This window comes from Tasmannia lanceolata, unplaced genomic scaffold (genome assembly GCF_043159265.1).
Source record: "Tasmannia lanceolata isolate RefF3 unplaced genomic scaffold, GAP_Taslan_0.1 ptg000002l, whole genome shotgun sequence".
Classification (NCBI taxonomy): Eukaryota; Viridiplantae; Streptophyta; class Magnoliopsida; order Canellales; family Winteraceae; genus Tasmannia; species Tasmannia lanceolata.
Genome location: NW_027518679.1, coordinates 47,020,637 through 47,091,316, shown reverse-complemented (window position 1 = coordinate 47,091,316; position 70,680 = coordinate 47,020,637). Strand labels below are relative to the sequence as shown.

Below are 70,680 nucleotides of genomic sequence, written 5' to 3'. Positions count from 1 at the left end.
GAGATTTTTGTTTTCCCCAAAATTGCCTTGCAACTTGCAAATCTATTTGAGTTGGGATTTTAGAGCTTTCACTTGCAACCATCATTGAAGAGCAATCAAGGATCTACAAAGAGCATCAAGCTTTCAAGAAGAAGCCAAGCTATTCAATCTTCATTCCTTGTATAGGTGGCTAGGGCATTCATTATTTTAATTCCCTAGAGAGCAACCGCTTAGAACTCGGCGGAGAAGGAGAGTCTTTGTAAAGGTGTAAGGGCATCATCATTTAATATCCCTTGGAAGTGTAACCGCCTCGGAGCCGGGCATCGTGGAGGTCTCCAATAGTGGAAATCCTTAAGGACGATCTTAAGAAGAGTGGAGTAGGGCTTTGCCCGAACCACTATACATCGGTGTGTTCTTTCTTGTCTTGCATTTCCATTATTAACTTTTGGTTTGACATTTCCTTTTTGTTTCTAATTATTTACACTAACCAAATATTTAACTAAGTGAAGAAAATTCCAATTAGGGTTCATAGGTAATTTTCAAAAGGCCTAATTTTGAGTTAAATTCAATTCACCCCCCTCTTGAGTATTTCAATTGGTATCAAAGCCTCGTCTCTAATTTTTAGAAAACCCTAACCGGTCTAGAGTAAAGATTCTAAAATGGCAAACTACCCTCAACACCATGAAGGTTATTCAAACACTAGGCCACCCTATTTTGATGGAACAAACTATGGTTTTTGGAAAACCAAAATGAAAATCTTTTTAACCCAAGACTATCAAATGTGGAGAGCAATTAATAATGAATACATCTTACCCACAAGAAATTTAAATGATTGGACCGAAGCCGAACAACAAGCTTCGAATTATAATGCCAAAGCCATGAATTCTCTTATTTGTGCTCTATCTCCCGGAGAATTCAATAGAGTATCAAATTTGAATTCGGCTAAGGAAATTTGGGACACTTTAGAAGTCACCCATGAGGGAACCAATCAAGTAAAAGAATCTAAAATGAACCATCTTTTTCGGCAATACGAACTCTTTCAAATGACACCCGATGAAACAATTGCCGACATGTACACTAGATTCACCAATCTTGTAAATGGATTAAGGGGTCTTGGAAAACAATTTTCCAATAGAGATCTAGTGACTAAAATCCTTAGGTCCCTACCTTTGTCTTGGGAATCCAAAACCTCCGCAATCACCGAAGCCAAGGACATGAACACATTGAACCTAGATGAACTAATAGGGTCCTTGATCACCCATGAAATGATTTTCAAAACAAAAGCACCCGAAATCGAAACTAAAATCAAAAAAGGAAAGGAATTGCTTTTGCTTGTAATGTAGGTGAAAATGAAGATGCAAAGGAAGATATGGAAGATGAAGTTGCCCTCCTAACAAGAAGGATCAAATTCTTGCAAAGGAACATGGGAGGCATGAGAAATAGAAGGACAAATCCCCCATTCAAGAAGAAAGAAGAACTTGGTGATGTGTCTTCTCAACCCCGATGCTACGGTTGCAAGAAGCTTGGACACATTCGCCCGGATTGTCCACTCAACAATGAACCCACTTCAAACAACCGCTTCAAGAGAAGAGAAGGCAAGAAAGGAATGACCGCCACATGGGATGAGGAAATTGATAGCGAAGGCGAACAAAATGATGGCGAAGATTGCTTGATAGCAAGGAACGTATGCTTCATGGCCTCAACAAACGACAACAATGAGGTAAACACTTTAAATGATGTTATTGTTTTAAAAGAAGTTCTTGATTCCCTACAAAATGCAAATGATGAACTTGAAATTCAATTTGATAAAATTGCATCACTTGAAAATTCTCTTGCTAACATGACAAAAGAATTTGGTTGGTTAAAAAAGGATCATGAATTTTTAGATGATAAGAATGAAAAATACAAAGTAGAAATTCATGAGTTAAATGCTTCTATCAAAATCTTAAATAAAAACCGACAAGAACTCTCAAATGAAAACAACAATCTAAAGCATGAAAATGGTAGATTATCTTTTGAGTATGATGAACTAAAGAAACTTTTTGAAAAATTTGAAAATAGTTCATTAAAATTGGATAGGCTTGTAAATCTTCAAAGAATGTCAAGTGACAAAAGTGGACTTGGACATAAATGGAACACCACAATATCCAACTATAAAACTAAACTTGAAAAGGTTTCTTCTAGCGGTACCAAAATTTGCTTTTATTGTGGTCTAGAAGGTCATTACAAGGTTGCTTGCTTACATGCTAAACAAGATAAGATTAAGTTGAACTCTAATGTGAAAACAAATGAACATAGCAAGATTAAGAAGATTTGGGTACCTAAGGGATCTCACTTGCCTATTCATATGTAGGTATGCCTTAAAAGCCATAACAAGAAGAACACATGGTACCTTGATAGTGGATGCTCTAGACATATGACCGGAGACCTTACTCAATTCGCATCCCTATCGCTCAAGGATGGTGGAGACGTTACCTTTGGAGATGATAAGAAAGGAAAAGTCAAAGGTGAAGGCACCATAGGTAACTCTACCTCTCCCATACATGATGTACTATTTGTTGATGGCTTGTCCCATAATCTTATTAGCATTAGTCAATTATGTGATAATGGTTTTGAAGTTGTCTTCAATCCCGATAAATGCATTGTTAAAAATAAGATAAATGGAGAAGTGAAATTCATAGGGTCTAGAGACAATAACATTTATACAATTGGACTAGATGATCTTAGACTCCAAAATGTGACTTGTCTAAATGCCATTAGTGAGGATTCTTGGCTATGGCATAGGAGGTTGGGTCACGCCGGAATGGATCTCATTTCGACCCTCTCCTCAAAAGAAAGTGTTAGAGGATTGCCTAAGTTCAAATTCATCAAGGATCACATTTGTAGAACTTGTCAATTAGGAAAACAATTGAAAAGCTCATTTGCACCTAAAAATATGATTTCAACTTCCTACCCCTTGGAGCTACTTCATATGGATCTTTTTGGACCAATGAAGACTAGTAGCCTAGGTGGAAAGAGGTACGTGTTTGTAGTTGTGGATGACTACTCACGATTCACATGGGTCATATTTCTAGGACATAAAGATGAAACTTATGAAAACTTTCTTACATTGTGCAATCAAATTCAAAATGAAAAAGGTATTGCCATCTCCCACATTAGAAGTGATCATGGAACGGAATTTGAAAATGTACATTTTGACACTTATTGTAATGAACATGGCATAAAACATAATTTTTCCGCACCTAGAACACCTCAACAAAATAGAGTAGTAGAAAGAAAGAATCGAACTCTCCAAGAAATGGCTAGAACTATGTTGCATGAAAATGATCTCCCTAGATATTTTTGGGCGGAAGCGGTTAGCACCGCTTGCTATATCATAAACAGGGTATATCTAAGGCCAATTTCTAAGAAAACACCTTATGAGCTTTGGAAAAACTTGAAACCAAATATAAGCTATTTTAGAGTGTTTGGATGTAAATGCTTTATTTTAAACATCAAAGATAATCTACACAAATTTGATAGGAAATCGGATGATGGGATATTCTTAGGGTATTCTTCTCACAGCAAGGCATATAGAGTATTTAATAGGAGAACCCTAGTAGTAGAAGAATCCATGCATGTGATATTTGATGAAAGAGAGCCAACACCTCAAGAAATGCCACATGATGAGGATGAACCCATTGAACATCTTTTTCCAAAATTGAGTGCTCCTCCTCATGCATCAACAAGTCATACATTACCTAGTGAGGAAGTAGAAAATGAAAATGATGACTCATTGCCTAGGGATAGGAGAACATTGGTAGATCATCCTGAATCCCAAATTTTAGGTGATGCCACATTGCCAGTAAGAACTAGATCATACTATCGTAGTGTGAGTAACAATTTGGCGTTCCTATCCGAATTAGAACCAAAATCCATCAAGGAAGCTGAAAAGGATGAATATTGGTTGATGGCCATGCAAGAAGAGCTAAGTCAATTCGAAAGGAACAAAGTGTGGAGGCTAGTACCTAGACCTAGTGATCATCCAGTCATTGGCACGAGATGGGTGTATAGAAATAAATTGGATGAAAATGGAATTATCACTAGGAATAAAGCTAGGCCTGTAGCCCAAGGGTATAATCAGGAAGAAGGGATAGATTATGATGAGACATTTGCTCCTGTTGCCCGTATGGAGGCTATTAGGATACTTTTGGCATATGCATCTCATAAAGGATTTAAACTATATCAAATGGATGTCAAAAGTGTCTTCCTAAATGACTATATCCAAGAGGAAGGGTATGTTGAGCAACCTCCAGGTTTTGAAGACTTCAAACATCCAAATCATGTCTTCAGGCTTGATAAAGCTTTATATGGATTAAAGCAAGCTCCTAGAGCTTGGTATGAGAGGCTTTGCACTTTCTTAGTTGAAAAGGGATTCGAGATGGGAAAGGTGGATAAAACCTTGTTTATCAAAAGAGAAAATCATGATATCCTCCTTGTCCAAATCTATGTGGATGATACCATCTGTGGCTCAACTAATCAAAAATTGTGTGATGAATTTGCAACCTTAATGAAAAATGAATTTGAAATGAGCATGATGGGAGAGTTAACCTACTTCTTAGGACTCCAAATTAAACAATACAAAAATGGAATATTTTTAAATCAAGAAAAATATACAAAGGAGTTATTAAAGAAGTATGGCATGGATAGCAGTAAGACTTCAAGAATTCCCATGAGTACTACTGCTAAGCTAGAAAAAGATGAATTTGGCAAATCTGTGGATCAGAAATTGTATAGGGGTATGATAGGTAGTTTGCTCTATTTGACAGCCAGCAGACCAGACATTATGTTTACTGTCTGTCTCTGTGCTCGATTTCAATCGGATCCTAAAGAATCTCACCTATCTGCAGTTAAGAAGATCTTCAAGTACTTAAGAGGAACCCAAAGTCTAGGACTGTGGTATGAAAGATCATCTTCCTTCACTCTCATCGGATATTCAGATGCAGACTTTGCTGGATGTAGAGTAGATAGGAAAAGCACTAGTGGGACTTGCCAATTCTTGGGTAAATCACTTGTTTCATGGTTTAGCAAGAAGCAAAATTCAGTAGCTCTATCCACAACAGAAGCAGAATATGTGGCAGCTGGAGCTTGCTGTGCTCAAGTCCTATGGATGAAAAGCACATTGATGGACTATGCAATTAAAATGGACAATATTCTCATCCAATGTGACAACACTAGTGCTATAAGCTTAACAAAGAACCCCATACAACACTCAAGAACAAAACATATTGAGATCAGGCACCACTTCATTAGAGATCACTCACAAAAAGGGGATATTTGCTTAAAATATATCAACACTGAAGAACAATTAGCGGATATCTTTACAAAACCCCTTAGTGATGATAGAATTTGCTATATCCGAAGTGCCTTAAACATATGGAGTGCGGATCAAATCAAAGAAATTGCCAAATAAATACTTTGTGCCTTTCACCAGCTTATCTATATAGTGTTTATATATATATCATCTTTGTTTGGTAGTATCTGCATGAATGAGATGTAAAATACTAATCTTAAAAATCACTCAATTGATATTCTTAGCCTTCTTAGTTTTCTAAGTTGGAGAGGTATCTTCACTTTAATTAAAATACCTAACATTTTGACATATGTCAACATCTCGATCATGAACAGGTATATGTACATTACTTGGTTATATATTTCTATACCATAAGCATTGATGTAGGGGGAGTTATCCACTCCTAATTTTTTTTTACACCCTTTCTGTCGATGACAAAAGGGGGAGAAGTTTGAAATTGATTATCTATTCAATTGACTATATGCACCACTTGCTTATAATTTGTATCATTTATATGTGTGCATATATTGAGGGGGAGTTCCAGTATTCACTTGCCTACTATGTCACTCCACACACACCTCATAATCAATTTTGTTTGTCATCATAAAAAAGGGGGAGATTGTAAGCCCAAGGGTCTACTCTCCTATCTTGTTTTGATGATTCTAAACATAATTGATTGTGTTTTTGAATACTAATCAATTTGCTTTGAAGTGTTGTGTTTAAGATAGGATTGATCGTTGAAGAAACCAACACTCAACTTGGTCATGCTTAAAGGTGTACCAAACAAGAGCCAAAGGAGCTAAGTGTAGCTCACATCATCACTCAAGCAAGCATCCAAAGATGGAAGATCATTTGAAGACCAAAGCTAAAGAGGGATCGAAGATTGCATAGGTATCATTGTACATCCTTTCTCTTTAGATTTTCAAGTCAAGGCAAAACGTTTTCAAAGTGTTTTCAATTTGTTTTTCAAAGAACACTTAAGAACTTAAAATGGATTAGTGAATGGTTATGTGGTGGACCAACATGTTGGGACCCTCATAAACATTCCAAAATAACCATAGGAGTTGAGTTCCAAAAGCTAAAAATCAAACAAGCAATAAAAATAAAAAACTGCGGATTTTTAGGCTTCTCGGAACTCCGAGCTCGGAACTCCGAGAGTTCCCTCGGAACTCCGAGAAAAGGTCCAGTAGCGTCTGGACATTTTCTCGGAACTCCGAGAAAATTTCTCGGAACTCCGAGAAATGGTCCAGTAGAAATTTTATTTCTTCTGGCCGTTGTCTCGGAACTCCGAGAATATTTCTCGGAACTCCGAGAATTCTCGGAACTCCGAGAATGATTCTCGAAACTCCGAGAACCCTGCGACAGCTCAGAATATAGCCGTTGGGATTTGAATTAATTCTTGTATTTTGATATTTTCACCCCCAAACGGTCATATTCTTTGGAGAGGCTATAAATACAATATGTAGAGATGTTTTTCTCACTCTCTTGATTTTTTGAAAACATCCTTGAGCATCAAAGAAAACTTGCAACCTATTATTGCTTGAGATTTTTGTTTTCCCCAAAATTGCCTTGCAACTTGCAAATCTATTTGAGTTGGGATTTTAGAGCTTTCACTTGCAACCATCATTGAAGAGCAATCAAGGATCTACAAAGAGCATCAAGCTTTCAAGAAGAAGCCAAGCTATTCAATCTTCATTCCTTGTATAGGTGGCTAGGGCATTCATTATTTTAATTCCCTAGAGAGCAACCGCTTAGAACTCGGCGGAGAAGGAGAGTCTTTGTAAAGGTGTAAGGGCATCATCATTTAATATCCCTTGGAAGTGTAACCGCCTCGGAGCCGGGCATCGTGGAGGTCTCCAATAGTGGAAATCCTTAAGGACGATCTTAAGAAGAGTGGAGTAGGGCTTTGCCCGAACCACTATACATCGGTGTGTTCTTTCTTGTCTTGCATTTCCATTATTAACTTTTGGTTTGACATTTCCTTTTTGTTTCTAATTATTTACACTAACCAAATATTTAACTAAGTGAAGAAAATTCCAATTAGGGTTCATAGGTAATTTTCAAAAGGCCTAATTTTGAGTTAAATTCAATTCACCCCCCCTCTTGAGTATTTCAGTATCATTCTCATTTAACTATGGCTGTAGGAAACAAGTTTTAAATCTGTTTTTTTCAAACAAAAGTGGGGGATTGTTGAATTTTGTTTGCAAAAAGAATGTTGAATTACAATGTAAGCCCATTACTTTTAATTATTATTTTCGGAATTATTTTTCTGTAAAAGACACTCTTTTATTTTGAATTTAAAAAATCAGTTTTGACAGTTATAAAGTAACATATATGACTGCTAGGATTTAAATGAAAGGGGTTATAAACTAACAGATATGACTGTTAGGATTTAAATGAAAGGGTGTCTTTTTATAACTGTTGGAAGCAACTATTCATAATCTATAAATACTTAAAATTAGTGGGTTTTCATAGACACTGATTATCTATCTCTCTCTCTTTCTTTCTTATAACTCTTACGGCCATACTTATACTATTTCATAGAGAATTCGTTGGAGAGTTATCAGATTTGCTTTTTGAAAATTCTCAAAGACTTTGTTGTATCCTGGAGGCAATTTGTCTGCAACCCTTAAGCAAACTCAAGATCGAGTGGGGACAAATAAGCCTTAAAGAAAGCGATCTACGTGCCTCAAAGTCTAGGTTTTGTTTATTTTCTGATTTCGACTGCAATATCTTCTAACAGGACTTTTACCTCGTTCCCGTAAAGGAAAGTCGTGCTCTTCCTGAAAGGATGCTGAAATCTTGAAGTGAAACCCTAATAAGTGAAGGATGCTGAAATTTTGAAATGAAACCCTCCTCAAAACCCTCTTGAATTGGGAAAAAAAGAATTTCAGATGAAACCCTCCTCATAAGGAGAACACCAAGGTGGGTTGGTTCCAGATTTTTTTTCATTTACCTGTTTGTTTAAGATTATGACAAGAAAATAGAGGCCATCTTCTCTTTTTTTCTTCAGAGTAATGAAACCCTCCTCAAAACCCTCTTGACCTGAGAAAAAAAAATGCAGATGGAACACTACTCAAAACCAGAAGAAACCCTCTTACAATGAGGAAAAAAAATACGAAACCCTCTCCATACATGATTTGCTTCTCATTTTCAGCAAAAAAAAGAGAAAAAAAGAGAAAAGTTAGAAGAAACTAACCTTAGGAGGCGGTCGAAGAAGGGTTTTGCAGAGGGCCGGAGGGGAGCGTCGTTTTGCACCCAAGGGAGCTGAAATTTGGGTCTAAGGGGGCGGAGATGAACGGAGATTTGGGCGGAGAATTTTCTCCTTGCCTCTGTTGTGACTTGTGAAAGAGAAAGGGAGAGACTTCCAAACGATTAGGATTTTCTCTCGAGCGTAGCGTGCGTGACGCACCCTCGATAACGCACGTTTTCTCTTCGCTTTTTTCCAGCTGGGCCCACTACCACAACCAATAGGAATCACTCTCTCTCTTCAACCGCATGGAGGCTTCTGCGGTTGAGCGCACACTCCTTTTCCTCACACACACACACACACACACACACACACACACACACATATATATATATATATATATGAGGAATAAGAGTGTGCGGTCGAGGGCCTAAACACATGGGTCCCACACGTTTTTTGTGGTGATCAAAACCATTCATTTGTAAGGCCCCATCATAGATAGGGTGTGTACAAAAAATCAGCTCCATTGGATCATCCTTACCCCTCCAAAAGTGGAGGGCAAAAATGGGCAGATTTGTGGCAAACGGTGTCTGTCCATTTTGCCCTCCACTTTTGGAAGGGTTAGGATGATCCTATTGAGTTGATTTTTTGTACACACCCTATCTATGATGGGGTCTTGCAAATGAATGCTTTGGGCCATCCTAACAATGTGGGTCCACATGAGTTTTTGGCCCTCGACCGCAACTAAGCTTAGGTGCGGTCGACCGCACACTCCTTTTCCTCATATATATATATATATATATATATATATATATATATATATATATAGACCTAAACACATGGGTCCCACACTTTTTGTGGTGATCAAAACCATTCATTTGCAAGGCCCCATCATAGATAGGGTGTGTACAAAAAATCAGCTCCATTGGATTATCCTAACCCCTCCAAAAGTGGAGGGCAAAAATGGGTAGATTTGTGGCAAACGGTGTCTGTCGATTTTGCCCTCCACTTTTGGATGGGTTAGGATGATCTTATGGAGCTGATTTTTTGTACACACTCTATCTATGAAGGGGTCTTGCAAATGAATGCTTTGGGCCATCCTAACAATGTGGACCTGTAGACACCCCATTTTGACCGAACTCTAAAGTACCCGAAATCGATTAAAGTTCCCAAAACCCAAGTTTCGAAACCGAATTCAGAGTCAATTTCAAATTCTCAAAATCGATCTCAAAATTTCTAAAAAAAATAAATCTAGTCCGGAGTGCGAAAGAGCCTGAAAAATCCAAAGTTCCCTCGTTTACATAAAAAAATATTTTTGAAAACCCGAAAACAGGTACTGACATCCTTTTTCTTCATTCAATGTTGAAGGAGCGTGGCTTATCAAAGCGGAGATGTTCTCATGTCAGTTCCCATCTACTTTTAACCCAAAAGAGAAAGGGTGAGCTGGGGGAGTGCGTTTACCAAAAAAATGGTTGTTCTCATATCATTTTCTTAGTTAAACAAGACTAGAAGGGGGTTTATTTTGGACAAGGGATGTGTGCCAATACCAATCCCTTTGTCCTAAAAGAGAAATGATATATTTGCCCCTCCCCTCCCCTTTGCCTAGCCACCCTCCATATGATGAGAGAGTAGTGATAAATACACTGGTAGGGGCTGCCCATGGGAGAAAAGGAGGCTAAATATATCATTTTTCTTTGAATAAAACCCGTGAACTAGGGTTTCCAAAGAGAGGGGCTTCTTGATTGAGGAGGAGCTGCACAGAAAGATAGAGGGAGGGAGAGCGGGAGCTGCAAAGGGAGAGCCGAGCTCCATCTCACCCGATCCCCGCCTCCATCTTCTTCACCTCTCCACCAACCCTCCTTCATTTCACCAAAACCAAACCCATCCCCACCTCCATCTTCTCTACTAACCCTCAAAACCCTCTTCTTCATCTCCTTCTTCAAGCCCATCTCCATCTCAGCCACTATCTTCCACCACCACCGCCCACTCCAAACCCTCTTCCACCTCCATCACTTGACCCCCATCTTCCATTTCCCATCTCCATGGATTCCGGCAATTTCGCAGGAATCCGATCGAACCCCTTCTCTGCAATTCTCAACCTCCTATACCACCATCTCCTTCTATCCACCATTGAAGCCACCATTTCCACCTCCAAAACCCATTCCCATGGCCATTACAAACCATAACCCCTTTCACCATCTTCTCTCGTAGTATTACCGGAATCCGGCAAATCCCGCCGGAATCCGGCCACCCTTCCTCCTACAAATCAAACCCCCAAACCTCTTTCTACCAATACCAAACCCATTCCCATCTCCACCTTCTTGCCTTTATTGCAGCCTTCATCTGTACCCCCATTGCCGACCATTTTCGCCTATTTTGGACACCAAATTTCGGTGGATCCGAGCTCCGCCATCAACTTCTCTTCTATCATTTCCAATGCCAGCACCGATGCTCCGATGAGCATTTAACGATGGCAATTTTGCCCAATACAGGTAATGCTCTGCTTCAGCTCATCATATTTGTAATTTTTGTTTGAAAATCTGTTGAAAGGGGATGGTAATATCTCGTAAAATGCCAAAAATGTGGACAATGGATTGCATGTCTGTCCTTGAGCTCATTTTGGGTTGGTTATTGCTACTTAGCATGTGGGATTAATTTACTAGGGTCTATTTTGTTGTTGGCTTCAATTTGGATTAAATGGAGTCATGTACCGAAGGCCTTATGTGGGCATAAGAGAAGTGATTTGCCAATGCTCACGAGTTTGGGTTTTGAGCAAAATACATGGAGATTTCAGTAAAAGCTGATACTGATTGATTAGGGGGCATGCGTTTATATTTCTTGTGCTTTTGGGCTTAATTGTGGGGACTGCTTTCTTAATCATATATCCTTTAGCATGATTTTTGGTTTATGACTTGAAATATGGAAATATGAGCTGATTCAATTTTGCTTGTATGGGAGTTAAATTCTCAAGGCATTTGCCCCTGTTAAAGAGGGCATTTACAGAAAGATTTGTCAGCACTCTTGAATTCTACCTGTGCTAAGTGTTATTCAAAGGATATTGGGTAGGCTTGAATGGTAAGTTCTTAAGTTGGTCAGGTGATTAGACAAGTTTTGGGCGTATTCTATTCACATTGTGGATGTTAAGATTTATATAGTCCCCCTTGAATTCTTATTTTGCTCATCTCATCTCATCTGTCAGTATCATCTTGGGAAATATTTGTATTACTCGAACATGGTTTTGCTTCTTTCCCTTTGTATGATCTGAGTTCCCTTGGCTAAGTTGATTGTCTTATAGGGAAAAGGTCGATCGAGATGCCTGATTTAGCACCTCGGTTGATAGAATGTCAATTGTGTGAAGCAAGCTGATCTAATCTTTTGAATCATCTTAGTCATGTCGGCCACGTGAAACAAATCAATCAAGGTGATAAGCTCCCTTCTTCATTTCTCTTGATGTCACTCTAATTCCGTTCTTGATTTCTATAGCCTCTTCTTGTCTTTGGTATCTTATTTGGAATTTAGATTTACTACTAATGTCCCCATGTGCCAGGTGATGACGGAATGTTTCTTGAGCCAACCCGTTGCCCTTCTTATCATTTTTCCCATCTTAGGGTCTTCGCAGGGTTTGAGGGGCTTCCTTTCTTTGGGACTACTCTTTGCACGTTCCTCGGGATCCTTTTTGAGTTTCGGGATTCTCTCGATTTTGGGAACACTTTGTCGGTTTTGGCGACGATGGAACGTTTCTTGAGCCGACCTCTTCCCTTCCTGCCTTAGAGTTCTCGCAGGTTAAGGCATTTCCTCCTCTTAGAGTGTTTAACTAGTTAGGACCCTTCCTCAATGACTGATTGTTTAGTAATTCTTCTTATAGAATTTTTGTCTGCCTCTTTTGTTTAGAAGTCTACCCTTAGGGTTAGAAGCTTTTCATCTATCGTTTGTTTAGGGTTTTCCCTCGAGGGTTAGATATCGTCTCCTTTGGAGATTGATTAGGGCTCGTTAGTTTTGTTTTCGTCTCTTCGAGATTGTTCTTTTCTTTGGGTTTTTAGTCCTCCCTGTTTTGATTTCTTTCCCCTTAGGCTTTAGGGATCCCGTTTCCCTCCAAATTACTTTACCGCGATATGGTGGGTAAGGAGGCTCTTCTATCGGATCCCCTTTAGCCGAAGGGTGTTAACACACCTTTTAATCGTCAAAAATATAAAAACACTTCAAAAATATTTGAAAATATAAAAAACCTTTAAAAAAAGTCCAAAGTGTTGAGTGTTTCTTTTAGAAGCGTAGTTTGAGAGTTCGTTTCGAACTACGTTAGCTTGATCCTCTTCCACGAGGTACGTAGTGCAGCTTGGGATCTTCATCCCAAGTCCAGCCAAACTTTGTAAATAAATGTTTTAACCATTTTTCTTCAAAACCTTGTTTTTAACAAAAAATTTCCTCTAGAGTTAGGGCTTTGTCCTAGATAGAGAGTTTTAGAGTTAGGATTTTGTCTTTGATTTGTTGTGTGCTTGTTTGTGATTGTTTTAGAGTTAGGGCTTTGTCCTAGAGTTATAGGAGCACATCCGTCTGGTCAGTTGGCGATTCACATCGCCGACTGATGACTAGGTCATGGATACGCTAGTGATCCCATTGTTTTCCTTAGGACGCACAGCCTAGTTACACATAGGTTGTAGGAACCACCTGCATTAGCGTAGGGCTAACCTGCATTTAGTTAGGGCATATAGGGTGTCCTAAAATCTATAATTCACTGGAATTTAAATAATCGTTCAAGAAGCTTTAATAATTAGTCCGGTCTTTTAGATCGAGTCTAAGATAGAGGTCTAGGTGTCTTAGGCATCATAGTTTAGAATAGGTGCGAAGAACTACGTTGCCTTGATTCTCGTGGAGGCGGGGATACGTAGGCTTCTTTGGATGAACATCAGACCATCCGAGGACTCGGGCTAAATCGATTAGAGTCTTAGGATTTGTTGTGTTGTTATATTGTATATTTTGTAGTGTTTTCTTACTTTCTTGTGCAGACCTATACCTTTAGCTGTAGCATGTATGTATTTGTTCACCAGAACTTAGACACCAGTTAGGCATGTCACTCATAACCTAGCTATCATTAGGTGATACATCTTTTAGTTTATTTTGTGTGTGCTTATTATTTTATCCCCTGGTCATGCATGATTAAGTAGACGTCTTCCCGGGGATATTTTGTTCCCATTTCACATGATTTTGCCCAAAAATTCTTCGAAGTTAATAAATAAATGGCATAAGAGACCAAGTGTTCGCACTCCGGCGAATTGGGGGCGCTCTTCGGACCTTCTCCATTCGTCATCAGGCACGAACCTTTTGTATCTCTGGTTATCCATTGCAAACAGAGCATTTGTTTTGGTTCCATGGCGCATCCATGGATGGCGACTCTGAGTTATTTCTAGATATATCTTGGTTTCTAGCCTTAGCTCCGGATCATGATGTATCTCTTTCTTTTTATATCGCCACTCATGCTATGCTGTGAGGGTGGCATCCGTTTCGAGAGTTCCTTGGTAGAGCTCTTCTTTCATTGTGGAAATCTTGAGGATGTAGGGACACGTTCCCTCACAGTCCTCGGATCGGGGTCCACAGGCTGGCGACTCTGCTGGGGAGTTCTTGAAACATTGCCTAACCCACATGAGTTTTGGGCCCTCGACCGCACCTAAGCTTGGTGCGGTCGAGCGCACAATCTATTCCTCTCTCTCTCTCTCTCTCTCTCTCTCTCTATATATATATATATATATATATATATATATATATATATATATATATATATATATATATATATAAGGATTTGCTAGCGTCCATCGCAAAAGGCATTTCGCGAATAGTCTAATGCATCCTACATCAGTCACAGAGGCGCACTTTTCAGCAGATTTTGTCCTCATTCACGAGGTGGCTGCTGTCAGATGCAACAGACCATCTGCGAAATGCCTTTTGCGATGGACGCTATATATATATATATATTATCGCAATCAATCAATTCGAATAATCAAGGATAACTATGACATAGACCTAATTGACCCTAGATACAAGGAAACAATCATAATTCCTCCTATTTAAGATTCTGTCTCTAGCCAATCTTCCACTGCACCATCTCCTCACCTATTGAAGCAACACACTACTTTAATCTCCCAGACAAGGCTAACCTATAGAAAATTAGATACTCTGCAAAAAGAATTTTGTGATAGTACAAGGCCTGCCAGAATCCATCCCTATCGCCCATACCAACCATAAACATAATGCCTCGATAGAATCTATTTCCCAACCCACTGGCCATTTTTGAAACACCTGACCCAATGATCTCAAAACAACCTTGGTTCCCCACACATCAAATGCTAATCACCACATCATCTAATAAGAGGATGTCCTTGCACATGAAATCATCTTTGACCCATAACTCCAAAGCCACGTTCCCAACAAGGCTACAAAATAGAAGTTTAAACTCCCTAGAGCACCACTCTTCATTGGCTTGTAAAGCTCCATCCGCTGGATTAAGTGGTACTTGAAAGAGTCCACATCACCCCTCCAAAGAAACTCATAGCACTACTCCTCAATAAATATTAGCCTTTTTTTAATTGTACGATAAATATTAACCTACTCTAAGTACTCTGCATATGGACGTGCTATACACTAAACAAATTCTTGCTAGAAGGAAGAATCTTTTCTGAAGCTAACCGTTGGACTTATACGTGTTCCAGGTTCATAGGCTACTTTTGTACTGGACCATAAAAGCGGTGTAATGAGATATCCTAAACAAGCCTCCTTGTCTCAATAGAAGGTTCTACACAAACCAAGGCAAAGACTAAGAAGACTAGAAAGATACAGCTGGTGATGCTGGTGTGCTTGGTTTTAAATACAAGAAGAAACTCAACTCAACTCAAAAAAGCCTTTGTCTCAAATTAGTTGAGGTCGACTAAATGAATCCTTCTATACATTAATTTTTTCTTCTTATGAAATACAAGAAGAAAGACAACGTAAAAATTAGGTACAAGATGCAAATGGGATTTTTTGAGCGGCCAAATTAATGTATATGGTTATGGAATTCAGACTAGAGAGCATTACTAGATGTCTTCTTTTCTTTTGGATTTTTATCAAAAGAAATTCATTTTACAAATAGAAGAAATGCACAAATCCAGAAGGTAATTACAAAATAAACCATATTTCCTAGATCCCAACCAATATATGTTCAAAACAACCATGTAGACAATAAAAGCATATTGGAGATGCCACCTTTTGCCCAATTAATTCAAGCCCTGAAGCAAAATTCTCCAAACGAGCAGATCCAGATCTTTCCCTCGGAAGATAATCATGTATTGAATTGCATTAAGTCAAATTCGACAATCGAAATGACTGAAAAGTTAAATTAAAGAATAAATAAGGGTTACTCTCACACCACTGAGTCAAACTGAGTCCCCTTTACAAATGCTACAAGCTTGGAGAGTTCTTTTCCCGACATCAAATAGCTAGCATGGCTTTCCAAAATGTTCTTAACTGACGTAACATGTGCACTCTGCTCTTTGAATGATGAACTGCTTCCATAGAAAAAGCTTCATAAGAACATTATCACCTGGACCACCAAGGGTGAAAGAAAAAAATGGGCCTGACAATGAATATTAACGATTAAATAACTAAACAATGAGTATTTGAAGCCAAATAATTTCTATCAAATACAATGTCCTTCCTCACAAGATAGTTTCTACCTTTTTGAGTAAAAAAGACTGCCTCCTGAAACTGGAGCGAAAAAAGTAATACCCCAAGAATCTAGGAGATAAATTTAGGATTTCAAGGGCATGCAAGCGGGTCAACATGCTTAGGCGTCATTTCCATCCATGTACCCGTAGAATGCATGTCCATTGTCAATTCATTATATCCATAGATTATATGTCCATTTCTAACTCACGAGAGCTATGGATTGTGCATCTGTTTACCACTCATACTCACACGTGGGATTGCTTTCCCAATCACTTGCTAAGGGATTCCAGATCTATGTCAAGAATATCTAATCGCACACCACAGATTTCCACATTTGTGCCCAAAGGAGATCTCGAATTAGCAACAAAGTCTAAATTCACGTTCCACCATGCCAATTCACACATATTCACATGATTCATGTAAATTCACACCCAGATTCAGGCACACGTGAATTGAATGTCTTCCTTTTTTATTTCCCCTCATAGTTGTTAGTTTAAAGAGGGGGGGGGGGGGGGGGGGGGGGGGGGGGGTGGGAAGATGTATTGTAAAAGGGACTTTTATTGATTTTATGAAATAATACAGAAAAGGGAGAAACGTCCAAGGTTTTTCTTTTATCTTCTTCTCCAATTTGCATTAGTTGGTGCGATTGTCATTCAAACCTGATAAAATGCCCACACATGCATAGTTAGGCTACGTTATCTGGTATCAGAACTTGGGTTCTACAATCGAGACATTTGTCAATGGCACAAAGAACGAGGAAGAAGGATCATGTAGTAGTTTAGGAGGTATTTCAAGAATCCCAATGAGACATCCTAGCACAAGAAGCAGGTGGAGGAACTCTAGGAGTAGTTGAGATTGGTTTGGACTTTTCCGTAGCGGGGGATACCGAATCTAACATAAATGTCATGAACGATCGACTGACAGGGTTATCTGCCGTGATAGCTAGCGAGAGCTGAGGCTACTGGATGTGATTCCAAGTGTAAGGAATTAGGTATCAAGATTGAGAAGATAATACGGGACTTCAAACCATTCTATTATTACTTAGAAAAAAATCATATTGGGAATCACCAGCAATATACGACAACTATTTGGATGATTGATATTTAATATATAGGTACTAAATGTTCTAATAATGAGCTATTTACTTTTCATGGTGACAAAGTAGTCAACAATTCACTTGAAGCGATAATTGATGTGCACCAGAAAATCATGAACAATGAACCAAAAGAAATTGGATCTGATAATATATTGGATGAATCAATTTATCTTAGTCCATTTTTCTTAGATCCCATATTGAAGCCTACCGTGGATATTCATGAATTCAAGCATGTTGATGATCAAGAGAAATTATATTTTTGTCAGTTTGATTATGGAATAAGAATTGATCCTTGAGAGGAAATTAGGATCGCCCCTGAAACAATTCATTGCATTTAAATTTATCAAATATAAGGAATCCTTTTTCCCTAGAACTTCCTAGGTAAATCCAATTTCATGTATCTGAAGGAGACCCTCCATATATCTATATACTATATAGCATAAGAGAAAAGGAGAGAATTATTTGAATTTCTCCCAAAATTCTATGAGAATTACACATCACTTTTTTTTACTTTTTTTTAACAAAGGCAACCATTCAACCCACATATCTTCAATCCTACCCCCTCCTTTATGCTTTTTAACAAAGGCCCCATTAAAGCCACATAATTTCAATCCTACCCCCCTCCTTTATGTTTTTTTAATTATGGAAAACTCTATCGATTGGAGGGCTAGGATTAGCCTATGGAAATGATTTTACGGGCACAACCTATTGATGTTGTGTTCCATCACATGGACGGTTTGGAGCAACATATGATGTGGTCCGTACAGTTCTTTGTCGGCCCGTGCATCGCAAGGGGCTTTTTACGAGTATGTATATATGTACATAAAGTATATACATAGGTACATGTCGTTCTCCGATACTTCAAAATTCGAGGAAGAGTTTTTTTTTAACTAGAGGAAAATGATGCCGACAAAAATTACTAAGAACATGCACTCTTCGGAAGGTTCAAATCCGAGGACAAATTTTCTCCAACTTGGGGAGGATGATGTAACCCAGAACATGTTGGTATTTTAATACAAAATAGCCCTTGTTGGTATCTTACAAAGTTCTTTTGTTTACAAAAAGAAGCCACTTTGTTTTGGAAAATGGGTTCGCTCACTTCCTTCACAAAAGCGAATAGTCCCGTATTGGAAAGTGAAGAAAAGCTTCATGTGTTTATATAGTTTTTCACTTCCTTAGCTTTGTGAATGAGAAGAGGAGAAAGGAGGCCTACGCGCATGAGCCACCAAGTGGATCCGGCGGGCTTTTGGCTATACCACACACGCGCCACCCGGCCCGGCTCGGCCGGACACGCGTGTGAGCAAAGGTTTTTACATCCCCTACATTTTAATTTTGGTTTCTGTCCGTTTGCCTTTGCAGTTTAAGCCGGCGTACCTGAAGTAAGCCGGGTTACTGGAACTTCATTAACTGGGTAAATAACGGCGCAGTTCTTGAGTAAGCCGGCATACCTTAATAACGCTGGCGTAACTTATTAGGGCCGGCGTACCTAATCGTTGTGACTGTTGCGAAAGTGTCTTTTCACATCTGTAATATTTTTTAAACAGTTCTTTTCTTAAAGGTCATCTTTACTCCATTAAAGGGTGTATTGAATGGACATGTTTGGCTATATAAAAAAGGATGTTCTCTGTGTTTTATAAACACAACAACAAAACGAAAAACTATTGTTTTCTTCTTGTTTTTCTACTTTACTGTAAACAGTATTTTCTTTCTTCCTCTGTTTATTTTACGTATTTTGTTGGGCAACTGTAGTGTTCGTGTGGTTCAAATCTCTGAGATCATGTAGTTCTTGGAGATCGACGGTGCATCGGGCTGTTGTATCCTAGGGGTGATTGCGGCCAGTAATCTGCTACATCGGAATTAGTTTCCGCAGAGGCGCAAATTCACCTTAAAGAGAGCGACAAAGTCCGTACCTCATCTCGCCGCATCGAAAAAGGTTTCACTAACATCATTTGTTTGATTGTTTCTGTTTCTCAACAGAAGTCTGGTAAGCCGTATTATCCCCTAAATTCTCAACAATTTTAAGGTGAATTTTGTCTCTATATAATATGGCACCATGCTATGAAGTTTTATCGGATTCCTCCAATCCGAATAAACCTTTTCATTTTAACGGTGCAAACTTTAAGAGATGTAAGAAGAAGATGTTCTTTTATCTATCCACAAAAAAGGTAGCCCGTATATTAACTGAAGCAAAGATATGGGGTCTGAACTGGAACCTACTCGTTCTGTCTTGAAAAACAGTGGAAAGAATCTGATTTTCTGTGTCAAATTTTATCTTACATAGCCTTTCCGATGAATTGTATGATTTCTATAATGACTCTCAAGATTCTAAGTCACTTTGGGAAGCATTACAGAAAAAATATGACACGGAAGAAGCGGGTTCAAAGAAGTATGTTGTTAGCAAATACTTTAGATTTAACATGGTGGATGAAATGACTGTTATATCACAGACCCATGAGTTGCAGAAATTGGTCCATGACATTCTTGCTGAAGGAATGATCATTAGTGAACAATTTCAAGTGATTGCTGTGATTGACAAGTTGCCTCCTTCGTGGAAAAATTTTAGAAACTCTCTTTTACATAAATCTAAAGAGCTCTCTATGGAAAGTCTTCTTGTCCATTTGAGGATTGAAGAAGAGAATCGTAACCAGGATAAGAAAGAGGAAAATGTTAGTAATTTAAATGCTATTTCTGTTTTCCAAAGCCCGAACCAGAAACCGCAAGTGAATCTGAAGCCTAAGAAGAAGTCGATGAAGATGAAACAGAATCAAAACCGAGGTACCAATAAAAGTCAGAACTAGAAACCCAAAAAGACTACTGATTATTCTAAAGTTGTGTGTTACAACTGTGGGTTGAAAGGGTATATTTTCCGGATGTGTCGGCAAAAGAAAAGCGCACAAGTCTCTCAGGCCAATGTGACTGAAGAGTCACTTGTGGCGATGATCACTGAAGTGAATGCCGTTGGCGGGACTATAGGTGGTGGGCTGACACAGGGGCTTCTCGTCATGTGTGTTATGACAGAAGTTGGTTCAAGACTTATGCACCTGTTGAAAGTGGTAATAAGGTGTTGTCAGGAGACTGTCACACCACTAAGGTACTCTGAACTGGGGATATTAAACTCCGATTCACTTCTGCGTGAAAAGTGTTGCTGAAGGATGTTCTTCACACTCCTGAAATGAGGAAGAACTTAGTTTCTGAATTTCTGTTAAATAAGACTGGATTTAAACAAACCATTGAATCTAATCAGTACATTGGAACCAAGCATGGATCCTTTGTTGGGAAAGGATATGCTTGTGATGGAATGTTTAAATTAAATGTTTGAATGAATGAAATTTCTTCTTCTACTTATATGCTTGATTGTGTGAATGCATGGCATGCTAGGTTATGTCACATAAATAAGAAATATGTGTATGGTATGAGTGCACTTAGTTTAATCCCAAAAATAAAGTTGAAATATTTTCAAAAATGTGAGACTTGTAGTATGGCAAAAATAAATAGAAAGCCTTCAAAAGTGTTGAAAGGAATTCAGAGTTATTAGAGTTAGTCTATACTAATATCTGTGAGTTAGATGGTATCTTAACCCATAATGGTAAAAGATACTTCATAACTTTCATAGATGATTTTTCTAAATATTCAATTATTTATTTGATAAAGCAAAAGAGTGAAGTTTTGAAAATGTTTAAGGAATATTTGTTAGAAGTTGAGAATCAGTTTCACATGAAAATCAAGAGACTTAGAAGTGATAGAGGTGGTGTGTATGAATCACTAGAGTTTACTGATTTTGTGAAATCTCTAGGGATTATACATGAAACCACGGGTACTTACTCCCCCACCTCAAATGGGGTTGCAGAAAGGAAGAATAGAACATTAGTTGAACTTACAAATGCTTTACTCCTAAATTCAGGAACATCTTCTAACCTATGGGGTGAAGCAATTCTAACTTCAAACTATGTTCTTAATAGAATTACAAACTATAAAACTAAAGTGTCACCACTTGAGTTATGAAAAAACAGGAAACGTAATGTAAGTTACTTTAGAGTATGGAGCTGTTTAGCCTATGTGAGACTTCCTGATCTTGAATGACCCAAACTAGGAAGTAGAGCCATAGAATGTGTTTTTATGGGTTATTCTTTAAAAAGTAAAACATATAGGTTCCTTGACCTCAAAAATAATGTAATTGTTGAATCAGTAGATGCTGAATTTTTTGAGGACAAATTTCTTTTAAATCTAGGCATAGTGGGGGTACCAAAACTATTGTAGATAGTGGGGGTACTAAACATGGTTTAGATGAATACGTTGAAACTGAATTTGAACCAAGGCGAAGTAAGAGGGCTAGAATAGCCAAAGAATTTGGCCCTAACTTCTATGCCCTTACCTTAGAGGGAGATCCATCTTCCTTAGAGGAAGTTTTATCCTCTTCGGATGCTGATTTTTAGAGAGAAGCCATCAATGATGAGATGGAATCTTTAATGTCTAACCAAACATGAAATAGACTTGCCTCCATGATGTAAAACTATTGGTTGTAAATGGGTTCTTAGAAGAAAACTAAAATCAGATGGAACCATAGATAAGTTTAAAGCAGAACTGTAGACACCCCATTTTGACCGAGCCCTAATAGAGTCGTTAGGATAGAAATCCTGTCAAACTAGTGTTTTAGTGTCCCAAATTTGTTCCCAAGCTAGTTTAGGGTCCCACCAAGGTTCCTGTAAAATTTCGTCAAGATCCGAGCGTATTTGCCTAGTGAACGAGTTAAGACAGTGTCGTGGTGCAAGTTCAGAAGGGAGGGGTAAAGTACATCATTTCCCATGTAAAAGAGGGCATTCTTGAGAATTCATGTTGCTTCTTTCACAAGCAATCTCTAGGAGCCATTGGATTAAATCAGAAGGGTAGGATTGTGCAAAGGCAAAGGAATCTTCACCCCATTTTTCTACTTAGACCCCCCTGCTAGAATAAAAAAAATAGTTAAAATACACTAAAAGGGGCTGTCCATGGAAAGTAGAGGGGGGGTGTGAATTTATGATTTCCCCTTTTAAAAGGCCCATCGACTAGGGTTTGGAGGAGGGCGGATTTCTGCAGCCGCAAGGGAGAAAAGGGAGAGAGAGGGAGAGTGCTTCTTCTCCGGCAACCCCAACGGAGCTCCGACCACATCCGCGCGACCATCTTCTCCTTCTTCTTCTTCCTCTTCTTCATCTTCTACCTCCAGCCACATCCCCCATTTCTCTGCAACTCCGGCCGGCCGCCTCCATCAAAGCCACACCCAACCAACTTCTCAGCCTCAACCACCACCATCTTCTCCGATCCAACCTCGTCGGCCAACCGCCCCTATCAAACCCCTAATCCGATTCTCATCTCTCCTCACCACAACCATCTTCATATCCATCATCCTCCTCCCCCTCTGCAACCCATTTCCATCTACGCATCCTCTCCGGTGGGTTCTTCACCGGAATCCGGCTACCTCCAATCAACCGCCACCTCCACTTCTTCTTCTTCTTCTATTTTTACTACCAAACCCCATTTAACCCAAAACCCAAATCCGAATCTTCTCCTCCTTCTTCTTCTTCCCCTGGAAACCCATCTTAACCACCACAATCTTCCCCTAAACCCTCCCCCATTAATTCCGGCAACCTCCATCATCAACCACCATCCCACCTCCCTTTCCCTCATTTTCTTAATCCCACCATTTCTACCTCAAACCCATTTGCTATAGAACCCAACACAAAGAGGGTTTCTCATTTTGTAAAAAAAAAATACTGAGAAAGAGCTGAGAGAGAGAGAGAGGGTTGCACAGAGAAGAGGCCGAGAGTCTCGCCATCGATCACCCTTCCATCTCCATGTCCGTCCATCTTCTACTCCAGCCGTTCATCACTTCCATTGCCGCTCATTGATTCCAACTTCACTGCGTTGTAACTTCAGCAACCAAACCCCAATTACTTCCATTATAATCTGTTTATACAGATCATTAAACCCTCCTCTTTGATTCTTCACCCCCCCCCCAATTCCTATAGTTGCTGATCTCTCTGAAATTTTGGATAAAGCTAACAAAAGAAGTGATCAGTTAGGGTTTTCATTTGGGAGATAATTTGAAAGGGATATGAGAGAAGATCGAGAGATTAGAGATTGAAGAGGAGGGGGAAAAGTTCATTCTCCGGACGACAGATCGAAGCTCTGATTCCCCTTTTCCTCTGCGATTCCCATGAGAATCATCGTCTCCGACGAGATCCTATTGAAATCTGGACATTCCCGCGATCCGCAATCACTACCATTGATCCCAGAATTGCGGCATCTCTCCGGATTGCGAATCATCAGTGTAAGTAATATTCCTTTTCATTTCTAATTTTGGGTTCAAGACTAGTGGTTGGTTCTTGCTCTAATCCTCTTGGTTGAATGGTGTCTGTTGTATGATTTGGTTTCAATATGATGTGTTTTGGACTTTGAATATTAGGGTATTGTTATGATGATCAATTGTCCTTTCTTATAGTATGAATTAGGGGCTTTGTCCTTTGAAAATTTTGTTAAATACCTGTGTTTGGTCATTGAATACCCAGATTGTTTACTCTCCAAATAATGTGAATTTACCCTGAAAGATCATTAAATAAGGGCCTTCCCTTTCATGAAATCCCTCCTAGCTGCCCTCTAGGTCATATCTTATCATGGCCCCTGATTCTCGATGTGTAGTGCTGGGATTTATTCAAGTGTTTCACCAAGCCTCTTTCATCTCTCCTTCAGATCTAGCTCTAGCATTCGGGATCTTTGTAAGATTTCTATGGTCTTCATTTACTCATGGTTCCTCAGAATTTCCGGGGTCATCTCTATCTTTCGAGGCCTATTTCAGTTCTTCGGGACATATTCTTTACATGTTCCTCATGATTTTCTTTGTATTTCGGGATCCCATCAATTTTGGGAGCGCGCATTGTCGGTTTCAGGGATTGAAGGCGTTAGCCCAAGCCCATCATTAGAGGGACTTACCTGGTTGTAGTAGTATCTTCTTCCTCTTCTTCTCCTTTCAGGTACCTTTAAATCTTAGATGGCCCTTTCTCTTGAAAAGGGCGATGAAGGCACTAGCCCAAGCCCATCCTTAGGGACTTGCTCAGTCCAAGTAGTGTTCCCCTCCTTTGTGTAGTAGACTTGCCTAGTCTTTTAGATGCCTTTTAGATATTAGTAGCCCCATTCATTGCGGGGGGCGATGATAGGGATACTTTGAGCCCTCCTTTGTATATAGGAGGCATGCCTGGTCTCATTTATAGAACCCCTATTTGGAGACAAGCCTTGTCTCGCGTAGAGAGTTTCCTATTTAGGAGGCTTACCTAGCCTCATGTTAGAGTGGCCTCCTCTTTTAGAGCGAGTCTTTTTCTTGGTAGCATTATTAGAGAGTCATTGACTCATCCCCCCCTCTTTGATGTTTTTAGTTAGGAGTTTCTCCCATAGAGTTGTTGATTACTTCGCTTTGATTAGAAACTAACTCAGTCTTATTAGAGCTTTGCTTGCTTGGGATCTTGGATCGTTTTCTCTCTTCTTGGGACGCTTGTTTGGTTTTTGTGGATCGTCTCTTTGAGACCTTTGTGGCTTGTTTGGGGTTTTCCCTTTTTGCTTTAGGGCTTTGCCCTAGTTTATGGTTATGCTTGTTTGTTCCCTGTAAGAGTGTAATCATTTTAAGATCCAAAAGCTTTAAAATCCAAAAAAAAAATAGAAATTTGAAACTCAAAAACATTTGAAAACTTTAAAAATATCAAAAACATTTGAAAAACATTAAAAAACCTTAAATCAGTTAAAGTGTTGAGTTTTTATAGCGTATTAGGAAAGTTCGTTTCGAACTACGTAGGTTTGATCCTCTTCCACGAGATACATAGTGCAGCTTGGGACCTTCATCCCAAGTCCAGCCAAACTTTGTAAATAAATGCTTTAACCTTTTTTCTTCAAAATCTTGTTTTCAACAAGATCTTCCTCTAGAGTTATGAGTTTGTCCTAGATAGAGAGTTTTAGAGTTAGGAGTTCGCCTTTGATTTGTTGTGTGCTTGTTTGTGTTTGTTTTAGAGTTAGGGGTTTGTCCTAGAGTTATAAGAGAGCCTCCGTCCGGTCAGTGGGCGATTCACATCGCCGACTGATGACTAGAATAGGATGCGTTAGTCAACCCTTTGTTTTCCTTAGAAAATACAGCCTAGTTACACATAGGTTGTAGGAACCATCTGCATTAGCTTAGGGCTAACTTGCATTTAGTTAGGGCATATAGGGTATCCTAAAATCTACAATTCACTGAAATTTAAATAATCGTACAAGAAGCTTTAAGAACTAGTCCGGTCTTTTAGATCGAGTCTAAAATAGAGGTCTAGGTGTCTTAGGCATCATAGTTTAGAATAGGTGCGAAGAACTACGTTGCCTTGATTCTCGTGGAGGCGGAGATACGTAGGCTTCTTTGGATGAATACCAGATCATCCGAGGACTCGGGCTAAATCGTTTAGAGTCTTAGGATTTGTTATGTTCCCTTACTTTCCTGTACTGATCCTATACCTTTAGCTGTAGCTTGTATGTGTTTGTCCATCAGAACTTAGACACCAGTTAGGTATGTCACTCATAACCTAGCGATGCTTAGGTGACACGCTTCTTTCATTTATGTTGTGTATGCTTATTATTTCTATTCTCAGGAAATGCATGCTTAGATAGACGACTCCTGAGGATTGTTCCCATTTCACATGATTTTTGCCCAAAACTCTTCGAGGTTAATAATAAATGGCATAAGAGACCAAGTGTTCGCACTCGGGCGAATTGGGGGTGCTCTTCAGACCTTCTCCATTCGTCATCAGGCACAGACCTTTTGTATCTCTGGTTATCCATTGCAAATAGAGCATTTATTTTGGTTCCATGGCGCATCCATGGATAGCGACTCTGAGTTATTTCTAGATATATCTTGGTTTCGAGCCCTGGCTCCGGATCATGATGTATCTCTTTCTTTTTATATCGCCACTCATCCTATGCTGTGAGGGTGGCAACAGTTTTGAAGTTCCTTGGCAGAGCTCACCTTCTTTTGTGGAGATCTAGAGGATGTAGGGACTCGTTCCCTCACTCGTCCTACTCGGATCGGGGTCCACAGGCTGGCGACTCTGCTGGGGAGTTCTTGGAACATTGCCTAACTTTATAAAAATGCCATTTTTTACTAACTTTGGAGAAATTTGAGCTAAAATCATTTTAAATGGGAATTCTATCGTTAGAATCCAGGGGCACCAGATAGGTGCGTAATTAAAACGAGGGATTCACACGCTGCACATCATATGTTATCATATTGTTTATTCTTTACTTCTTTCATTGTTTTTCATTATTGGCTCCACGGGATAGATACAATGCGTGCCCGACTGGGATGCCATACCCTGATGGTGCTGTTGTATTTATTTCCAAGCTATGCGCCGGTGCTGCAGCGTAAACACTAGACGTACTTGTGTTTACAGCAGCCGATGAGCAATGAAGCATACTATGTATAACATTGGGCGTACTTTTGTTATACATATTAAGTATGGTTCATACGCATAGTACCCGATAGATTGAGTCCGGAACCCTACTTTGTTTTATATATTATATATATACTTACTGACCTAGTGAAACCCAACTAGGAAGTACCCGTGTTTATATAAGTATATTGCATTCATATAGGGTCGAACATGTGTTGCTTACACATGTGAAGCCTAGAGTTAGGAGCTTTGTCCTACTTATAGACTAGAGTAGCTCATTTTATGTGGCTACAGCACGGTCCTAGCACACTCATCAGTCTGTCTTGAGTCGAGACTTCCTTGACTCCGCTAGATTAGAATTAGGGCTGGTGCCCCTAGTTAGGACATATGTGTATGCATATATACATATATATACTGATTATGTATATTAGGGTTCTCCTCTTAGTTAGAGTTCCTTATTCATTTCAATTGGTTATATCCATTCTCTGTTCAGATCTAGATCTAGTCAGTGGCTTTTGCTTGCCATTTTCTTCGGCCATGATTAGTCCTTTGATCTATTGTTCATAGGATTTGACCTGTTATCATATGTTCTCACCTTTGGTCAGCCCTTCAGTTGATCACCTTTATTAGGTAACCATATTTTGAGCTTGTCTTACCACCATTACTCATATACCTTTTGTTGAGTTGTGGGAATCTTTCCAAGCGTCGTCATGCTGTCGGATTTTGTCTAGAATATTTTGAGCATGACCGCTATCCTTTAGAGTTAGTTAAACCATGAGTTTACCTTATCTTGACTTTCTTGTCTAGTCGTTATGCTGCCGAATTTTTCGCAGAATATTTTGAGCACGACCGCTATCCTTTAGAGTTAGTTAAACCATGAGTTTACCTTACTTCGACCTTCTTGTATAGCTGTTATGCTGCCGGATTTTACCTGGAGTATTTTGAGCATGACTGCTATTATTCAAAGTCAGGGATAAACCATGAGTTTGTTGTATCGTGATCCTTTTGTTTATTCCTATTTATCCATTTGTGGATTATCATAAGATTCTTGACTTTAGTCATAATCTATTTTTTTGATCTTTTGTACATATAATTGATTCATATTTTCCGTCATGGATTTACCCTTCTTATACCATGATCATTGATGGATTAGCTAAATCTCGCCTATCTGTCGCAAGTGCATGATTATTGCTGAGGTCTAAACTCATTTAGATTAGGGGTGTTTATCATTCCTAACTTTTTCATACCCCAAAAGAGAGCAGTCATATTCCAAAAAGACTTAAAAGGATAAATTGAAGATTCCTTGAGATCCTGTTGGGGTAGGTCATGTTATCAATACCTACCTTTCTTTGACCTTCATAGATTGACCTTCCTGTTTTGTAATTCAAACATGTTCAGGATTATTCTTGTCTCTATTCGTAGAGGATATTTTATCCCCATTATCATTCATTTAACCTAGTGTTTTAACCTCAATTTCAGGATTCTTAAGGTGAGCAATTGTCGCTATCACCCTCAAAAGAGATAACTAAGCCAAACCTGCTTGGTCTAGACCATCTTTGGTATCTAGACTTAGTTGATCCTCCCATTACATCGAGAATACCTTTACTCTCTTTGTCTGAGTTGTTTGAATTACCAGAGGTTCATCCAATAGCTGACCCAGTTGATCCTATGATAGCCATTCAAGAAATGCTGAAAAATCTTACTCGCGACATGGCGAGCATGAAGGAAGAGATGACCCATTTAAAAGCTCAAAGTACTGACAAGGCCCCCAGTTCTAGAGAGCCAATACCCCAATTTCCTCAAGTTGCGTCTTCAGATTCGAACAGACCAACCGTTTCACCATTTGAAATCAATTTAGAGGATGGGCAGTATGCTGAGGAATATTGTGTACCTATGGTCAGTAAAGAAAAAGAGATGTCTGACAAGTTAGAGAAGGAGATGTACAACAAGTTCAGAAAGTTGGCTCAAGATGTAGAGAATATGAAATTTCAGGGGCCAAAGAAGTTCGACATTTCTGAGCTTATGATTCCTCTTGAGGCTATTCTGCCACCCAAATTCAAAACCCCTGACTATGATAAATATGATGGGACTGGGTGTCCTCGGAGTCATGTAGGATGGCTCATAAAGCTTTCCCAACAACATGGACTCAACCCCGAGCAGATGGCACAACTATTCCCAGTGTCCCTTGTGGGAATCGCAAAACAGTGGTTCTTGCGCCTGAAACCCGAAGAAGTCAGGACTATGGAGGCTATTGCAAACAAACTGGTCGAACAATTTTCGATGGAGGACAGGATAGAGGTTACGAAGAGGGATTTGAAGCAGTTGAAACAAGGGCCGCAGGAGACCTTTACCTCTTTTATCCGGCGATGGAAAAGAAAGTTAGCGCAATTGAGTCAAGCACTCTCAGAGGCAGATCAAATCAAACTGGTAGTAAAAAGCCTATCCTCCGAATATTTTCATTTGATGGCACCTCAGCACTACCCAATTTTTGACCATCTGATAAAGATGGGAACTCAAATTGAAGATGCTTTGGTAAAAGGCCTGAGTCCAAGACTTTATCTGATATCAAAGAAGGGAAAAGACCTATGATCGAGCCAAAGGAGGTACATAATGTCAATTCTGCTAGGACTCCAGTCAAAACAATATTGGAAGGGGAAGACACAGCAGAAAAGAAAACAAGAAAATTTACTCTGCTTCCTTGCTCGTTATCCTACATTCTCAGGAGATTGATTAAGGACAACAAGATTGAATTGCCTGAACAAAGAGTCCTACCTAATCCTCTGGCTAAGAATTGGAGAAAGGATTTATTTTGTGCATATCATCGTGGTTCGGGTCATACGACTGATAAATATTATACTCTGAAGCATAAAGTGCAAGATATGATCGATGAAGACGAGCTCACTATTGAAGAGCCTTTCGATACTCATGTTGTTCTGCCACCAGCTTCGATAAATGTTATTTCTATTGAAGGACCAATCTTGGATCCTGCATCTCTCATTCACCCTATTTCTGAGACGCCACTTGTCCCATCAAACACCCGATCTGTAGAAGAATCTGTTGAGAGGACTACACTTGTCAGAATGGAAAACTGGATGGTCAAGCTCTTTAGTCAGATGGCTATGCTAACTGAGGAAGTAAGGGAGATGAAAATTCAGATGCAACACTTGTCCATTAAATGCGACTCTGCTCCAAAGCAACTTGTTGATATGGGTACTGTGACAGAAGAGGCCTCGGTTCAGAGTTTAATCCTTGATAGATATGTTGATTTGCATAATGGGAAAAAGCCTTACATTGCTCCAAAAGAAGTTAACAGTGTTGGACCTTCTCGCCAACCTCTTAAGAAGCCTCTCATTGCTCCGAGAGAGGTTAAGAATGTTGGACCTTCTCGCCAACCTTTAAAGAAGCCAGTGGTAGAGGATGAAAAGAGGGGTCAGAAATGGGAAAGAGAATTCACTCAAATGCCTTGTTCTCTTATAGTCATCATGAAGAAATGGGTCAGTGAAGGTTGTTTGAGACTTCCAGATATTAAACCTGTGCCTGAACCATTCCCCAACAATTGGAAGATGGATCAATACTGTGAGTATCATAGAGGCCCGGGTCATCTGACAGAGAATTGTTTAGCTTTGAAACATGCAATCCAGAACCGGATAGAGAAAGACTCTTCTGCTCTCGCTGAAATCTATCCTTTTGTGAACCAGACGCTTGAAAGAACCATTCAACCTCGCAGAGATCCCGTCACTTATGTCACTCCAGAGCCAAATAAGTTGAAGGGAAAAGAAAAAATGTCAGAGTTTGAATATCTTGAGAATGTTGAGGCAGAGAATGTGTTGTCACCGACAGGTTTTCAAAGACAATTTGGGCCAAGTCAACAGGACTTCAGAGGACCACCCTTTCCAAGGTTTTTGAACCAGGGTCGAACTTCTTAGCCAGCATTATCATAGAGGAAGGCGTACTACTTGTGAACTTCAGTGCCAATTCCTTGCCTCTGTTCACCTATTATGTTTCAAGATTCATATGTCAAGTATCTTGTTTCAAGATTCGTCCTTTGTCAAGTTTATACCAACTCCTAGCTTGAAAGTTGGTGAGTCTTGCAGTGTAAATGTCAAAAAAAAGAAAAAAAAAGAAAAGAATGTGTGTCGTGTTTGTTAAGTCTTTAGTATTCAGAGTCAGTGTTTTATTTTCTGTCAAATCAAATGTAAAGCTCATAGAGGCGTGTCTGTGAGTCATCTTGTAGACACCTCATTTTGACCTGACCCATGTTTGCGTTGCCTGGGCGAAACCTCGTCAAATCAATGAGTTTGGATCACAAATTGAACCCTGAGGTAGCTTAGGGTCCCACTAAGATCCCCCTAAAATTTCGTTGAAATCCGAGCTTGTTTGCTTAGTAAACGAGCCAGGGCAGTGTGCATAGTATGAACCTGAAAGGGGGGTGATTTATCCTAGAATGGGCTGAGCGGAGTTGTAATAAAACAAAAGTAACGGGCGCGCCTTATCAAACCGCGCGCCCATCAATTTTGGGGAGTACCGATATCCACAGACCTTATGTGGATATATATAAAAAAAAAATAACGAAAAAAAAGAAGAGGGGGAAATTCATTTTTCGTGGAGAAACTTTCCAGAGAGGCGAGAGAGGGAGGGTTTTCCTCTCCGGCAACGGTGCCGGAGCTCCGATCACGCTCAGATCTCAGATCTGAGAAAAGAGAAGAGAGAAAAGAGAAGAGAGAGAGAGAGAGATCTGAGAGAGAGAAAGTTGCAGGCAGCTTCCAACCTCCTTCTCCGACGGATCTACAGGCCGGAATCTGAGCTCCAATCGCCAGATCAAGTATCTTCTTCTCCGATCGTCCGTCTTCCACCTTCTCCCCACCACCACCGACCCAACCGCCATCATTTTCTCCGGCCTAGCTCTGGTAAAAGCTCTGGCAAGCCCCATGGATTCCGATGAGTTCGTTCCATTTTCCTTTCTTCATTCTTTTCTCTATCTCTTTTCATTCATTCTCCAGATCTAAGATTTTCTGTTGGATCTGAAATCGAAAGAGCGAGAGAGAAAGAGAGACATTACCAAACCCTAACTTCAAGCTCTCCTCCGATCAAGATCTTGCCGGATTCCGGTTAATTTTGATCGGATTTTTACTTCTGTTAGTTTTATGCTCTAGCTTTCTTTCCCCTACCTTCAATTCAAGCCTGGAGAGGATCATTTTTTTTTATCTCTCTTCTCCGGTCAGGAGCCGGTGAGATTCCGGCTAAAATTTCAATTAATCCCTCTTCTTCACTCGGTTCTACCTTTGTTTATCTTCTTTGGGCTCGAATTTTGATCTTCAACCTTGAAACCCTAACTAGTTTGAGAAAATTCCAGAGGCGATTTCCTCTCTTCATCTTTCTATGCAAAACATAGATCGTTGTATTTTCTATTATAATATCAAGTTTATCAGCATTGACTCTGATCTGAGAATTCTTTGTGAAAATTTAAGTAATTCGGTGGCATTTTCCATCCCGATTGGAACAATTTTAATTCGCATCAAGACACTGGTGTTGCTGTTTTGGTGTTCTTAAGTAGATCCTCCATCCTATTGTATTGAAGAGGAAGGTTCAAGAAAGCAAGCGAGAGGTACGCGGTATCTTTGAATCGATGGTTCTCTATTAGCTTCAGCAAAGTAATCTCGGTGAATCAATTATGAGAAGGATACCAGAGTTTTCTTGGGATTTGTTTATGGCACGTTCCTGGATGTCCATTTGTCCTCATATTTCAGGTTACTTTCTTCAAGATATTCGTCTTGCTGATTGCTATATGTATCTGTTGATTTAATATCAATATAATAGCATGAGGATGTGGTTTTCTCATAATTAGTTTATCATCAGAGATGTCAATATGCCAACTGAATGTTTATTAAAAATGATCATATAATGCTAAGATGATCTGTGAGATTTGAGTTCTATGGTGTATGAATGGCTATGAATGTACGTGTGGGTGAGTATGGTTTGTGAGTGTATGAGCATGGTTGTGAGCATGACAGTGTGCATGTACATACGGCTGTATGTTTGAGAGGATCGATTAGCATCTTAGTATGTAGTGATCATAAGATAACTGTGATCTCTTGGCTTTGAAGTGTTTAATATCATTTTTTTATTTCATTAGGCTACCCAGCGGCTGGTCTGGGCTAATTAATTTTATTTTAAATAAATTGTTTAATTGAAGAAGGAAATAAGATGATTTGCACTATTCGATGTCCTTGACACGAATATCGTCTGATTTCAAGGCGGTTTGTAGAAATATTATACGTGTAGGAAATCAGATGATTACTTTGGCATCATCTGATTTCATTGGAGTCCCCGTATTGGGGTTTGTGGTTGGCTTTGAAGTGTTTGATATTATTTTTACTTCATTAGGCTACCTAGCGGCTGGTCTGGGCTAAATAATGTTGTTTATCATGCTATGATTGCTATTATTACAGGTTGTGTACTCTTTAGTTATAAGTATTTCTTTGCTTAGTACTTGATTTGTTTATATAAGAATTGAATGGAAATTTGAGATTGCCTAGTAGCTCTTTTCTGCTTTCTTGGTGGACTAACGCAGTCTTCTAGACTTCTTTAGATACTAGAACCTGTACTAGGAGGCATATTCTGTCTCATTAGGAAATCCTCATTTGGAGGCAAGCCTTTTTTTTTTTTTTAGCTTAACCTCAGGGTGGTTGCTTTGATTTTGATAAATGGTGTACCCATAGGAGGCATGCTTTGCCTCATTTAGAGAGCCTTTGAATCATTCGTTTGTGTGGTGATGTTATCGGGGGAGTCTTTGACTCATTTGATCTTTATTGTTGTTATTAGGGAGTCATCTGTCTTGGCTTTGTAAGTAATTAGCCTTTAGAAGGCCTGCTTGGCCTCATTTGTAGAATCCTCTCTGAGGTTGCACCTCAATTTGTACCTCTGTTAATTAGAGACCAATTTGGTCAATTAGTTGTCTTAGCCTTGCTTACCCCTTGCAAGGGCAATGATAAGGTTACTTGGAGCCCATCTTTGTGTGTGTTTGGGAGACCTGCCCGGTCTCATTCTCTCGCTAGTTCTCCTCTTTGTGCGTCGTTTGGTTTTTGGGAGAACACCCTACTCGGCTTGGCTTCATACTCCTACCCTTATGGGGTACTGGGCGCACATTTGTTGCACCCTAGGGCTAAGTAACTGTCCGGCCCGGCTGGGTGTTTTACCTCTGCCAAATGTGCAAATTCTTGTTCCTTTTCTTTTAGGGAGTCTCTGACTCATTTATCCTTTAGTTGGTGTTAGTGGAGCCTTTGACCCATGTTCCTTTTCTTTTAGGGAGTCTCTGACTCATTTATCCTTTAGTTGGTGTTAGTGGAGTCTTTGACTCGTGTTTCCTTTTCTTTTAGAGAGTCTCTGACTCATTTATCCTTTAGTTGGTGTTAGTGGAGTCTTTGACCCATGTTCCTTTTCTTTTAGGGAGTCTCTGACTCATTTATCCTTTAGTTGGTGTTAGTGGAGTCTTTGACTCGTGTTTCCTTTTCTTTTAGAGAGTCTTTAACTCATCTATCCTTTAGTTGGTATTAGTGGAGTCTTTGACTCATGTTTCTTTCTCTTTTAGACAGTCGTTGACTCGTCTATTCTTTAGTTGGTGTTAGTGGAGTCTTTGACTCATGTTCCTTTTCTTTTAGAGAGTCTTTTACTCATTTATCCTTTAGTTGGTGTTATTGGAGTCTTTGACTCGTGTTTCCATTTCTTTTAGAGAGTCCTTGACTCATTTATCCTTTTAGTTGGTATTGTTAGAGTCTTTGACTCATGTTCCTTTTCTTTCAGAGAGTCTTTGACTCACTTGTCCTTTGCGGTGTTATTAGAGAGTCTTTGACTCATTCGCTCTTATAATGGTATTATTAAAGCCTAGTTTCCCCTTTTAGCCCTAGGATTTGGCCATAGGGTGTTGTTTTTTGTATTTTCCCTCCGGTCTTTGACCAAGAGGGTAAAAGCATCACAAACCTATAATCCAAAAATATATCAAAACATTTGAATTGTTTTAAAATATTCTGAGTGTAGTTAGAGAGTTCGTTTCGAACTACGTTGGCTTGATCTTCTTCCGAGGTACGTAGTGCAGCTTGGGATTTATATCCCAAGTCCAGCCAAACTTTTTGTAAATAATGTTTTAAACCTTCTTCAAAAACCTTTAAAATCTTGTTTTCAAAAGATCTTCCTCTAGAGTTCTAGATAGAGAGTTTTAGAGTTAGGATTTTTCTTTTGATAGGTTGTTTAATTTTTTGTTTGCTGTGTGCTTGTTTTAGAGTTAGGGGTCTGTCCTAGAGTTATAGGAGCGCCTCCGTCTTATCAGTCGGCGATCCACGTCACCGAGTGATGACTAGAGTAGGATACGCTAGTCCACCTTTGGTTTTCCTTAGGAAATACAGCCTAGTACACATAGGTTGTAGGAATCACCTGCATTAGCTTAGGGCTAATCTGCATTTAGTTAGGGCATATAGGGTGTCCTAAAATCCACAATTTACTGAAATTTAAATAATCGTACAAGAAACTTTAATAACTGGTCCGGTCTTTTAGATCGAGTCTAGGATAGAGGGCTAGGTGTCTTAGGCATCATAGCTTAGAATAGGCGCGAAGAACTACGTTGCCTTGATTCTCGTGGAGGCGGGGATACGTAGGCTTCTTTGGATGAATACCAGACCATCCGAGGACTCGGGCTAATAATTTAGAGTCTTAGGATTTGTTGTGTTGTTATTATATGTTTCGATGTGTTTTCTTACTTTATCGTACTGATCTTATACCTTTAGCTATAGCTTGCATGTGTTTGCACATCAGAACTTAGACACCCATTAGGCTTGTCACCCATAACCTAGCTATGCTTAGGTGACACATCTTTCATTTTATTTTATGTGTGCTTATTATCTTTATTCTCAGGAAATGCATGCTTAGGTAGACGACTCATGAGGATTGTTCTCATTTCACATGATTTTTACCCAAACTTCTTTGGAGTTAATAATAAATGGCATAAGAGACCAAGTGCTTGCACACTCGGACGAATCGGGGGTGCTCTCAGACCTTCCCCATTCGTAACCAGGCACGAACCCATATATATTTCTGGTTATCCATTGTACAGAGGATTTGATTTTAGGTTCCATGGCATATCCATGGATGGCGACTCTGAGTTTATTTTAGGTATGCCTCGGTTTCGAGCCCTGGCTCCGGATCAAGACATATCACTTTCTTTTTATATCGCCACTCGTGCTATGCTATGAGGGTGGCATCCGTTTTGAGAGTTCCTTGGTAGAGCTCTCCACATACGTGGATGATTCAGAGGGTGCTAGGGACTCGTTCCCTCGCACTCGACTATCTCGGATCGGGGTCCACTCATCTATGTACTTCAAAGTTTTCAACTCAATTAAGCATTTGGTTTCGTATCTTCAAATTTTTATGATTCACTCTTGGATTTAATGTTTAAAACAACTAAAGACCCCCTTCTCGGATGAGAATGCAGACGAAATTCACCTCGAGATCTGAAAGATGGTCAAACGAGAGGAAGAGCGTCGAGCATAGCCACTCAAAGAACAAATTGAAGCTATTCATAGTGGCATCGAAATTCGAAACTCGAGAAAGATGGAGTGGCAAAACTTTATCTCCCGAGGAGCACAAAGAATTGATAAACCTGTTTAGAGGGGTTTGAGGTAGTCTTGCTTGATCCTATAAGGATAAACCAGGGGAATGCCCTGTCGTGGAGCAAAGCAAGACTTCATCGTTTTTAGACATCCAGTTGAAAAGTGAAGATTTTAAAGAGTGAAACATCAGACATCCTGTGGAGCTGATGAAATATTGAGAGAAGACTTTCTGGCAGGGAAGTTGTATGATAAATTTGAGCTCTAAGAAAAAAAAAAGAAGAAGAAAGAGACAAGGAGTTGTGGAACCTTAAGCATAAATTTAAGATCTTCGAGATGGGAGTGGAGCACAGTGGTTGTAGCTTTGCCTGACATGCCGTCAGACTCCTAGAAAAATTTTTAAGTCTTTGAATCTTAAGCAAAATAACTTGTACGCCAAATATACCAGGAGGCCATCCTTGATAGTCTGAACTTTTATGGCCAAAATCCTAACGTTTAAAAATCCTTCTATAAACCTTTTGGGCCAAAAGCAAAATTAAAAAATTTCTTTTCAAACATATTATAAACCCGGGGCATTTATGCACCCGAACTACGTCGGACCTGATCCCTAACTCTTCAGGGGTACGTAGGCAACCTGATTAATTCAGGTTCGGTCAAACCTTGGGATAAAATCCCTTTCAAATTTTGAAGCTAAGTGCTAAACCATTTGAAAAACCCCAAAGCGAACTACGCGGATCTGATCCTCCATTTTTGGGGTACGTAGGTAGTCTGGCTAGACCAGATTCGGTCCAAATCGTTTGAACTTTAAATATCCTCCCCTTTTGATCCCAAGCCTTCCTAGAAGTCCTTCTAGTGCAAGCGAAAGTTGAGACAAGTGGTCTTTTAGACCGAATACTGGAAGGCAATAGTTGTGACTTCCTGTGAAGAGAGAAATCAGGGAGATGGAGAAGTAGTCTTCAAACAGGGCAGGATCCTGGAATCCGAGTAGTGTCGACAAGACTTACTTTGATATCCTTTTAAACTAGGGGCATTAAGACTGAGCAATCCGAAGGGGGTAATAACCATGACGGAAGTCCCGATGAAGGAAATTAGAGCCTCTTGACATTGTTTTCGAGAGTACTCTAAGAGTGGCTAGCCTTACCATAATAAAATAACACATTTTATCTAAGGGTGAATCAAAAGTGAGTCAAGTCCCTTGAGTAATTTGAGTCTTCTTTGATTGAATCATTGGAAGTCTTTTTCTTATTTTTATCATTTTTTCTCTCTCAATGTCCGAAGTGTTTGGCACTGGAAGAGCGAGAGTATACCTTCTGAAATGCGAAAAAATTCAGAGCAGATCCTGGTTTCGAAATCAAGGAAAGGGCAAGAGACATTTTGTTCAAACTTGCCAGAGACATCAAAGCCTCAAGTAGTGAGCAATGAAAGAAAAAAAATTCTTAGACTCATCCATTGTGGATATCCTTTTACTCATAAACAAAAGATAGAACCCAAGCAAGCTTAAACTTTCTTGCCTATCCTGGTTTTGCTCTCTTATGAATCCTGTCATGGAAGTAATCATACTAGGGGCATCTTTTATGTCTTGCGTCATAAAAGATATCAAACAAACAAGATATTTGAGATAGATATTCTCAGCAGATAAAGACCAGAGAAGCTTGAGCACATCTCATGAGCTAAACTTTCAAATTTCTAAACTGAACTCATTCTTTGAAAGAGTCAATGTTTCAGATAATCTAGTCCACAACGGAGTCTAGAATTCACTTTTACAATTTTCAAATCTTACCAGAATGCTTTTTCTTCTCTTTAAAAGAGTCAATACCTGAAAATTCTATCAAGTTTTTCGAGTCTGGTCTTCAGCAATGATCATGCACTCTCATTTATTCTCGGCAGGAGATAGCTATGCTATGAGTGAACTCGATATAAGATCGATAAACTCATCAATCATGTTTGCAAGCCCTTCGGGCCTAAAAAAAAAAAATCTTTTTCTTTGTTAAACCCAAACAAGGGGCATTTTTTTTAAGAAAAAAAAAATCTTTTGATTGTTAATCAGTGAGGTGCCAAGTAGTGGCGTGTTTAATTGTTGCTTGGTGAAAAGTAGTTTCGCCTTGGTATTGAATGTTTGGGAGAGAAGTAGTTTCCTCAAATATTTGAATATCGAGATGATTAGCAGTGAAATGTCAAGTAGTGACTTGCTTAATCATCGCGTCGCAATGTTCCGCTACCTAACGAGTTAGGAGTCAGGTATATCTGCGTGGATTTATATGGAACTGTTTGGCAGGATCATATAAATCTTGGGTGATTCGCTACCTTGAAAGAGAGGAGTCAGAGTTACCCGGATAGCTAAACAGATGAATCTTCAGCGATGGTCTGTATAGCTATCGTCTGGTGAAAAGTAGTTTCACCGTGTTTTTAGATTGGGCAAAAAGTAGTTTCCCCGTGATTGAAAAATTGGGCAAGAATTAGTGTCCCCTTTTAATTGGAAGTTTGGGCGAGAAGTAGTTTCCCTATTGTTTGGAAGATTGGGCGAAAAGTAGTTTCCCCTTTTAATTTGAAGTTTTGGGCGAGAAGTAGTTTCTCCGTTGATTGAAAAATTGGGCGAGAAGTAGTTTCCCCATTGTTTTGAAGATTGGGCGAAAAATAGTTTCCCCTTTTAATTGGAAGTTTTGGGCGAGAAGTAGTTTCCCCGTTGATTGAAAACTTGGGCGAGAAGTAGTTTCCCCATTGTTTTGAAGATTGGGCGAAAAGTAGTTTCCCCGTTGATTGAAAAATTGGGCGAGAAGTAGTTTCCCCATTGTTTTGAAGATTGGGCGAAAAGTAGTTTCCCCGTTGATTGAAAAATTGGGCGAGAAGTAGTTTCCCCATTGTTTGGAAGATTGGGCGAAAAGTAGTTTTCCCTTTTAATTGGAAGTTTTGGGTGAAAAGTAGTTTCCCCGTTGATTTTAAGATTGGGCGAGAAGTAGTTTCCCCTTTGAATTGGAAGATTGGGCGAGAAGTAGTTTCCCCTTTGACTGGATGATTGGGTGAAAAGTAGTTTCCCCGTTGTTTGAAAAATTGGGCAAAAAGTAGTTTCCCCTTTGATTGGAAGATTGGGCGAAAAGTAGTTTCCCCGTTAATTGAAAGATTGGGCGAAAAGTAGTTTCCCCGTTGATTGGAAGATTGGGCGAAAAGTAGTTTCCCCTTTGAATTGGAACATTGGGCGAAATGTAGTTTCCCCATGATTTAAAAGATTGGGCGAAAAGTAGTTTTCCCTTTGATTGGAAGATTGGGCGAAAAGTAGTTTCCCCTTGGATTGGAAGGAGTTTTGAAGAGAAAAGTAGTTTCTCAATGATTTGAAGATTTTGGAAGAGAAAAGTAGTTTCTCAAAGATAGAGTTTTGAAGAGACAAGTAGTTTCTCAATTATTTGAAGATTTTGGAAGAGAAAAGTAGTTTCTCAAAGGCAGAGTTTTTGGAGAAAAGTAGTTTCTCAGGTATATAGAGTTTTTGGAGAAAAGTAGTTTCTCAGAGATAGAGATTTTTGGAGAAAAGAAGTTTCTCGTGTTTATGATGTTTGTTGGTAAAGTAGTTTCCTTTTGGTTTTGATTGTTTGAGAAAAAGTAGTTTCTTTTGATTTAGAATGCTTGTTTGAAAGCAGTTTCCCCATTGTTTTGAATGCTTGAGGTGAAAAGTAGTTTCACCAGTATGATATGTTTTGTCGAGTTAAGAGTTTCAAGAGAGGCCATCTCGTTGAGATTTAATGTTTGCCAAGTTAAAGAGTCGGAGAGAAGCTATCGCACCAATGCTTGCAGATCTGGAGTCTTTTGAAAAGTTTTTTGCCAGTTTACCTTTGTGTCTCCAATTGAAAACCCAAAAAAAAATTGCTTTGCTTTGTTTTCAGGTCTATCAAAATGTGTTGCCTGTTCAGCTTTGCCATTCGCGTGTTGCATACGCTCCGCCAAAGATGGGCATCTACTTGTTTACAGCAAAACTGTTTTCAAAAAATCAAAACTGTTTACAGCAGCCGGTGAGCAATGAAGCATACTGTATATAACACTCGGTGTACTTGTGTTATATACTTAAAGTATGGATCATATGCATAGTACCCGATATATTGAGTCCGGAGCTCTACTTTCATTTTACATATATTATGTACATAGATATATTTGTTGATTTAGTAAAACCCAATTAGGATCTGCATGTGCTTATATATATCGCATTCATATAAAGACGAACATGTGTTGCTTACGCATGTTGGAGCCTAGATTTAGGAGCCTTGTCCTATCCATAGATTATTGTAGCTCACCCTATGTGACTACAGCGCAGTCTTAATACACTCAACAGTCTGTCATGAGTCAAGACCTCATTGACTCCGCTAGATTAGACTAGGGATGGTGCTCCTGGTTAGGGTGTATATATGTATATGTACCTATTTATATTGATTATTAGTTTAGGGCTTTCGTATTTAATGAGGGTTCCTTATCTAATTCGAATCAATTATATCAATCCAATTTTCAGATTTAGACCTAGCCTATGGCTCTTTCTCTGTCACTTTCGTGGCCGTGGTTTATCTTTTGATCCATTGGTTACATTCCACTTGTAAATCCATTGGTTACATTCCACCTGTATATCCATTGGTTAGGATTTACCTTTTTATAGAGATTCTTTGTATATAAAAATTATTTGTGTGTTCATCTTTCATTCAGATTTTAGATCCGGTCCTTGACCCTACTTTAGTCATTCTTATGGCCATGGTCTATCATATGAGCCATTGATTATCCATTTGATCTATGTTTTCCCGTCCTTCGCTTTGTACTCTTGTATCATACCGTGATCATTAATGGATTGGTTTTGTCTTGCCCATCTATCCCATGAGTGCATGATTAATGCTGAGATCAAAACCTATTTAGATTAAGGGTGTTTATCGTTCTTGACTCTTTCATACCCGAAAGAAGAGAAGTCATACCCGAAGAAAATTTAAAGGAGTTGATTGAGGATTTCTTTGAGACCTAGCTTACTTAGATCATGTCATCATTTTTGACATTTTAACTTGAGTTACCAACAGATATGCTCAAGATTGCTCTTATTTCTATTTGTTCAGAATTCTTATCTCATGACTGTTGATCTAGTGTGTGCGCTTCCAAGTCAAGAGTCTGTATTCAACGAAAGACCATCCCTTCCAAAAGACTAACCACTTTCAAACACATTTGATCAAGGCAGTCTATTGCTTCCCCTATATTGCCAACATAGCCTTTTATTGTCCCACTTAACCCTGGCCTTGAAGGGTTATCATTTCTGAGATTCCTACTTCGGGATCGAACTCAGTAGATACTTTTATCATGGAGGAGGGTATACCGCCTAGGAACTTTCAATGTCAGTCTCTTGCTCATGAAGAAGTGTCAAGTTTTCAGAGTTTGTCTTCTGTTGAGTTTATACCAACTCTTGTGTCAAATTTGGTAAGTCTAGTCGTGTCATCAATAATTCAGAATATATAGTGTCTAGTCAATGTCCAGTCTGCTGTTAAGTCTGATGTAGAGCCCATTGAGGCGCGTCAAAGAGTTTCTGAGGTACTTACATTTTTCAATTCAATAAAGTTGTTGATTTCATATCTCTGATACTCTATGATTCACTCTTAGATCTAATGTTTAAATAACTAAAGACCCCCCTCTTGGATGAGATTGCAGATGAAATTCCCCTCGAGAACTGAAAAGGTCAAACGAGAAGAAGAGCGTCTAGCATAGCCACTTGAAGAAGAAATCAAAGCCATTGATAGTGCCATTGAAATCCAAAACTCGGGAAATATAGATTGGCAAAACATCTCCCGAGGAGAGCGAGGAATTGATAAACTTGTTTATAGGGGGTTCGAGGTAGTTTTGCTTGATCCTATAAGGATAAACCGGGTGAATGCCAGGGTATGGTGCAAAGCAAGACTTCATTTGTTTGAGATATCAGGTCAAAGAGCAAAATTCAAGAGAGATGGACATCAGACATCCTATGGAGCTGATGAAGAAGGGAGAGAAGACTTTCTCAAAATGAAGTCATAGATTTGAGCCATAAAAGAACAATTGGGTTGTGTATTTTCATTATGATTCTGAGGTGGAATATTTCAAGAAAAAAGGACATTTTTAAGGTTTAGAATATGAGAGAAAGACAAAGAGAAGGGAATGTGTCCATATGACAATTCTTTTGGAATATCAAAGACCCAGATGATGGAGTCAATGAGATAGATCGCAGATGAGAATCGTCTTTACTATTTTGAGACAAATGAAAGTTGAGGAATCTTGAGCATGAATTCAAGATCTCGAGAAGAGAATGGAGCACCGTAGTTAAAGTCTTGCCAGAAAACCGCCAGACTCCTCGATAAAAATATTCAAAGTCTTTGAACCTTAAGCAAAAGAGCTTGTGCGCCAAAACACCAGAAGGTCATCCTTGGACGTTTGAGCCTTTATAGCCAAAATCCTAACGTTTAAAAATTCGTTTTGTAAACCCTTTGGGCCAAAAATTCAAATCAAACCATTTTTTTTCTAACCACATTATAAACGAGGAGCATTTTGTTATGAGTTTGAACTACGTTATGACCTGATCCCCATCTCTTCAGGGGTACGTAGGTAGCCTGATTTATTCAGGTTCGGTCAACCTTTGGAATAAATGTCAATTATTCCTTTACAAAATTTGAAGCTAAAAGCTAAACCATTCTTTGATAAACCCCAAAGTGAACTACGCGGACCTGATCCTCCATTTTTGGGGTACGTAGGTAGTCTGGCAAGACCAGATTCGGTCCAAATCGTTTGAACTTTTGATATCTAACCCTTTTGAACCTGAGCCCACCTAGAAAGTCCTTCTGGTGAAACAAGCAAAGGTTCAAAGCAATTGAAAATAAAAACAGAAAGAAATAAAAAGAACGAGAGTCTGAAGACCCACTAGGTTGAAAACCCGAAAGGGCGGCCTAGATAAAGTCATGTACTTGCTAAGTCGATAACCAAAGGAGCCGGCTTATGCAAAATGAGAGTAGCGGTCTAGTGGATTGAAAACTTGAAGAGGCAATCCAGTTAGAGGCGAAGATTTCTCAAAAAGTGAGCTGATAAGACATGGAAGGAGTTCCTCGATTATGGAGAACTCTGAAGTTTGAGTAGTATGAGAATTCCAGGCAAAAGATGAAGCAAATGGTTTGCTAGACCAGACATATGGAATGCAATAATCATGAGTTCCCATTAGAGGAGATTCGAAGAGATGGAGAAATAATCACTACACAGGGCAGGATCCCGAAATCTGAGTAGTGTCGACAAGACTTACTCCGATGCCTTTTTAAACTAGGGGCATTAAAACCGAGCAACCCAAAGGGGGTAATAACCATGACGGATGTCCCGATGGAGGAAACTAGAGCCTCTTGGCATGGTTTTTGAGACTACTCTGAGAGTGGTTGACCTTACCATTTCAAAATAACACATTTTATCTAAAGGTGAATTGAAAGTGAGTCAGGTCCCTTGAATAATCTGCGTCTTCTTTGTCGAGTCCTTAGAAGTCTGTTTTTCATTGATATTCATTTTCTTCTAAAGTCCTTAGTGTATGGCACTGGAAAAAGCGGGTGTATACCTTCTGAAATGCGAAGAAAATTCAAAGTAGAACCTGGTTTATGAATCAAGGAAGAGACAAGTCACATTTTGTTCAAACTTGTCAGAGACATCAAAGCCTCAAACATTGAGCAAAAGGAAGAATACTTACATTCAGCCTTTGTGGAGATGGTTTTACCACTATACCAAAGAAAGAACCCATGCAAATTTAAATTTTCCTACTTACCTTGGTTCTACTTTTTTAAGACTCTTATCATGGAAGCACATCATACTAGGGGCATCTTTTATGACTTGCGTCATAAAAGATATTAAACAATGATAATTGAGATATCTATTCTTCCCAAATAGAGACGAGAGAAGCTTGAACACACTCTTTGAGTTGAATTCTTTGATTAAATTGTCTCTTTTGGAGTCAAAGTTTTAGAAACTTCAATTCCCATCGGAGTCTAGAACCTACTCCTACAGTCTTCAAACCTCAGCAAAATGCTTCTCACATGTTAAAGAGAGTCATTACCTAAAAATCTCATCAATCTATTTGAGTTTTGCTTTCAGCAAAAATCATGCACTCTTAGTTACTCTCGACAAGAGATAACTAATTCATTAGTGAAATCAATCAAAGTTGTCAAATTTTTCAATCACTTCTTTACACTTTTTAATAAGGATAGAAATTGATAGCTCCGTGCTTCGGAGTCTAGCTTTTCTTTCATCATTTTGAATTTTTTTTTAATAAGGATAGAAATTGACAGTTCCGTACTTTGGAGTTTGCCATTTCTTCCATCTTTTGAGTTTTTAATAATGATAGAAATTGACAGCTCTGTGCTTCGAAGTTTGCTTTTTCTTCCATCTTTTGAGTTTTTAATTAGGATAGAAACTGACGGTTCTCTGCTTCGGAGTTTGGTTTTTTTCCTTCCATCGTTTTTGAGAAGTTTTCAATAAAGTAGAAAATTACTGGAGTCCGTATTGTGCGGTTTGGTCTTTTTCTTCAGTTTTCGAAAAAAAAACTCTTTGAGCGTTTAGTTTGTACTTGCTTTGGTAAAGACTTTTTGAGTGTTTGGTTTATACGTGTTTTGGTAAATTTTCAAAAAAAAAGCCTCTTTGAGTGTTTAGTTTTATACTTGTTTCGGTGAAGTTTTTCATACAACGATTAAAAAAAAAAAGTCTTTGAGTGTTTGGTTTTGTACTTGTATGCAGCTGGTTTATGCGGCACCATACAAGTCAAGGTTGATCCGTAATGTGTCGCTACCTAACTGGTTAGGAGTCAGGCATATCTGCGAAGAGGTTCATATGAAATTGATTTGTGCAGAATCATATGAATCTGGATTTACATGGAGCTGGTTTATGCGGCACCATATAAATCTTGGGTGATTCGCTACCTTGAAAGAGAGGAGTCAGAGTTACCTTGATAGCTAAACAGATGGATTTTCAACAATGGTCTGTATAGCTATCGTCCTGATATTAAACTCTTTGAGTGTTTGGTTTTATGCTTATTATCGTATATCTGTGAAAGGTTCGCATGGAGCTGGTTTATGCGGCATCGCGTTTATTTTGAAAAACTGCATGGAGCTGATTTATGCAGCACCACACTTAAAAAAAAAATCTTTGGATGTTTGGTTTTGTAATATCTATGAAGGGTTCATATGGATCTGGTTTTTGCGGAACCATAAGAATCAGGATTTGTAAGGAGCTGGTTTATGCAGCACCGCATAGTAAAAAAAAAAACTCTTTGAGTGTTTGGTTTTATGCTTGTTTTTGTATATCTGAGAGGAGGTTCATATGGATCTGGTTTGTGCAGAAGCATACGAATTTGGATTTCCATGGAGCTGGTTTATGCGACACCATATAAAGAAAAAATTCTTTGAGTGTTTAGATTTTATATTTGTTTTGAGACGGTCTTGATATAAAAATCTTAGAGTGTTTGTGATTTGTGTTTATTTGTTTAGTTGAGTCATGAGCGTTAGAGAGAGGCTATCTCTTTGAGATGTCATGGTTACTTTTTTTTAAGGGTTAGTGAGAGATCACTTCCCTATTTGCTTTGAGTCTTATAGTGTCTTTTTGTTGTTTTACTTTTTGTAGATACCATTTTTGAACCAAAAACCCAAAAATTACTTTGTTTTGTTTTCGGGTCGATCAAAATGAGTTGTCTGTTCGGCTTTGACATTCGCGCGACAAGCACGCTTTGCCAAAGGGGGGCATCTGTAGACACCCCATTTTGACCGAACCCTAAACCGTTGTTTTTGTTAAAAAATCCTTTAAATAGGTGAATTTGATGTCTCAAAATCAGTCCTAGCATAGGTCAGGGTCCCATTTAGGTCCCTCTAAAATTTCAGAAAAATCTGTCGCGGTTTGCATAGCAAACGAGAAGGGTAGGTAGTGTTGTGTAAATTTAGTGTCGCAGAAGGGGGTGCATTATCCTGACCAGGAGGTGGCCAGGTGGAAATAAACCATGGGTGATTTGCTGCAGGAGGGTGTCCCTGGGTAACCAGAGAGGCACGAATTTATCTCTTTTTATGTCATTAAAATTTTTACTCATGGGCCACCCTTTCCAGCAAAGTAATGTAAAAAAATACACAGAGGGAGTGTCCAAGCAGCTTTAAGAGGGCGATTTTATTCCTTTATTTTCACTAAAACCTTTTCTTGTGGACCACCCTCTCTTAACCAAACCAAGTGCAAATATTACATAAGGGGGGTTGTCCAGTTATATAAAAGGGATAAAAATTATGAAGAAAATCTATAAATAGAAGTGCCCTTCTAATTTTTTAGGACTTTTGATTTTCGTTAAGAAAATTTAGAGAGAGAGAGAGAAGGAAAACAACAGAGGGAAAACAGATCTATGCTTAAAACCCTAACTTTTCTTCCTTTTCCCTTCCAATCATCTTCTCTGGTAGCCTCGCCGGAGCTCCGGCGAAAGTTATTGCCGCTCACGTGTCACCTCTGTCTCATCCTCAAGGTTAAATCCGAGCTATTGAAGCTTGAAATTTCAGAATTTTCACATTCTTAAGCTCAGATTCAGGCAATCAACAGATGCGATAGTTTCTGGAGTGTTACTCATCTCTTCTAGCAATTTTCTCTGAAAATTATCAAATTAGCAAGATTCTCTGCAATCTATAAGCTTCTAGTGGGATCATCAGGCTGATTTCAGAGGAATTCGAGCTGAGATTTCAAGCCGCAGGTATAAAACCTAGTGAAAGGTATTTCTCTATGATTCTGTACTCTTTTTCATCCTCTGCTTGATTTTTTTTATAGTGTGAATCAAATACTATAAGTTCTCAAAATCTCATTGTTCAGATCTGATTTTTTTTTCACCTTTAGCTAACCTGTTCTTATAAAATCAGGTCCTAACTCCATTGATTCCGGCAATCTTGCCGGAATCCAATCATTTTATTACATGATCTATGTCTCTTAATTTCACCCTGATTTGAAACAAGAAAAATTGTCCTCATTTTCAAGAAGAAATTTGCAGAGAAAGGAGAGAATTCTGGTGATTTTTGCCATGGAAATCTGCTATTGTTGATTATCTTCTTCATCAAGATCTATTTCATTTTTTCCTTGGCTCTAGCAAGATCTAGCAGATCCAAACTTTCATATCTCACACCTTTTCAGTCTTAGTGTTGGGAATTATATAGAGCTTTATTTGAGAGTAGACCCTATTTGGCTTCATACTAATGTTGTCAGAGATACACTCAGGTATCAGCCCATGGATATGCTCTTTGTTTTAGCACATTTCAGCCCACAATTCAGCCCCCATTTTTAAGCACATTTCTGCCCCTGTTTTAGCACATTTCAGCCCACAATTCAGCCCCCATTTTAAGCACATTTCTGCCCTGTTTCAGCACAATTATGTCCATAAGTCAGCCCTGTTTTATGCATTTTTAAGAGCGAATCTATCCATAATCAGCCTATGTTTCAACACAGATTCAACCCCCTTCTCACATGGATTTTAGCAGCTCCATACACCCTTGATTTAACAGCTCATATACATTTGGTATTGACAGCCTTCACACCTTTGATAATGGCAACCCTTAAGTTTTTTTTTATGTGCAGCCCCTAATTCTTTTTGATAATTAGCATCCCTCACACACATGATGTGGCAGCCATAGTGCATATATGCCCCAAACAGGGCAACAACTAATGTTTTCCTTATGCCCAAATAAAGCAGTAACATGATATGTGTGAATGTGTTTATAAATTAGCTATGTTCTATAAGTGTAATTTTCATAATGCTACTTTGTTTACCTTTTGCTGAATTTAAAGGCTTTCCTTTCATGTTTAATAAGTAATGCGTATTGTATGATTAGGCTTTGACATGTATGAGATATTTTTTAGAACAATGGAATTAATATAAGATGGATTATGTTTTAAGATGTACATAATTTTCCTATAACTATAAGTCTCAGTTTGAATTCCTATGGCTGTTCGAATGATTCTCCTATGAATGGTGAAATAACCAGTGAGATGTTATTTTGATCTTGCTTCAGCTATTGTTCTTTGGATTATGCCTTTGGTCCAAATTCCTAAATTTTGTTGGTAAATGAACCCCTTTAGTTGTCCACGTTCAGAAATTATACCAACACAATCATATTTGATCATCTGCTTGGTTTTGGCTTGTTTTATATTAGGAAAAAGGATGATTTTGAGCTAAGCTATTCTTTGATAGTATATACCTTATCTTGTTTGTGAAGAATTCTTTTGGGAACAACAAATACCATTTTATACCTCTTTGGGAAGGGTTTTAAATGTTATCTTTTTATACAGGGATATATTGAATTTCGCTCTTTCATTTCTTCTTTTTTAAGTAGTAGTGACTCACTATTATTATAATGGTTAATAGTTGCTAATCAGTCTCATTTATGAGAGTTTAAAGTTGTTATAAAGCTTGAACGTTTGGTATAAATATGCTCAGTAGTGCATCTATTCTAATTCTCATACTTGATTAGATGGTGTTGTAGGGCGATGAAGGCGCTAGCCCAAGCCCATCCTTAGGGGACTTGCTCAGTCCAAGTAATGCTCCTCTCTTTTTTTTTAGTAGACTAACACAGTCTTTTAAACACCTCTTAGATAGTAGAGCCTTCATTAGGAGACACACTATGTCTCATTAGGTAATTCTCATTTGGAGATAATCCTCATTTAAAATTTACCCTTAGGGAGTGTATCTTGGTTTAATAGAGAGATACCCATAGGAGGCATACAGTGTCTCATTTATAGAGCCTCCCCTACTTGTACCTCAATTTGTAACCTCTCTTTAGTATTGTTTGGTTTAGAGGTTTATCCTTAGAGACTAGCTTAGTCTTGTTCGGGTTTGACTTGTTAGGAACCTTATCCTTTCTCTTTTACTTTAGATTTCAGTTACTTGTTTGTGGTTTAGTTCAAGTGTCTTTGACACGAGTTTGCTTGTTCGGGGTTTCCCCGTAGCTTTAGGGTTTTGCCTTAGTTTGTTGCTTTGGTGTGTTCTCTTTAGGTCTTTGACCAAAAGATTGAAAACGTTTTAAAAATCTAAAAAACACTTGAATGCTTTGAAATTTAAAACAAAAGCATTTGAAATATTTTAAAATTCAAAAACATTTGAAATATCTTAAAATTCAAAAACATATGAAAACTTTAAAAAATATCAAAAGCTTTTAAATCATTTGGAGTATTAAGCTTTTTAGCATATTAGGAGAGTTCGTTTCGAACTACGTTGGCTTGATCCTCTTCCACGAGGTACGTAGTGCAGTTTGGGATTCACATCCCAGGTCCAGCCAAACCTTTAAAAATAAATTTGTCAAACCTTCAAAAAAAATACAAAGCTTCTTCAAAACATTTTCAAAAGAGATCTTCCTCTAGAGTTAGGAGTCTGTCCTAGCTGTATGGGGTGTTTTAGAGTTAGGAGGCTGTCTTGATTTGTATTGATGTGGTGTGTCCTGTCGTGTGAGTGTCCCTAGAGTTAGGAGGCCTCGAGTCGATCGGTTAGACATTTAGTCGAACCGGTGGCTAGACTAGGAAGCATATAGTCAGCCCATGATTTTCCTTAGGTTGCACAGCCTAGATACACATAGGATGTAGGGCCCACCTGCATTAGCTTAAGGCTAACTAACTTGCATTAGTTAGGGCATATAGAGAGTTCTAAAAATTACAATTCACCTGAACTTAAGCAATCATGCAAAAAGCTTTAAAAATCAGTCCAGTCTAGTGGATCGAGTCTAGGATAGCGGTTCTAGATGGTTAGGCATCGTAGTTTAGAATAGGGCATCGAACTACGTTGACTCCGATTCTTCCCGAGGCCGGGATACGTAGAGCAGCTGGGATGGACGGCCATCTTGGTCCGAGTCAAGTCGCATTAGAGTTAGGATTTGTCTTGTCCTGTCATATATAGGATTTATTTGTCTTTCATGTTTTGATGTGTTTTCTTACTTTCTTGTACTGATACTATACCTTTAGCTGTAGTTTACATGTGTATGTCCACCAGAACTTGGACACCTATTAGGCATGTCACTCATAACCTAGCTTTGCTTAGGTGACACATATTTTTCATTTCATTTTGTGTATGCTTATTTCTTTATCCTCAGGAAATGCATGCTTAGGTAGACGATTCCTGAGAATTGTTCCTATTTCATATGATTTTCGTCCGAAACTTTTTAATTTAATAATAAATGGCATAAGAGACCAAGTGCTTTCACTCGGATGAATTGGGGGTGCTCTCAGACCTTCTCCATTCGTAATCAGGCACGGACCCATATATATTTCTGGTTATCCATAGTATACAGAGCCTATTTTGTTTGAGGATCCATGGCCGTATACCATTGATGGCGACTCTGAGTTTGTTTAGGTACGTTTCGAATCCGGACTTGTTCCCGAATCGAGAGGTATCTCTTGTATATCGCCACTCGTGCTATGCTATGAGGGTGGCATCCGTTTCGAGAGTTCCTTGGTAGAGCTCTCCATTCACGTGGATGATCCTAAGAGGCCGCTGGGGGCTCGTCCCCCACCTCTCTCTCGGATCGGGGTCCACAGGCTGGCGACTCTGCTGGGGATTTAACACTGTTTACAACAAAACGGTTTAGTCTTTTTGAAAGATTTTAACAGAGATAGAAATTACCGAACCTGTGTTGCACGGTTTGGTCCTTTTGAAAGATTTTAACAGAAATAGAAATTACCGAACCTGTGTTACACGGTTTGGTCTTTTTGAAAGATTTTAACAAAGATAGAAATTACTGAATCTGTGTAACACGGTTTGGTCTTTTTGAAAGATTTTAACAGAGATGAAAATTACCGAACCTGTGTTACACGGTTTGGTCTTTTTGAAAGATTTTAACAGAGATGGAAATTACCGAACCTGTGTTACACGGTTTGGTCTTTTTGAAAGATTTTAACAGAGATAGAAATTACCGAACCTGTGTAACACGGTTTGGTCTTTTTTGAAAGATTTTAAAGAAGATAGAAATTAACACATCTACAAAAAGCCATTCTTGTAGCTAAAGGCTTTAAACAGAAAGAGAGCATAGATTTCTTTGACACTTACTCTCCAGTTACAAGAATCACATCTATCTGAGTCTTTATTGCAGTAGCAGTCATCCATAACCTTGTTATACATCAAATTGATGTAAAGACTGCATTTCTAAATTGTAGTTTAGAAGAAGATATCTATATGGATCAACCTGACGGTTTTGTTGCCTTTGATCAAGAAAACAAAGTGTGTGTAAATTGTTGAAATCACTTTATGGTCTTAAACAAGCACCTAAACAATGGCATGAGAAATTTGATAGTATTGTGATATCAAATGGGTGTAAGATAAATGAAAGTGATAAGTGCATTTATAATAAGTATTTTGATTCATGTTGTATTATCATTTGCTTGTATTTTGATGATCTTTTAATTTTTGGTTCTAACTTAGACGTAGGTAATAAAACCAAAAGCTTGCTTATGCAAAACTTTGATATGAAAGATCTTGGTGAAGCAAATGTAATTTTGGGAATCAAAATAACTAGATATGAAAATGATATTTCAGTTGATAAATCCCATTATATTGAGAGAATACTTAAGAAATATAAGTATTTTGATTGTAAACCTGTTTGTACTCCTTTTGATCCAAGAATTAGATTGTATGCTAATGATGGTGATAGTGTGAATCAAAAAGAGTATGCTAGTATAATTGGTAGTTTAAAATATGCTACAGATCGCACTAGACCTGATATTGCATATGTTGTTGGTTTGCTATGTAGATACACTAGTTGTCCTAGTATAGAACATTGGAATGCTATATCACGTGTAATGAGATATCTTAAACGTACAATTACTAATGGGATTCATTTTCAGAGATTTCCTGCTGTCTTGGAAGGATTCAACGATGCGGATTGGAATACTTTGTCAGAAGATTCCAAATCTACCACAGATTATGTATTTACTATTGGTGGTGGTGCTGTCTCTTGGAGATCCAAGAAACAAACTATAATTGCTCAATCTGCTATGGAATCAGAACTAATTGCACTAACTTCTGCTTGTGAAGAAACTACTTAGTTAAAGAATTTTTTATCTGGCATACCTGTGTGGTATAGACATGTATCTGCAGTTTTGATTCGTTGTGACTACATGGCAGCCATTGGAAGAGTACAGAATAAGTACTATAATGGAAAGTCGCGACAGATCCGAAGAAAGCACAGTACTGTGAGAAAATTGATATCCAATGGCGCAGTCACCGTTGATTTTGTGAAATCAGGTGACAACTTAGCAGATCCCTTAACTAAGGCCTTATCAAGGGAGAAAATCTACTTTACATTGAGGGGGATGGGACTTAAGCTCATTAATAAGTAATTACCTATGATGGATATCCAATCTAGGGAATGGAGATCCCAAGAACTAGATTTTCAATGGGAAAAACGAGTCATAGTGTAATTGGTGGATGGTGCCACGATCATGCTAAATATGAGTTTATCTCGAAGTCCATCCCTATGGTGTAACCCAGCATGATATCCTGAAGCTTTTTGTGAGGTTGGCTATTTTACTCTTAATGAGATCTATAACTCATATAAGTGGGATGTCTAGGCTACAGGAGAATCCTTGATAGACTCACCTACGTGTCTGCTAGGAAGTGGGCCGCTTCCAAAGGGAATGTGGGGCTTATTTCTCTTCTGCTTACAGGGACACTGGGATGTGCACAGGACCGTAATGTGCAAGCTTGGAAGAACCAATAGAACACTTTAGCTTCTTGCGTGTGGTGTATTTCTTTCTAGCCCCCAATGATTGTAGTTCAAGACATAGTTCACTTTAACTCCTGGCAGTTAGAATACACTTACACTAAGTAAAGGTTCAAGACATAGTCACCTTTATTATGCATGTTGCTTCGTCGGTAGCCCAACACAAGTTATATTTTGTTTTAACATGTTTTCTATTAAAATAAGTGGGGGACTGTTGGTGTTTTAATACAAAATAGCCCTTGTTGGTATTTTACAAAGTTCTTTTGTTTACAAAAAGAAGCCACTTTGTTTTGGAAAATGAGTTTGCTCACTTCCTTCACAAACGCGAATAGTCCCGTATTGGAAAGTGAAGAGAAGCTTCATGTGTTTATATAGCTCTTCACTTCCTTAGTTTTGTTAATGAGAAGAGGAGAAATGAAGCCTATGCGCACTAGCCACCAAGTGGACCCGGTGGGCTTTTGGCTATACCACACACACGCCACCCGGCCCGGCGCGGCTCGGCCGGCCGCACGTGTGAGCAAAGGTTTTTACATCCCCTACATTTTAAATTTGGTTTCTGTCCGTTTACCTTCGCAGTTTAAGCCGGCGTACCTGAAGTAAGCCGGCTTACTGGAACGTCATTAACTGGGTAAATAACGGCGCGGTTCTTGAGGAAGCCGGCGTACCTTAATAACGTTGGCGTAACTAAATAGCGTCGGCGTACCTAATCGTTGTGACTGTTGTGAAAATGACTTTTCACATTTGAAACATTTTTTAAACGGCTCTTTTCTCAAAGGTCGTCTTCACTCCATTAAAGTATTGAACAGACATGTTTGGCTGTATAAAAGATGATGATCTCTGTGTTTTATAAACACAACAACAGAACAAAAAACTACTGTTTTTTTCTTGTTTTTCTACTTTACTATAAATAGTGTTTTCTTTCTTCCTCTCTTTATTTAACGTATTTTGTTGGGCTACTGTAGACACCCCATTTTGACCGGACCCTAAAAGTCCCCAAAATCGAATAAGAGCTTCAAAAATCGAATGAAATTCCCAAATTTCGAGTCCCAAAATATCCCGAAATTAATCTCAACAAATTCCTGAAGGACTGGGCCCAAAATGAGAAGAAGGCTTGAGTTTTTTAGCATCTTATTGTGCGTATTCCTAGGGACAAATTCCCTAGGAGGTTGTTAGTATTCTCAGGGATACCCCTGCAAAATTTCGCGGCAATCGGGCGAAAAATGTAAAGAAAGACAGGCGAAGTTTGTGCAATAATCAAAATTGGGTTGTGATAGGGTATGAATTATCAAAGCTTGGTGGTGTAGATATCACCCTCCTTTTTCTATAAAAGGCAAGATATTTTGTTTGGTAAAATGGTGATTTGCCACCTTCAGAGGGGTAATTTTAGAATTCTAATATTGCTTAAGGTGTAAGCAATCCTTAGTGACCCTTGGATCAAATCAAGGGGTGAGGATCATTTAGAGAGAGGAGAATCTTCACCCTGTTTTCTACTTCCCCTCCCCCCTTTAGGTATGCAGCAGGCATTCTGAGTCCAGTCACCATTTTTACAAATATTTCTCACTATTTTGTCCGAACTACGGATGGCTTGATCCCTAGCTGAGGGGTACGTAGGCAGCTCAGGCTTGCAGCTGGCATCCTAAGTTCAGTCACAACTTCAAAAACTTTTATAAGCTTCAAAACCTTTCAAACCTTCCAAAACTATAAAAATTCTTCAAAATAACCGTACTAACAATTTTCAAAAGATCTTCCCATAGAGTTAGGAGTCTGTCTTAGGCGTTTGGGGTGTCTTAGAATTAGGAGTCTGTCTTGTGTGTGTTGATATGCTGAGTCTTGTCGTGTGATTGTCCTCAGAGTTAGGAGGCCTCGAGTCGTGGTCGGTTAGACACTTAGTCGAGCCGATGGCTAGACTAGAATGCGCTTAGATAGCCCATGGTTTTCCTTAGGACACACAGCCTAGTCACACATAGGGTGTAGGGCCCACCTGCATTAGTTAGGGCATATAGGGAGTCCTAAAAATTACCATTCACTTGAACTTAAGTAATAGCAAGAAGCTTTAAAAACTAGTCGAGTCTAGTTGATCAAGTCTAGGATAGCAGTCCTAGAGAGTTAGGCATTGTAGTTTAGCATAGATCGCCGAGCTACGTTGACTCTGATTCTTCCCGAGGCCGGGATACGTAGTGCAGCCAGGATGGATGGCCATTTTGGTCCGAGTCAAGTATAGCATTAGAGTCTAGGATTTGTCGCATCGAGTCGTGTGTCGAGTAGTGTTGTGTTGTGTGTTTTGCTGTGTTTTCTTACTTTCATGTACAGACCCTATACCTTTAGCTTTAGCATGCATGTGTTTGCCCATCAGAATTTCGACACCCAATTAGGCATGACACTCATAACCTAGCTATTCTTAGGTGCCATGTCTTTTATTTCTTTTGTGCGTGCTTCTTATTCATCTCCGAGACATGCATGATTAGTTAGACGTTGTCTCGGGCATATTCGTTCCCATTTTGCATGATTTTCGCTCAAAACTCTTCAAAGTTAATAATAAATGGCATAAGAGACTAGGTGCTTGCACTTGGGCAAATTGGGGGCGCCTAACCCCTTCCCCATTCGTCATCAGGCATGGACCTTTTGTATCTCTGGTTATCTGTTGCGACAGAGCACAACATGGGATCCAGGGCCTACTTCCTTGGATGGCGACTCTTTCTTTGTTTAAGGTACGCCTCGAATCCAGGCTAGTCCCCGAATCGAGAGGTATCTCACTTTACATCGCCACTCATGCTGTGAGCACTACAAGAAAAGTTGTAATTACCGGCGGATATTCACCGGCGGTCCTAAACACCGCCGCTAAATATGACTATTTCCCGGCGGTTAAGATTAAACCGCCGGCATACAACGAAGGTTCCCACATAAAATGGTAAAATCTGTTGGAGGATTCCCCAGCGGTTTTGACCGCCGTGGAAAACGTGTATTACCCGGCAGTCATAAGTTAGGCTGCCGGGATAAGTTTAAAGAAGGGGAAAAAGATCGAAGTTGCGAATCTGAAGCTTTGCCCGCGGGAAACCCTATTTTCATTTTTTTTCCTTTTCGCGCGGAAACCTCTGTTTTTCCCTCTTTGAGTGGAGAAATCCGGCCGTTTTATCTTCCCCAATCTATCTAGGGTTCTCATTTTAACCTTTTCCCTTTCTCAGACCCTTTCAATTTAAACTAAATCCAGAGATTTGGGTGGAAAAAGAAGAAGAGGAGAAGGTACTTTCGTTTTACATCTACGATTTCTCTTTTCTTCCAAAACGATTCATCATTTCATCAGGGTTTCATCGGGGTTTCTCTCTTTCTATCTCTCTTCGCCGAAATCCCTGGATGTATATAGGGTTTCGATTTCATTGACTGAGCTTGGGGTTTCGATTTTGGATTTTCGTTTCCATTTGAGTTTTGGTTTGTGTTTTTTTGATGTGGTTTCAGTGTAATAGATGCTGTTTTGATATGGTTTTTGATGTGGTTTGGGTTTTTGATATGGTTCAGTGTAATAGATCTAGGGGTTCTCAGCTCTTTTATGTGAAAGATGGGGTTTGGGGTTTTGATGGGGTTTCGTTTTTCTCATATGGAAATATCTGATATTGTGATTTTAATGCTCAATGTGGTTTATTTATTAAATCATGTATTAGTATCTACCCCTGTATTAGTATCTACTTTAGTTACCTCTTATTGGATTGTCATATATCATGGGTTTGTTCACCAGGTTTAGAATTCATTAGCTCTGGCATTTGTTTTTCCTTTTCCCGTGCCTTCTGAGGTTGAATGCTTTAGCAAGGTTTTCTTTTTCTCTGCTTGCAGTTCTATGTCTATGAATGCCTAAAACAATTGGTGATACCACCAACACAATCTAGTGCTCACCCCAACTCATTACAAACGGTTTGCTTTCTGTCCTTACCGTCTTTTTTTTTCTTTGAATATTTTCCTTATTTTACTATCTATACTTTGTTTTGACTATTTAGCAGCTAAACTGTGTGAGGGTTAGGGTACTCATGAGCATGGTTTTAAATTTCAGCCGGGACCGAAACCGAAATTTATACCGAAATTTTTAGATTTACATCGAAATTACCAAAATTTCGGTTTTGGCTTAGGCCGAAACTGAAATTTCAAACCTTTCTCATGATCACTGTGATGTTGCTTATTCTGAACGTACTCTCAACTATATTTGTATATATGATGTGGCTTTTGGACAATTTTACATTAATTACATGTATTTAGCTAGCCAAGCTGTGCTGAGTTTTAGTGTTGTGTTCAGGGCTCATGAGCACTGTGATGTTGCTTATTCTGAATGTACGCTTGACTATATTTGTATATATGATGTGTCTTTTGGACAATTTTACTTCAATTAGATAGTAGGCTTTTGTTGGTTCATGCAATTTTACATAAATGACATTTCACACTTCAAATATTTCTAACTGATATAAATAATGACTGTAAGAGTAAAATAATTTTGATGAAACTAAAAAAGGCAATGGTCCATACAAGAACTTGCTGCTTGTTCTTTTCTTTAATTGACATGAATAAGCATTTCTTTTAATTGCTAAATCATTTTTCTTCTACTGTAGAGTTCCTCTTTCTGCTCAATTATTTAGTCATGTTTTAATCAGTGTGTACTGTTACTTCTAATTTTTTATTCAAGTTTATCAGTTTTGATTTCAACTGATGATGGCTGGTATAAAGTTCTCATCATCGTTGGAAATTACTTTTCTTAAAACTCAAAATATTTCATGTGCCTAGAGTCTCATGGACGTCTGTCTGCTATTTGTTTTGTTTGTTTTTGCAGCAGCAGTCAGATATCCTTGATAAGGGAAATTTTAGGCATTAATTGTGGATAATGCTTCTTACAGCATTCTAAAGAAGAAAAGGAGGCACATTCTTTGGATCGTAACTTCTAATTGTGAAAAATAGAACCATTCAAAAAAATTGTGAAAAATAGGATATCTCTTGCCAATATCTAACTTTCATTGAACCACTGAGGTGGCTGGCAGTGTCTTTTCTGTGTTGGGATGGGCTATTTTCTTCTACTCGTCACACAGGCAATGAGTTGTCAAGGTAATTACAGCAGTCTCCAAGGAAGAGACAATGGCCTGCCCGTAGTCTATGTCACAAATATCTCTCGGGAATTTCTCGGAAAGTGAAAATTTCGGGATATATTAATCTTTTTTATTTTTTTCAGATTTATATTGGGAAAAACGATAAAATAAAATTATTTAAAAATATATAAATTAAGAAAAAAATTGTGAAAATATCAAAAAAAATTTCATGTTATTATTACAGTAAATGAAAATATCGCTATATATATATATATATATATATATATATATATATATATATATATATATATATCTATTTTGACTTCTCAGGATTATTTCAGGATTTTTCTCTTTTATAAAAATATCGTAATAAAATCGCTATAGATGGCTAAAAAGTGTGATTTTTCTATTTTATTTCCATTCTTTGTCATTAGGAGTTAGGACTTCAGTAGTTTGGGTTGGGGATGCAAAAGGGCTGGAGCAGGCATAGGCTGCAAGTATTGAAGCTGGAACATGCTCTTATTTGCACTTCAGATTAGTGGTTAAGAAGGTCCGCCTTAGAAGTTTGTAGCCTAATATAAACTATCTGATGCAAACTGATTAGAGAGATAAACTTGCGATTATTATTCTTACATTGTTTGGTGCCCTTCATATGCTTATATCCATCATCTGTAGTGATTGTCAAAATTTATACCTTAATATCAAGTTCTTTGAGAAGTATGATTTACCACACTTTATTGTGAATGATGTGAACTGTTCTCCTTGCAGCTAATGTGTGGGGGCCTTGCTGGATCTACTGCAGCACTTTTTACAACCCCATTTGATGTGGTGAAGACAAGATTACAGACACAGGTGTGCGTGTATATGCATTTTGGTTGATTTCATAAAGGCACATTGCATGTCTTTTAATGCAATTTTTTTTTGCTTGTATAAAAACTTAACCCAAGAGTAAATGAATCTTTCTTTTTAAACAATAATGGGATGCGTTAACTTCTTTAGTAATAATATGGACAGGATGCCTCTATGCTCCCCACTGTTTATTTTCTGAAATGGCTTTATGCTGAGACATTATTATGTTGTTCTTCTTAGAATCAGGGTTCTGGAAAGGGATTTGGGTGGATTTTCTTAAGTTAAGTTGTTCTTCTTAGAGAGGAAAGCTAGGTGTTATGGGAAACCATCCCTTCAAGGATGGCCCATGGAGTGAAACACATGGGCTTTCACTGGCCAATTAATCATCAAACCATTAACATTTGTCTTCTCAACTTACCCGTTCATCATTTTGGATATGGATGGTGAAACCGCATTGATTCATGCCCTATTTTTCTATCTTTAAGGACAAGATCATTGTTTTAATGTTCTAGGAATTCGTGTTCGCAGAGAACTTGGGATTTAGACCTCCAACTTTGAATATTTTTCCTTCTCAAACTGGGATTCTTTATTTTTCTATGTAATATTGCCTTATTTGTCTTCTTCTTTTTATTTATTCACACATAATTTTTTTCAGGAGTTTGTTGTAGAGCTTGCGTGCCATGACTGAAATGAATGGGATGCAATGTTCTACAAGGTAGATGCGGATTGGACCGGCTACTACCAAGAAGAATGTCGGTACTCAAGAACTACAATATCCTGCAAAAGGTGTGGATAGTCACGTGCAATATTTTAGTTAGTTTGATTGTGGTTATGATCATATTTTTTTAATGGGATAATAATTAGAGAATGTTGCAGGGAAAGTTTGCCATTTAGTTGTTTATTGATGCTAAATAGACAAAAATAACAACAACAATATCTTGCATGACATAAAAGACAAAAATAACCCTCCTACGTACACTAACACACGTTTTGTAACTTAGGAAAAATACTCTCCCCCACACGAAAGATTGCCCATACTCTTTGGCCGGAACCCGCTCTACGTCAGTCTCCCCTCCTTAGAAAAGAGCTTCTCCTCAAGTTGAATATGGTCGGCCTTTGTAAATTCCATCGCCTCCTCATTATCCTATGTGATGTGCTCCTCTGTATCGGCTGGCCCCCTCCATTGCATGAAGATCACAGGATGAGTCTCACCATTTGATTTGTGGTATGTACATTGATTTTTAAGCAAAATCAAACTTTACCAAATTGGGCTGGCCCAGCCGATCAACCCGAAATGCTTTCTACACCCAAATCCAATTGGGCAAAGTCTGCGAAACCCGAACCCACCCGACCCGACCCTGATCCACTTATATTCTCCTCCATAGTCCATACTATATAAAATAGGTATCATTTCATGGCCCCATCAAAAACTACCTCCCTTTCTCCCGTCAGCTTTCTTTATTTTTCTTGGGCAAGAAGATTATTGAGACCCTACAAGATCCATTCATCATATGCAATCATTCACAACTAATTTCTCTACCTTTTCCTTGTTATACATTTGGAATGTAAGAAAGGAGGTAAAACGGTTTCCTTATTTTCTTTACAAGCTGGTAGGTTACAGTATTACACCACCACCTTTGAAATTGTAAGCCTTCTACGCAAGCTTTCTCTCTAATTATTTGGTAAGAGTTCAATAGCTACAGCAACAAAGGAAAGGAAGGAAAAAACATGCCTTGGAATGAAATCGAAGTGATCTTTTTAAACCTACTTTTCCACCATGTCTAACAGACATATTCAATCGTCAATTACAAGATACGGATAAAATTGAATAAAGTAACAGATGACTTGATCTTCATGAACAAATCAGGACACTCAATTTGCTGTATTTGTATTTCTAAAGGGAATTCAATTGCTGAATTTCATTTGATTGATTTTTTTTTGAATGGTGAATTTCATTTGCTAATGCCCAAATAAATAGCAAAAGAAAAAAGAAAAAAGTTAAATATGGATTTTTGTAAAATTCTTTTTCGTAGTTAAATATTGATTTTTTGTGAAATTCTTTTTTTATAGTGTATTGTTAGACATTAACAGCTCTACAAAACCTCCTAATGAAACGATTAGATTCATTGCAATTTGTTTCTTTTCAAGCATACATGTCATATGAGAATTTATTATTTCTCAATGCATAGGCATTGCTTTACTGTTTTTGTTCTCTGCATATCCATCTGGAAGGAAGAATTTGATATGCTCTAATTGCGTTACTGTTTTTTCCTCTCTTCATCTAACGGGAAGGAAGAATTTGATATGTTCTATCTTCACAGTTTGTCAAAAGCTTTAGTTTGTGCTTGCTACTGAATCTTATGGTCTGTTGGCATATCCATTTCTAACTATGATTAATATTTTCAAAAAAAAATGTCTTACTATGATTAATCACCCCAAGGCTAACTGTGCACATGAACTGAGCAAATCTGCTATCAGTGGAATTTAGTTTGGGTCATCCATGCCCCATTATTTTTGTGAAGTGCTCTGCTATTCCATTCCGTTTGAGCCAAAGTTTGAACTAATTAGAACTGTGTTGGTATCATTCAATAAATATAACATGTATATGAACTGAAATGATAAGGGAAACGAATACACTCAATAATTTGCATGGGGGTCAATCTTCATATACAAAAAAAATAAAGACCCATATGTGTTTGCCTAATTAAATTTATCTCACCATTACTGTGACAGATGACTTGCAAGGACCTGAGAAGGTGATTGGCTTAAGAAGGTAGTTTTTATTCTTAGATATCACAAGAACGGATGGAGCAAATGAACAAGCTTTCTCCCAAGCCTTCTCAAATGCATGACAGTTACACCATATACAAAGTGAGACTTTTCAAAACCACACAAGAACAAATAGACCCATTCGCAAATAAAAAGTAAGACATCATCAAAACCCAATGAGGATTCAATCATGGGCCATGCCCCAAAAATGTGGGCCATAGGATGATCCTAAGCACATCGATTTGCGGAGTTACGATAACAGTTCAAAAAAAAAGGGTTACAAATTGAAGGATTTATGATCATTTCCTAGGCCACATTTTTTTGGGCGCGACCTACAACCAGGGGCACGACCTACAACAGGGTGCAGCTGCCCCTGTTGAGTTATGTGTTGCATCACAATGGAATTGTTATTTCATTAACTTGGTGGAGTTAGTACAAAAATCCATTACATTTTGCGTTGAATTTTTTTGCATTTGATGATTGTTGTTTCATCAACGAATGGTATAAAACTCTCATTTGATGGCTATTTATGCCAATGTGACCAAATTTTTTTCCTTGCAAATGTAATCTGATGGTAGATTTTCTGAGAAGGTTTTTGGAGCAATCTTTGTAACTACTCATTATTTATCTATTTATGTAATGATATTGTCCACTATACATAGTGTATTCTTAATTACTTCATACTTGTGTATCTCATTTCAGGTTTATTTTCCGGCTGTCCATATGAAAAGGAAGCTAAAGAATGGTTCATATTCAGTAAAACCTAAGCCCCTCTTTCCTGGCTGCGTCTTCTTATTGTGTGTATTAAACAAGGAGATACATGACTTCATCAGATAGTGTAATGGAATAGGGGACTTTCTTCGATGTAGAGTACGTTGGAAGTACGTAAGATACTAATATATTAAACTTTTAAGAATTATTTGGTGTAAATATAATGCAGATGGCAATCCAACATCCATTTGGTGTTTTCTCCTATTGAGTTTTTAAATTTGGTATTTGATTCCTCCTTCGCTTGCTTTTGGTATTTATTATTGAATGTCTTTTTATTGTACCTATTTGTATCATCCTTTATCATTGTGATTGAATTGTTTTTGAGGATATGATTTCTGAATGGTTATGGATGGAAGGTGGGGTGCTTTTCACGCTCATAGTACTTGTGGGACGCAGGGTTACATGGAGGGATGAACATAAGAAAGATAAGTGATGTTATTGGATGTGTAGTTCTACTTGTCTTTGATGTGGATAATGTGTTAAACGATAATTTGTTATCAGGTATATGTACCCATGAAGGGAATGAAGAATAATAACCCTCTTTCATTTTTAATTTTTTTTTTTAAAAAAAACACATTTACCGGCGGTCCTGAACGCCGGTATATCCTGATTTAAACCGCCGCCAAAACAATTACATACGCACCGGATAAAACTATTACCGGCGTTTATTAACCGCCGGCACTTAGTTTGCTTTTTCTCCGGCGTTTTCTAACCGCCGGCATTATTTTTCGTAAAAAACTTTTCTCTGAACTTGGCCGGCGGTTTTAACCGTCGGCAATATATGTTATTCCCTGACGGTTTGATAAAACCGCCGGCAACATCTTTCCCCACAATATGTTCGTCGGCGGTTGTATGACCGCCGGATATCCGCCGGCAAATTGATCACCGGCGGATAGGCCATCTTTTAGCGGCGTTCTAGAACGCCGGGGAAAACCTTTTTTCTTGTAGTGGAGGGGCACTCTTTCGAAAGTTCCTTGGTGGAGCTCTCCTTCACATGGATGATCTAGAGACTTTCTGGGGGGCCCGTCCCCCCGCCTCGCTCGGATCGGGGTCCACAGCTACTGTAGTGTTCGTGTGGTTCAAATCTCTGAGATCATGCAGTTCTTGGAGATCGACGATGCGTCGGGCTATTGTATCCTGGGGGTGATTGCGGCCAGTAATCTGCTGCATCGAAATTAGTTTCCACATAGGCGCAAATTCACCTTAAAGGGAGTGACAAAGTTTGTACCTCATCTCGCCGCATCGGAAAAGGTTTCACTAACATCATTTGTTTGATTGTTTCTGTTTCTCAATCAAAGTCTAGTAAGCCGTATTATTCCCTAAATTCTCAACAGATCATTTGTGCCAACTCAATTACAATACAGATATAACATGAAGCTAGAAACCATAAGAACTGAAATGGATTCATCGTATTTAAGGAAATATTAAAACTTTATTAAGACTTCTATGAGCCAATTCAAGTACAAGCATTACATATACTAGATATACTATTTGAAGCCAGCAACATAAGAGCAAGAAAGGGGTCAACTCATCCGTCCAAGCTCAAGAACTATTCTTGTTCAGAGAACTGAGCATAGAGCTCTGGTTTTGATAATCGTGGTGTGGGGATGAGAATGACTGGGTTTCGTTTCCTTAAAATCTGTCCGAATTGGTCATCAAGATCAAGCTTCGCCCCCTTTGGTAATTGCCAGTTGAACGAATGCAAAAGTGAACCCAATACAAATCCTAGTGATTTTTCTGCCAGGGAAACACCTGGACAAATCCTCCTCCCGGACCCAAATGGAATATAACGAAAATCATTTCCCTTATAATCCCATTTCCCAGTATTCAAGAACCTTTCCGGAATGAAGTCATTGGCGTTTTCCCAAACAGAAGGGTCCCTTTGTATTGCCCAAGAGTTCACATAAATGCCAGAATTCTTAGGGACAGTGTAGCCATTGACCACGCAAGTCTCACTCGGAGTGTGAGGGATCAAGAAGGGATTGGGAGGGTGCAAACGAAGCACTTCTTTCACTACTGCGTCTAAATATGGTAATTTGGGTACGTGGTAATCTTCTAAAATGGAGTCCCTACCAACTAGTGCATCTAATTCATCTCAAGCTTTCTTCAATGTTTCTGGTTTTAGTAGCATCTCGGCCATGGCCCACTCTAATGTTGTCGAGCTTGTGTCCGTCCCAGCAGCCACCATGTCCTAGCACAAGTAGAACAAGTGTCAGTATACCTAAAGGTAATGATTTATACGAGCAATGATAGAATGAAGGGCGCCCTTGCAAAAAACACCTTCTAGGGCACCCTGAATAGTTGATTTTCTGCAAAGTGCATTTATGGTGGCACTGAAAAAGTGAATGGGGCCTTAAAAAGTGGAAACCGTGTTGACTTTGCAGAAATCAACCAATAGGGGTACCCTTGAAGGTGGCTTTTGCAAGAGTTCCTCGATTTATACAGTTGCAACTGGCCAGGTTGGTTAAACAAAAAATAGTCAACAAAATGAAAACACACAAAAATGTGTTATAAAATTTGTCAACCCGTTTTTCCAAATCTGGTCAGGTTGGATCAGGTTAGAACCATTGAATTCGGTCAGTCCGAGCCAAAAACAGAAAAAATTACAATAAAAAAAGGCCATACCCCAAAGATTTTGAAATAACAATAAAATCAGGGGGATGGGTTGCAATTGGGTCGGGTCGGGTTGCTCAAGGCCTCAACCCTGAACTGGCCAAATTAAATTAGGATGGCTTTTTCTAACCCTACCCAGCCCAGCTCAATGCATGCAGAAAATCTGGTTGAGCCCAGCCCAAGTTGCACCCTAATGAAAATATTATTTCCCAATCCTTAATTATATTGTATATCTAGCTATTTTGTTAGAAAATTACTAGCAAGAGGGCCTTGACTTGAGTCATGGTCAAGGGCATTTTGGGATCGGCTTGCTCTTCAATCTTCAAAAGTATATCAAGAAAATCCAAGCTATCTTTCTTGTTGCTCTTCACTCCCTGACGTTGTTCTAAGATTGAATCAAAAATCTTATCAAACCATGACATAAGACTCTTCATTTTACGACGCACTCCTTGTAAATCAAACCGGGCTACTACCGGAAACAAATCAGAAATATTAGGTTGTCCCAATAAGTGAACAATTTCTCCCATCACTTGTCGAAACTCGGCCGCAACCCTAGCATCAATCCCACCTTTCACAGTTTCACCCCACAACATGCTAGTCATAGAGTTGAAAATTGTTTCAGTTATTTCCTCTGTGATATTAACCGGAGTTCCAACTTTCGTGTACAAATTTCTCAACGTCTGATAAAGTTGCCTTTGCCTGATGCCTCGCCCGGCTTCGATGCTCCCATTGTTCAGAACCTCTTGGACGCAGACCTGTTCAAGTATAAATGATTAAATCAAAACCTAATAATTCCTTGGTATTAAAAATCCACATGTAGGCCAACCCGAAAAAGAGAGAGGCCACACATGGGAGTGTGGAAGTATAAATGATTAAATAACAAGGGAAGTTATATGGTGGGCGGCCGTGCGTGCACGAGCAGCTCAATAAACGGTGTGGTCCACATTATTTGGGTGATCTAAACTGTTCATTTGTTGGGCCATAACGTAGATAGGGCGTGCCCAGAAAATCTTCTCCATATGATGATCCTAACCCGTTTGTTCTGAGGATTAGGATCATCCTGTGGAGAAGATTTTCTGGGCACGCCCTATCTATGTCAGGCCCAACAAATGAACGGTTTGGATCAACCTAAAATTATGTGGGCCCCAGTGTTTTTTGGGGCTGCAAGTGCATGCATGGCCGTCAAGGATATAATTTCTCAAATAACACAACTATTAAAGCTTAAGCTTTTGGAGTAATTGGTTGTTTCACAATACCTTACGAAGCATCCGCCAAACTGCACCGCGACTCCATACGATATCGGACCCTTCATACGTCATTGATATTCCTCCGGCCACATCGTCGTGGTTAGAAAATATGATGTCTTGGTCTTTAAGGATTTCCTTAGCCATGGCCGGGGAATTCAATATAACAATGACTTTGTTGCCGAGCTTCACCTTACAAATTTGGCCGTAGATCGAAGATAATTTGGCAAAATAACGGTGGAGATCGGGTTCCATAAACGGAAGGTTTCCGATCAGAGGTAAGCCTCTAGGGCCAGGTGGGAGTGGCAATGTTCCCTTTCGCGATTTTCTGAGCACCCAAAAGAACCAAGAAAACGTGAAGATTGCAATGGAGATTAAAACTAGTGTTTCTTTGCCAAGTCCAAACCATGACCCAACTTGAGAAGGACTTGATTCAGTGGAGCGGCTTTGAAGAGTGGTAGTAGCCATGGTGAAGAAATACAAAGGGATGCTTTGCCTTTGTATTTTGTTTGAAGGCTAACTTGTTTTCAACATTCACACAAAGTAGGGTATTTATGCACATAAAGTGGAAATTGCATCTTATTAAAAAAAAATGGCTCGAACTGCTATGTTCTTTTTTTATTAACTGATTGAGAACATGTGTATAGTTTTTCAACCACATGATTTAGTATCGTCCATGGTATTTTAATATCAAAGTAGTCTTCACTAATGCTTTGCATACTTTATTTTATTTTATTTTCCATTGAAAAGATGTTGCGCTTAGAAGATCCATCGTTAAATTGTTGGGATTTTCTTTTCCAATTTTAATAAAATTGGCGGCAACATCATATCTACTTCACATAAGGGGATTCACGTGAACTAAAACTACTATATTCTGTCAAAATAAAGCGAAGCATGCAAACAAGTTATCTAATTGTTAATCTTCTAACGTGGTTTCGCTCAGTTTCCAAAATATCAGTTGTCTTTATAATACAAAGAAACCATGGTGACCGTTCGATCTTACATGTGGATCCCAATGCTTCACTATGGCAAGACCTCAATGTCAGCACGTCTGACTTTTGTTAATCTGAAGCGTCCATTTGATAGGCTTTTCTTTAGATCTCTTATAGTCAAAAAATTATGTGTGTTATTGGAGGATTTGCATGATTTCTAGGAAATATGAAGGCATATATAAAAGGAACGTTAACGGATCGAATTAATCAAAGGTGGTATTGGTCAAAGATGTAACTGTGTATTAAAGATTACAAGTTGGATTAATCAATGGGAGTGAATTTTGATGTGCAGGGCATCCATTGCAAGATCTAATAAATGGATGGTTTGAATTGTACTTTAAAAATAAAGTATGTGCACCCATCCGGTAAGACTTGGTTCCCGGCCACTTCAATCTTTCTTTGACATTTTTCTAATTTGTTTTTATGGATCTGCTACGGACCATCACAGGGGGCATTTTACGGGCCGCGATGTGGCTGCTCTCTCATGCAACAGCTTGCCTATGGAATGCCTTCTACGATGGTCCCTAGCAACACTTAGAATTCTCCAGATGCTCTCAATTGCCAATCAGCATCCAGCTAGCTAAGTGTAGATCACCAACATCAATCAAAAAAGAAAAATGTTTTTTGTAGGGAAATGAACCCCCCCGAAACGGGTAATATCCCCTCGCTTTTAACGGTTTCTGTGAGAATGGTTCACTGCTTGAGGATAAATTCACCTCTCCTTTAACGTTTTTCTTTGCCTTTAAAACTTAACGAAAAACGTCGAGGGGGGGATTTTATCCGTCAGAGGGGGGAAATATCATTCCCCTTTTTGTGAGTGTTGTCTATTTTGAGGGCTCCTAGCAAAACGGGATTTCGTTTGAAGACAAAAAAGGACATTGTCCTCTTAGGTGACAGAAGCACAAGAAGATTTTAGCATATTGGTTAATAGGTAACATTTGGTATCAAAGCAGCCAACATGTCACGTGTTCAAGTCACAAAAGGCAACATAAGGACAACATCATATCTACTTCACATAAGGGGATTCACGTGAACTAAAACTACTATATTCTGTCAAAATAAAGCTAAGCATGCAAACAAGTTATCTAATTGTTAATCTTCTAACGTGGTTTTGCTCAGTTTCCAAAATATCAGTTGTCTTTATAATACAAAGAAACCATGGTGACCGTTCGATCTTACCATGCTTTTACATAAGACTTGGTTCCCAGCCACTTCAATCTTTCTTTGACATTTTTCTAATTTGTTTTTATGGATGTGCTACGGACCATCACAGGGGGCATTTTACGGGCCGCGATGTGGCTGCTCTCTCATGCAACAGCTTGCCTATGGAATGCCTTCTGTGATGGTCCCTAGCAACACTTAGAATTCTTGCTCTCAATTGCCAATCAGCATCCAGCTAGCTAAGTGTAGATCACCAACATCAATCAAAAAAGAAAAATGTTTTTTGTAGGGAAATGACCCCCCCCCCCGAAACGGGTAATATCCCCTCGCTTTTAACGGTTTATGTGAGAATGGTTCACTGGTTGAGGATAAATGAGTTTCCCTCTCTGAATTGCAAAGTTTGCAAGGGCATCTGCAACTGAGTTTCCCTCTCTGAATTGGTGATTGCAAGTGGGAGACAAAATGCAAAGGAGTGGTTGAATCTCTTTCCAGAGATATTGGATTGCCCAAGGGATTTGCCCTTTCCCGTCAATGAGATCGATTAGAACTTTGCTATCTGATTCCACGATCATCTTGCTCATATTATAGGCCTTGCAACAGCGGAGCCCGTCCAAGAGCGCACGAGTTTCCTCAACCATGTTAGTGCCTTTCTCGTAGTAAAGAGAGAAAGCTAAGATAACCGTTGATTTTTCATTTCGAATAACTCCTCCTCCACATGCTTCTCCAGGGTTCCCCTTCGAAGCTCCATCTATGTTGAGCTTAAGAGTTCCTTTAAGGGGGTCTCTTCCATAGAATCGAGCAATCCTTTTGAATCATTGGACGGCAAGGAGAAATGCCAAGCTGGGACAGAGAAAGAACCTCTAACAAGTCTGGTTCCTTGAGAGGAGAATGGCTACAATCCAGGTTTATGATACCCTCTGAAATGGTGCTGATGATTCTATTGGTGGGATTAGATTTTCGTTCCATTCATCTGCTACACCGCTCTTTCCAAATTTCCCAAGCTATGATGGGCGCTGTGATGCTGAATAGATAGGGTGCTTGAGTTTTTCCCACACCCCAAGGAAGTAAAAGGGGTGAATATATCATTCCCACACCCCACCACACCCTCCACTCGCCATGCAGCCAACAACCACACCCAAAACAAACAAAAAAACGTGACATATTCGCCTCAAGTTGCTTACCAAGAATATATCATTTCCCATCAAAAGCTAATTCAAAATCTTCATATAATATCACAAGCATGGACGGATTCAGGGGGGGCAAGTTGCCCCCCTAAAAAATTTCATATACATTTAAATTCCAAAAATAGCCTCTTGCCCCCTTTTATTTCTTGGTTTTTATGAATGGTGCAATTGCCCTTTCTAACTTTTGCATAGCGTATCTTTCTGTTTACTAAAATAGCACCCTTTTTTTTTGCCATGATATACTTGCCCACTTTTTACACAGGACAACCCACTATAGTGTGTAAGAGTAGCCAAAAATTCACTTGAGGGGCTGTCCTAAGTGAAAAATGTGGGCAATCCCTTTTTGCGCAAAACTATTACTCTACAAAAGTTAAATCGTATCCTACTTTATTGTAGAATTGACTTTCTTGTAAGCATTTTTTTCTTTGAAATAATGGTTGTCTCTTAGGGGTTGTTTGGAAGAAGAGAAATTTTTTGCCATGGAAAATTTATTTTCAAGTATTTGGTTAACTCAGTTTTCTTGGTTTTTTTTCCAATATCATAGTGCCTTTGAGGCTTTTATGAAGATTTATTAATTATTGAGAAAAGTGTTCCTGCGCAGGGAGCTCCCTGCTCACAAGTGGCTTAAAAAGCCACCAATTGGTCGCTTTTTGGGGACCCCACAGAGGTGGACCCGCCATACGAACCAATCGGTGGCTTTTCAAGTCACACGTGCGAAGAAACACTTTCATCTTAATTATTATATGACAATATTTGTTCGCCCCCTCTTTTGCAAATTCCTGGCTCCGTCCCTCATCACAAGCATGGTCTACTTATCCTCCCAAGTGCCCAACCCTTTCAAGATCCTATTCCCACAATAGTCAAACAAATATTTAAATAATAACATGTACACTATAAAAGTGGTAACCCCTCCCGCCTAATACAACATGCTCTCCTAGCTCCCACTAATGGATGTAAATATGTAATTATGGCCTACAAATCTTTAGCAAAGGCCAAAGTTGATCCACCC

General features: G+C 38.8%; 2 protein-coding genes and 1 long non-coding RNA gene across 4 annotated transcripts; 2 read left to right on the top strand and 1 right to left on the bottom strand.

Moving 5' to 3' along the window:
• The first annotated feature begins 10,971 nt into the window (after positions 1–10,971).
• LOC143892437 (uncharacterized) lies at positions 10,972–52,354 on the top strand. The gene is made up of 10 exons (XM_077397060.1): positions 10,972–10,993; positions 19,270–19,276; positions 19,574–20,067; positions 20,149–20,345; positions 20,944–21,106; positions 28,363–28,933; positions 29,449–29,770; positions 29,882–30,220; positions 30,368–30,566; positions 51,732–52,354. Exons 1-10 carry the CDS (start codon positions 10,972–10,974, stop codon positions 52,352–52,354), a joined length of 2,937 nt encoding a protein of 978 aa, XP_077253175.1.
• A 4,500-nt stretch (positions 52,355–56,854) lies between these two features.
• LOC143885853 (uncharacterized) lies at positions 56,855–62,681 on the top strand. 2 transcript variants are annotated; one of them, XR_013253654.1, is made up of 5 exons: positions 56,855–56,934; positions 58,857–58,940; positions 59,593–59,723; positions 61,671–61,861; positions 62,409–62,681. It is a non-coding gene; the product is annotated as an uncharacterized LOC143885853 (long non-coding RNA). The 2 variants fall into 2 exon arrangements; XR_013253655.1 differs by lacking the exon at positions 56,855–56,934 and adding an exon at positions 57,859–58,107.
• Positions 62,682–63,889: 1,208 nt separating this feature from the next.
• Positions 63,890–66,769, bottom strand: LOC143885846 (costunolide synthase-like). The gene is made up of 3 exons (XM_077389900.1): positions 66,347–66,769; positions 65,348–65,845; positions 63,890–64,668 (listed from the first exon to the last, which is right to left on the bottom strand). The coding sequence occupies exons 1-3, from the start codon at positions 66,587–66,589 to the stop codon at positions 64,573–64,575; spliced, it is 837 nt and encodes a 278-aa protein (XP_077246015.1). The 5' UTR covers positions 66,590–66,769; the 3' UTR covers positions 63,890–64,572.
• Positions 66,770–70,680: the final 3,911 nt, after the last annotated feature.

What these genes read in the sequence shown, in the direction of transcription:
- LOC143892437 (XM_077397060.1), top strand. Translation starts at nt 10,972, where the DNA reads ATGGCAATTTTGCCCAATACAG. An exon ending in TTATGCACCTGTTGAAAGTG is followed by an intron (nt 20,346 to 20,943) that starts GTAATAAGGTGT and finishes TATTTGATAAAG; the next exon opens with CAAAAGAGTGAAGTTTTGAA. An exon ending in GATTATACATGAAACCACGG is followed by an intron (nt 21,107 to 28,362) that starts GTACTTACTCCC and finishes TTGAATTACCAG; the next exon opens with AGGTTCATCCAATAGCTGAC.
- LOC143885846 (XM_077389900.1), bottom strand. Translation starts at nt 66,589, where the DNA reads ATGGAACCCGATCTCCACCGTTATTTTGCCAAATTATCTTCGATCTAC. An exon ending in TTTGGCGGATGCTTCGTAAG is followed by an intron (nt 65,846 to 66,346) that starts GTATTGTGAAAC and finishes ATACTTGAACAG; the next exon opens with GTCTGCGTCCAAGAGGTTCT. An exon ending in AAGTCAAGGCCCTCTTGCTA is followed by an intron (nt 64,669 to 65,347) that starts GTAATTTTCTAA and finishes TACTTGTGCTAG; the next exon opens with GACATGGTGGCTGCTGGGAC.